The sequence below is a fragment of the Cajanus cajan genome, chromosome 7 (genome assembly GCF_000230855.2).
Source record: "Cajanus cajan strain Asha chromosome 7, NIPB_CcT2T_4, whole genome shotgun sequence".
In the NCBI taxonomy this organism is placed as follows: domain Eukaryota; kingdom Viridiplantae; phylum Streptophyta; class Magnoliopsida; order Fabales; family Fabaceae; genus Cajanus; species Cajanus cajan.
In genome coordinates, this window is record NC_138523.1 from 4,032,265 (window position 1) to 4,093,212 (window position 60,948).

The 60,948-nt window shown below is 28.7% G+C and overlaps 4 protein-coding genes across 4 annotated transcripts; 1 reads left to right on the top strand and 3 right to left on the bottom strand.

Annotated features, from left to right (window-relative positions):
- Window positions 1–6,493: 6,493 nt before the first annotated feature.
- LOC109812361 (F-box/kelch-repeat protein At3g23880) lies at window positions 6,494–8,031 on the bottom strand. The gene has a single exon (XM_020376310.3). It carries the CDS (start codon window positions 7,753–7,755, stop codon window positions 6,607–6,609), a length of 1,149 nt encoding a protein of 382 aa, XP_020231899.1. The 5' UTR covers window positions 7,756–8,031; the 3' UTR covers window positions 6,494–6,606.
- Window positions 8,032–15,934: 7,903 nt separating this feature from the next.
- On the top strand, window positions 15,935–25,470 carry LOC145949714 (uncharacterized). The gene is made up of 3 exons (XM_083060524.1): window positions 15,935–16,299; window positions 18,165–18,212; window positions 24,875–25,470. Exons 1-3 carry the CDS (start codon window positions 16,112–16,114, stop codon window positions 24,975–24,977), a joined length of 339 nt encoding a protein of 112 aa, XP_082916650.1. The 5' UTR covers window positions 15,935–16,111; the 3' UTR covers window positions 24,978–25,470.
- Window positions 25,471–32,837: 7,367 nt separating this feature from the next.
- Window positions 32,838–33,479, bottom strand: LOC145949626 (uncharacterized). The gene has a single exon (XM_083060189.1). The coding sequence runs from the start codon at window positions 33,477–33,479 to the stop codon at window positions 32,838–32,840; it is 642 nt and encodes a 213-aa protein (XP_082916315.1).
- A 17,970-nt stretch (window positions 33,480–51,449) lies between these two features.
- LOC109805305 (expansin-B15) lies at window positions 51,450–54,433 on the bottom strand. The gene is made up of 4 exons (XM_020367339.2): window positions 54,159–54,433; window positions 53,921–54,033; window positions 52,659–52,843; window positions 51,450–51,861 (listed from the first exon to the last, which is right to left on the bottom strand). Exons 1-4 carry the CDS (start codon window positions 54,358–54,360, stop codon window positions 51,534–51,536), a joined length of 828 nt encoding a protein of 275 aa, XP_020222928.1. The 5' UTR covers window positions 54,361–54,433; the 3' UTR covers window positions 51,450–51,533.
- Between the last annotated feature and the right edge of the window lie 6,515 nt (window positions 54,434–60,948).

Below are 60,948 nucleotides of genomic sequence, written 5' to 3' on the forward strand. Positions count from 1 at the left end.
GCAGATAAAATTATTCAATTGTAAAAATATTTTACATATATTTAAGGTTAAATACATAATTTTAGTCTTTTGAACTGTTTTTTAATATGATTATATTAAAGTTGATGCATTATCTATTTGAAAATGCATTTAATTTTTTTTTACTAATTATAAATACTTATCTAATAAATATTTGAAACGCGTGTAATCAAAAGTTAGCGGCAATATCATATGATTATTTTCTATTAATATATTCAATGGAACCATAAACATAAAAATGATAATAAAAAAAAAGTTAGTGAGAATTATCTAATATATTTGACTATAACTATTTATTATACTTTAGCAAATATATAGCATAATTATTAAAATTTATGTATTTACTTAAAAAAAATGATGGTAATGATGCAGAAAAGAAACATTAATAGTGAGATTGCATATCACTCCAGCTATAGTATTTGCATATTCCCGATTAGAGTTTATCATGTTATATAAAGACAACATGTTTTTCTTGCTTTTAATTTATTTTTAATATTCAATTTTAATTTTAATTATGTTTTTATTGGGTGACGTCTTTTATTATTGGAATCCCCCTCATTAGGCATGTTTTATGATTCTTTACTTGTTTCTATCAAACTTGATCTTGATCTTCAACATGCCTCACCAAGTCATAGAATAATTAATTAAAAAAAAATTGTAGCCCCTTTAATAGGGTTCTGTTCCGTCCTTGCATGTAATGGGAAAAAAATAAGGAACTTGGTGAAAACAAAAATAAAATAGAATTTATGGTATGAGAACAAAAACAAAATGAAAACAAAAATATTGAAAATAGAAAACTAATATGACAACTAAAAAATGCTACTTTTCTAGAATGGAAAATGAATGAAAAATGCGGAAAATATGATTATATTAAAGTTGATTCATTATCTATTGAAAATAGATTTTTTTTTTTTCAAATTATAAACAGTTAACTCTAATAAATAATTCTTTACCAAAGAGAAAAACTCTAATTAATAAATATTTGAAACGTATATAATCAAAAGTTAAGTTAGTGACAATAACATATGATTATTTTCAATCAATATATATAATGGTACTATAAATATAAAATAATAAAAAGTTACTAAGAATATTCATAATGAAATTTCTTATTGTATTTATAATATTATTTTCGTGGAAAGAATATGATTGTTTATGTAAAAAGAAAAGTTAGTGAGAATTATCTTTCCAATTATAATACTGACGAATCCAAAAAATTTTAAGTAGTGAAAGTAATACTTATTTATATATTTATTAAAATATTTAAAATTATACATATAACTTTTAAAAGTATAAATATGTATTATAATTATTTTTATAAATTTTTATATCTACAATTATAATTAAGGATAAAAATAAATTAGGTTAGACTAAGTTATATTATAATTTAATAGATTTGAACCTAGTTTTCTTTAAAATTACATGTCTTAAATATGATTTATTTATTTGTCATAGACATTTTTTAAATGTTTGGTTAGAACTACAATCTTAAAGATCTATTTTATAATAATTTAACACTAATAAAATCATAAAATAAATATGTTAAATTTTATAAAAACAAGTTTAATTTATTTATGATATAAACATGTTTTTAATAATTTATATAAATTTTTAAATGATAATTTATTTTAAAATATATTTTATAATAAAAATTTAAAATAGAACATAAATCTTCTAATATTTCTTATTTTGATTTCTTTTTATCAACAATACAATCTTACAATCTTTACTATTTTGATTTTTTTAATCAACGTATACAATATAAATAGAAAGCACAAAAGAAAAAATGCATGCTGCAAATTTTATTTTATCAAAAAAATTAATTATTTTAATATATTACATAATATGAGAATATATTAATTAAACTTAAAAAAAACTAATCATTATTAAGGAGTATTTTTTTTATCACATATAAGACTTAATCTCCTTAAAAAATTTGAAAAATATCAAAAAAAAAATGAACACATCCTCTAAATTTATATTTTATATATATTATAATTTATATATATATATATATATATATTAATAAAATATAACTTTTACTTTTTAAAATATATTATTTTTTAGATAAAAAAAATATATGTATAAAATGGTAGTGGGGCAAGTGCCCCCACTTAGTTCAATGCAGATCTGTCCCTGATTTATAATGTTCGCATATTTACAATTAGATTTTATAATGTTAAATACAACAATTTTTTTTATAAGCAAAAAAGACAACAATTTTTTCTTGCTTTTAATTTAATTTTAAATTATTTAATTTTGATTTTAATTATGTTGTATTGGCTGACGTCTTTTATTATTGTGCAATCCTCCCTCTTTAGGCATGTTTATGTTTTTTTACTTGTTTCTATCAAATTTGAACCCGATCTTCAACATGTTACATGTCCTTCAGGTAATAGAATAATATTTATTTAAACTTATTAATTAAAAAAAATCAGCCCTTTAAATAGGGTTCTGGATCCGTCCTTGCATTTAGATGAATAAATAAATAAAGAACTTAATGAAGAAAAAAAATAGAATTTATTGTATGAGCATAGAAAAAAAGAAAAAAAAATTGAAAATAGAAAACTAATATGACAACAACAAAAATGCCACCTTTTTAAAGTGGAAAATGAATGAAAAATGGGCAAAATATGAATATATTAAAGTTGATTCATTATCTATTTGAAAATGGATTTAATATCTTTTTTAAGTAATTATAAACACTTATCTCTAATAAATATTTCAAACGTATATAATCAAAAGTTAAGTTAGTAACAATAATGTATTATTTTCTATCAATATATTTAATGGAACCATAAATATAAAATAATAAAAAGTGAGTGAGAATTATCTAATATATTTGACCATAAATATTTATTATACTTTCACCTTCACGAATATATAGCATAATTATTCAAATTTATGTATTTAATTAACAAAATGATGGTATAATGAAGAAAAAAAAAACATTAATAGTGAGATCGTGTATAGCTCCATTTGTAGTATTCGCATATTCACGATTAGAGTTTATAATGTTAAAGACTGCATATTTTTCTTGCTTTTAATTTGTTTTTAATTATTAAATTTTAGTTTTAATTATGTTATATTGGCTGATGTCTTTTATTATTGCAATCCTCATCATCAGGCATGTTTATGTTTCTTTACTTGTTTCTATCAAATTTGAACCCGATCTTAACATGCCCTCCAAGTCATAGAATAATATTTATTTAAACTTATTAGTTAAAAAAAATACAGGCCCCTTTAATAGGGTTCAAGATCTGTCCTTGCATGTAAGTGAAAAAATAAATAAATAAAAAACTTCGTGAAAACAAAAAATAATTGAATTTATGATATGAGAAAAAAATGAACAAAAATATTGAAAATAGAAAACTTATATGACAACTTAAAATTCTACCTTTCTAGAGTGAAAAATGAATGAAAAGTGGGAAGTTATATCTCAATTTGAGTAGTGAAGTAGTGATGACATATTACACCCCAAGAATCCTATTACAAGTGTAATATGGAGGAGAATGCAAAAGGAATGAAAGAAAAGTAAAAGGCTTAAGCTTCTTTTAAATTTTAGATTAATTCTTTTGTCCATTTTTTCTTTGTGAATATTTTTCATCGTAATTATTTATTTATTTTTGACCTTGTATTTTTTTTATAGATAATTAGTATACAAAACTATTTTTTTGTAATTTTTATTTTTGGGGTTTAAATAGAATTTTAAGAAAATGTAACTAGAAAATGAGATATGTGCTTATTAAGCTTGAATAACCCAATAGAACTAATTGGGCATGTAGTCCACTTCACTTGGATGTCCACTTAGTGGACAATAAGTTCTCTTGGTCATTTAAATACCAGCAAGTACAAGTGTTATACTTAGTCACACTTTTGACACATTGTCATGTGATAATCCCCCTTTGGCATTACAGATCTAGGATGTTGGCTTGAATTACACTTTTTACACCTTATCATATGACAAGCTTCAGATCTATTAAAGTGACAACTTTACGAGAAAAATTTAAATTTAAATTTGTAACTAGAGTTAATAATTTGAGTACAAGTTAATCTAACCTAGATCACATGTAACTTTAATTAGCTTAATTTGCACCATAAACTATCAAACACTATATATAGCCTCCTACATGTACCTTCACATTACTTTTGAGTATTAAATGGAATTGAGTTCAAATTTCTCTCTTAAAAGCTCTTAATTCTCTCTTAGAAGAATTTACTCCTTATAAACTTAATTTTATCAAGGAATTCTTCCTTGTAAGAAGTTCTTCACTTCTTACTTATCTCCACCTTGAAGTAACGCACCTTCACCTTCTTCCTTCCACTTTGTGAGTTTGATTTGAAGCTTGGAGTTATATGGATGAAGATCAAAGTATATCAATGGAGCTAGTTAAGGGAAAACACCAAACCTCTCCTCCACTAGCTTCATTATGACACGATCCCTAAGCCTCATAGATTATTGATTTTATTTTGCAAGATGCATGTTTGTATGATCTAAGATTGACTTGTTATCTTGTCTTTGTAATTTTGTGAATTGTGATGAATGGTTCAAATTACTTTATGTATTGAGGGTTAGGGCTATAAGTATGAATTTGGGGGTTTTGTGAAATTGGTTAAAATTGAGTGAATTGGTGCTATATACTTAGTCTGTGTATGTTTATAAAAAAATTTTACCATATGATTTGAGAAAAGGAAACATTTTGATGAGTGTGGATGGGTTTGGGAGAAGGGTATAATTTAGAAAGACAAGACCGACCAAATTAGAGCAACTAAAGTTTTAACAGTGAGATGCTAAATTGGAAAGATTCAACATCTATGCAGCTGATATGCATATTGCCAAAGTTTTACAAAATAATTCCTATCAAATATTTTATTAAAAAGAATAATAAGACTCTATTATGACTTATGAGTATAAGAATTCATAAAGTGAGATTGGGGGCATCAACCAAGATCAGCAAAAACTGCAGCATAGTAAAACTAAAACAAAAACACTATGGAAAAAAATACATCATGCTCAAAGATGCAGCCGTATCCCTTTATAAATGAAAGGAAATTAAATAGTTTCAACTCAGATACCATTACTACAAGCTTCTAATGCAAGAGCTGTGTTATTAATTAAAAATGAGATTATATAGTTATATTATACCATTATGAGGTAAAAAAAATATAAAACACTCATCCAATTCTAATTTATTCCAGAATCAGTGTGGAATTGCTTGCACATGTGCAATCGAAATATTATATTTAAGTTCCACTAGAACTAAAACCTAAAAAAATATCCTTTTTTTATGGCAATGTATATTTTTAACTTCCAAAGAACAAGTCAATGTTGGTTGCTTGTCCTCTATTATCTATCAGCTTATACAAAATATTGCTTGCAATTCATAGGAGTTTGTTGTCACTGGGACATCAACAGATTCAGATTTGCACAAAGGTAATAGTGGAGAAAATGACAGTCAACAGCTATCCCAGTAACTGACATTGACCAATTGAGTTTAACCTAAGTTATCTAAACAATTACTCAGGTTTATTTCTGCATCTATTTTAAGACATCTCATCGTTTAGGACCAAATCTCTATTTTAGTATTATCATAAAAAGCTACAATAAAGATAAATGAAAAGTTTCATTAATCCACGCATTGCAGTCCAACCATGGACCATTATTTAACTCAATCATTTTCAATTGAGTATTTGACAATAAAACATGAATTTTTCTACATTACAAATTTGAGTAACTCAACTAGATATTGATCCATCAAGCTGAGTAGCTTGCAAGCTTAAAGTTAGTTCGTGAGTTGAGCATGAGCTAAGCAAATGAACTTTATATCTTAAAACCCTGAGCTTAAGCTAGATCTAGAACCACTTTTAGCCTTAACGGCTACTATATGACAAACGAACCCAAAGAGAGACGAGATAAGAGAAAAAAAAAATCATACTAGCATAGAATACTAACAGTTCTTTATAAGCAAGATTGTGTGCGCAACTGCAGTTATAATCCTAGATCCAGATGATATTTCAAGATGTACACCTAGATTACTTGCTAAAATGTTGCGAAACACATAACTGTTATGTAGTAATTTGTTAATAACTATGAGTAAAGCTGAGATAACAGATTTAAAATTTGAAAAACAAAAAAAAACACTGTTAGATTGGGGAGTAATATTGTAGCAGAAGTTACTTTCCTAATAAAAAAGTATAAAATTAATAAAACAATTCAATAAGCTTACATATTGGAATGGTACAAAGAGGAATGGAGCTAATCTACACATCTCACTATGTCTTGCCTAATGCCATTCGTTTTTCTTTTTGCCAACATAATATTTTCCGTGAGAGAAAGTAAGGATTTGTCAAGGGGTGTGTGTGAATAAGGTATCAACCAAGAAAAAAAAATGGAGCCAAAACCAAAGCAGACACACATTTAGCAATAGCCAATAGCCAACAGAATCATCCAACAAAGCAATCAAACCAACCAACGAACCACCAAAACTTTTCATGATTTCTGTCCTATATATCCATACATCAAAAAACAAGGTTCAGAAACCACTTACATAGTTTAACACAAATCCATCTACACAAACACAGGATAACTTAATTTCGACACGGCAAAACCAAGCTTTGAACATAATCATAAGAGAAAAAGTAAAATTTATCATCATTGAAAAGTTCATGACGATCAATTCTATCATCTCTCTTATTGTACCGAATAAACTCCGCACTGTCGTAGTTTGCCAGCAACATGAGATCATCATCCTCAGACACACACAGAATCACTGGAAGAGTTGGAAAGGCATGGATAAAGCCATGAATATGAAGGTTCTCGTAGCTTATATTCAACAAATGGGTCCATGATTTCTCAACTCCAAACTCCCTCATTAGCCAAACAACAAAACGCTTCCCATGATGATGGGAGAGACACAAGCAACCCTTCAAAACCTCAAGCACAGGCACATCAGGAGGAACTTCCAAAAGCCCATCAGGCATGGACAAATAACTGTATCTCACATTCTTCAGATCATACGAAAAGATTACTAACTCGTCCACACTAACAGTTTCCCATCGATAACCAGAACACAATTCAGGTAGTGCTAACCAATTCACAGTGCCACTCACAGCAGCCCCATGTAGACTGAGAGTGGGAAAAGAAGGACAAGTTAACATTTTTCTCCAACAAGTCTCACCCAAGCAAAGAACGCTCACATCCATTTTGTGTGATTTATTATCCAAAAGCACTACTTGGTAAGTATCACTCCAATCATTGTAGCCAAACCCAAACATGAATAAATAAGGGTAATTGTAATCACTAGAACGAAGTCTTATGCGTGGGGAATCTTCGGACATGACCCTTGTGGCGGGGTTCCAGAATCGGACCCAGTATTCTTCAATTTCGTCCCCACGGTAAGAATCTTGTAAGCAAACTAACCCATTGCAGACACCCAAGACAGTGTAATCGTGGTTGAATCGGTGGCAAGCATCGATTGTGGATGATGGGTTATCGAGAAAACCGTGTATGGAGCATGGTGAGGCACAGTACCTGCTTTCATCGTTCTCGTAGTCTCGGAATGTTAATAGGGTGTCGGTGTTTTTTGAAGATCTTTGAAGATGCAGTTTGATGAATGTAGGATCGAAGACGAGGGAGTTCCATGACTTTGACACGCACCTTAATCGCATGAGATCCTTCACCGGAATCCATGATAGAATTTCCACGAAGAGTTCGTCAAGGAGAATCGAAGAAGACATTTCCCTTGATTCAGAGGAAGGAAAAGTGGGATTTGAGATGGAAAAGAAAGAATCGCTTAAAAATTAAAACAACTACATATTAAATCGCATCATAAATTACAATTCAATTATAGTAATATTTTAAGTTTTATAAGGGTAAAAACTAAAAAGTTTCATCATACAGAGAGAATTATTTTAAGAAAAAATTAGTATTAAACTTTTTTTTACAGGAAATTCAATATTGCACTGCAAGTGTGAAATAATGAACCATAAAAGTATGATTTTTTTATTATCATGATATTAGTAAAAATATTATACTATTATTTGCCCCATATATATATATTATTAAACTCAAGATTAGAATTCAGAACATTGAGGTTAAAAATTTAATTGCATTACCTGTTAAATCAATGAATGTTAGTAAAAATATAATTAAATGTGATTTTATCTCTAAGTTTTTTTATAAATTTTATTTAATCTTTTACAAAACTTTGACCAACTTTAACTTGTAACGTTTTCTTCAATTAACATTTTTTTTTGGACAGTCAGCTATTATTGTTGAGTGGAGATACATGTCATTTTTATTGTAATGAAATGATATTATTACCGGATGAAAAGAATTATATTGTGTTATTTTTAAAAATTAAAAGATTAAATTCAACCTTTTTATAATATAGGGATCAAAAGAAATCAATTAAATAAAATAAGAGATGAAAAAGTAATTTAACTTTATTTTCTACATCTTACTGTTTTTTTCTTTCAAAATTTCAAATCACTTCCACACTAGTAAATTTGTAGCACCTTTGAGTTGCTAAAATAATCTCAGAACAACATTTTACCAAGTAGTTGTTATGTGAAACTGTTAATTCAACTAGGAAGTCACAAAGCTATTGGAATTGTCACATCATTGCTTGACAACAATTCTTTTATAAAATAAAAAACAATGACAAATAATAATTGATAGATTAAAATCAGTTAATAAATCATTAAAAAATTAAAAATGAATTTCATGAAAAGGTTAGTTCCTATCAAAACAATTGTTTATAGACTAAAAGTGAATTTCATAAAAAAAAATTAACAAATAAAAACATAATTTTAAAAAAATACACATAATTATTATATTTATCAAACTAATTGATAATATGATAATTAATGTAACTACTAACATAATTATCACAATATTTAATATTTAAGATTTAAGGTCTAAGATCATCACAAGATAAAAAATATTATTGAAGAAAATGGTTAAAAACTAAGATACGTCAAAACTTTGTTTATGTACTAAAAGCAAAATTCATAAAAAGTTTTTGGAAATAAAACTATTTAATTGATAAAAATTTTAAAACAGTTGAAAAAAGAAAATCTTTAAAAAGTTTTTAGATTATTATTATTATTATTATTATTATTATTATTATTATTATTATTAGTGGAGTTGAGCTCTATATTTTATTCCAAATTTTTAAAATAAGAAAATCTAGGTTAAATATTTGAATAAATAAAAATCTTTAAAAACCAAGAAAAAAAAGTCTGCACAAAAGAAACTTATTGCTTCAAGAACTTCATTCACCTAAATATCAAAGTGAAGAGATGAAATCATCCTTTTTTATTATTATGTTATTGCTATGTAAAAAATAAATAAAAAGAAGAAGAAGAAGCTACATATCAATTCAATGTGCAGTGACAAAAACATTATTCAAACGTATTTTATGTTTCCATTGATTTTTTTTTTTTTGAAAAGGGAGTAGAAATAATAAAGGAGTAAATAAATAAAATGAATGATTATTAAGAAATAATAAAAAGGTAAATAAATAGAATGAATGGTGTTAAAAAATCAAAGAGGAGCTGAGAGCAATGATAAGGGGTGTGAGAGGAAGGGCAAGCATAGGCTTACCTTAATTCTCCAGGTGTTAGGAATACAAATGGAAGTCATACAACTCTATCAAGATCTGCATCTGAACCCAATATTTACAATCTCTCTGCCTCACATATTCAATCATCCAACCAGATTGTACCTCCTGATGGGGTTATCCACTACCAACATTCACTGCCACCTTCGCCGACCCATCCTCCTGGTTTTTCATCCCCAGATTTCAAACCCCATTCTCCGTTTGGTGAAGGTGTTTCTAGGATAGGGGGCCAAATTTCAAAAACGTTTGATGTTTCTCAAACCAAAAATGATGTTGATGAATTCTGGGTAGGACTGGAAAGCGAAAATGATCAAGAAGATTCATCATTCTGGGTGCATAACCAAAGGGGATGGAACAATAAAAACAAAGCAAAAAAATAAGAAACAGAAGAGTAAAAGACTCACAACCAAAAAAAGGAAAAAGGTAGTGATTAAAAAGGCAAAACCTGATAGTAAGGTGACATACCCATCCCCTTCTTTTTGTCATATTTGTGATAAGGTAGTATGTAACTGCAATAACCAATCTGATAGGAATCAAAGTATAGAAAATAAGGCTAGAGACTTATGGGAAATAGGTAAACAGATTGGGGTAACACATAAAGGTAATGAAAATGGGATAGTGAATAGAATGGTTGAGATGGAATGGAGGGACCAAAAGGAAGTAATGAACAAGAATAAGAAAGGGGCAAATTCAATTCTTAAATGAAAATCCTTTCATATAATATTAGAGGTCTTGGGGGAAGATCCAAAAAGTCAGCCATTAGATCCCTCATTAAATGTGAGAATTTAGACTATTTGCATACAAGAAACAAAAATTGAGTTAGTAACAAGTGAGTGTTGTAGTGGATTTTGGGAAGAAGAAGAAATAGAGTTCTGCTTCCTCCTTTCACAGGGGAGATCAGGGGGAATATTAAGCTGTTGGAAAAAACAAGTATTCTCAATGATTACTTCATTCTCTGGTGATGGGTTCTTGGGGGTTGTAGGAGAATGGGGATATGATAAAATCCCCTGTTTCATAGTAAATATATACTCACCATGTGATCTTAGAGGGAAGAAAAACCTGTGGGAAGAAATTCAGAAAATAAAAATCAGTTATGGGAGTGGGAGATGGTGTATATGTGGAGACTTTAATACTGTTAGGCTAAAGTCAGAAAGGAAAGGTGTACATACCCGTAGGAAGGAGAAGGAGATGCTCTACTATAATCAATTCATAGAAGATGTTGAATTGATTGACCTCCCCCTAGGAGGAGGCAAATACACCTGGTTTAGACCAAACGGAATAACAACCAGTAGAATTGATAGATTCCTAGTATCTCATGAGTGGCTCACCCAATGGCCTCATTGCTCGCAAAAAGCCCTTCAAAGGGATGTGTCAGATCATCGACCAATTCTACTAAAGGATATCAGGCTGGATTGGGGACCTAAACCCTTTAGGAGCCTTAATTGTTGGTTTGATGACCCCTCATTCTTAGGTTTTGTTGAGCAAAAATGGAAAGGATTCTTAGTAACTGGTTGAGGGCATTCATACTTAAAGAAAAGCTTAAACACTTGAAAAAAAGCATCAAGGAATGGAACAAACAAGCATTTGGAAACATACACACACAGATTGAGGAAGTAAAAAGAAATATCAATAGCCTAGACTCAACAGTGGAAACCCGCAACTTAAATGAAAGGGAAGTTTCAGCCAGGAGAAATCTCAATGTAAAACTCTGGGATTTGTTAAACAAAAATGAGTTCCTTTTACTACAAAAGTCAAGGTTGAAGTGGGCGAGAGAAGGGGATTCCAATTCTAGCTTCTTTCATATGTGTGTCAACAAAAGACGGAAAATGAATGAAATTATAGGATTAGATGTGAATGGAAAATGGTGTGAGGATCCACAATTGTTGAAAACAGTGGCAAAGGATTTCTTTGAGAGTAAGTTTCAAGAAACAATTACAGATAGACCAGTACTTGATGGAATTCAATTTCAATAATTGAATACACACCAATGCAGGTCTTTGACAAGGCCTTTTAGTGTCGAGGAGATAAGGGAAGCAGTGTGGAGCTGTGAGAGTAATAAAAGTCCAGGACCTAATGGGTTCAATATGCTGTTCATCAAAAAATGTTGGGACATTCTGAAAAATGATATCTACAAAGCAGTGCAGGATTTTCAAGAGCATGGAAAATTACCTAGGGATACAAATTCCTCATTCTTGGTGCTAATTCAAAAAAATAGTAGTCCACATGATCTAGATGATTTTAGACCGATATCTTTAATAGGAAGCTTGTATAAAATTATTACAAAATTGTTGGCTGGAAGAATTAAACAAGTCATAAGTGACATCATACCAGAATATCAATCTGCTTTTGTAGGAGGTAGAAACATGTTAGATGGAGTGGTAATAGCCAATGAAATTGTAGATTTAGCAAAAAATAAACATAAAAAATGTATGATCTTTAAAATAGACTTTGAAAAAGCTTATGATTCAGTGTGTTGGTCTTTCTTAGATTACATGATGAGTCGTATGGGATTTTGCTCCAAATGGAGATCATGGATTAGGGGATGCCTAGTGTCTTCCTCAATTTCCATCCTTCTAAACGGAAGCCCAACTGAAGAGTTCAAAATGTCTAAGGGTTTAAGGTAGGGTGACCCCCTAGCACCTTTTCTATTCCTAATAGCGGCAGAAGGTTTAGGTGGATTAATGAGGGAAGCCGCCAGGGGTAGATTGTTTGAGGGATTCTCTATAGGGCAGATGGACCTTAATATTACCCACCTCCAGTTTGTAGACGATACCCTACTCATAGGAAAACCTTTGTGGGAGAATGTTAGATCCATTAAGGCTATACTTAGGTGCTTCGAGCTAGTGTCAGGACTTAAAGTGAACTTCTCAAAAAGTAAGTTCATAGGCTTACATGTCGAGGAACAAAATTTGGAGAGAATGGCTATGTTTTTAAATTGTTCCATTACTTCTATTCCATTTGTGTACTTGGGGATACCAATTGGGGCCCAATATAAATCTCTTTCTCTTTGGAATCCCATCAAAGACAGGATGAAGTCAAAGTTATCGTCTTGGAAAAGGAGACATCACTCTTTTGGTGGAAGACTCATTCTACTAAAATCGGTATTATCTTCTCTTCCCCTCTTTTATCTTTCCTTCTTTAAAATTTCCAAAGCTGTTTCTCTGTCTATAACCAAAATTCAAAGTGCCTTTCTTTGGGGTGGAGGGATGGAACAAAGAAAAATCCATTGGGTGAGATGGTCTACTATGTGTAAGCCAAAAGAGAGTGGAGGATTAGGAGTGAGAGACTTGGAAATTTTTAACATTTCTCTTCTTGGTAAATGGAAATGGAGAATGATTAATGAACCTAATGCTTTATGGGTCAAAGTCCTTGAAGCAAGATATGGGGAGGTGAGTTTGGTGAGTGACACAATTGTGAGAGGGGGTTCGAGCTGGTGGAACAACATCATAAAAGCAAGCAAATCGGGTAAAAGAGAAAAGAGAGAATGGTTTCAGGAAGGTATTAGGAGAATAATAGGTGACGGAAAGGAAACTTATTTTTGGAAACAACCATGGTGTGAGAGGACTGCTTTAAAAGATACATACCAAAGATTGTTCTCAGTTTCAGAACAAAAAAATGAGTTGATAGCTGATATGGGAAATTGGGTGGGTGGGTACTGGACCTGGAACTTTAGGTGGAGAAGGAATCTATTTGAGTGGGAAGAAGACTCTTTGCGAATCATGTTGTCCTCCATCAATAACATTATTATGCAGCAGCAACAACAAGATAAATGGAGATGGATTCTACACCCTTCAAGCAGCTACACAGTGAGTTCAACTTACCTTCACCTCTCTCAAGAGGGGCAGGCCGAAGAGGCAACATTCTTTAGGACCTTCTGGACATCTTTAGCTCCACTAAAAACATCATGCTTGGGCTGGGGAATCTTAAATAATGGGATTGCAACAAAAACTAATTTGGAAAAAAGAGGCATCATTCATTTAGACCAACAAAAGAGGTGCGTTCTTTGCAACAAGCAAACAGAATCTACTAATCATTTGTTTTTTACATGTAGCGCCTCCTATCTACTTTGGCAGATTTGTTACAATTGGTTTGGGATACAAACAGTACTCCCAGAACAAGGCAAACAACACTTTACCAATCATATAGGGCTTTGGAATAAGAAAAAAAACAAAGAAAATATGGAATACGATCTGGTTCATCATGATTTGGAATATCTGGAAGTGGAGAAACGACTGGATTTTCAACAATAAAAAGGAAGATATAAATGACATTTTGGAGATGGTGCAAATTAGAGTCTGGCACTGCCTCAAAGCAAAATGTAAAGGATTCACTTTCTCTATTCACGATTGGTGTTCAAACCCTCTTCCATGTTTTGATTCTCTTAAAGACTGTTAATTGAATTGAGCACTAATTTGTATTACGACTAAGGCACTTTAATTTTGTTAATGTAGACGGTTCTCTCTGATTATAACTATTGAGGTATAAGCTAAGTAATCCATAGTAGGTTATTATTTAGGCTTGCTTTGTGACTTTTTACATATGTAATTGAGTACCTCTGGTGCTTCCATATTATATATAATACTTATTGCTTGGCTGATCAAAAAAAAAAATTAATAATTAAGAAGAATTATGATTGTTGGTTAGCTACGTGTGTCTTTTATGAGGCTGGATGAAGCGTTAAACAAGGTAAACCAATTTTATCAGAGACAAGAGAGTGAATTTATTGAGGACAAAACCTACGTGGAACATTGGTGACTCATCACATATTTCAAAATGTAACAATTATATCTTAGAAGAAATAATATTTTTGTATATTATTTCCTTACATCATTTTAAATTACAAAATATATGAAAAGAAGACATTTTAATATTGTTTAACATTTGTAATTGTTTGCCTTTTCTATTTATAGGATTTTAACAATAAATTTTGCTTAAAAAATTGAAACCTTTTATTTAATTCTAAGTCAGCTATTAGCGTTATCAGCAAACATTACTCATTTATATGGAAATTATTTTAAATGGTAAATTAAACATAGCCTAATAAATTACATGTGGTTCAAATATTATATCTAGAACTATATACTTGTTTTTAAATCGATAATTTTTTTAGAAAAATTAGACAGTTATCTAAAACCTCTATGTTTATTTCAATATTTATTAATTCTTTCATATATAATTTTTAAAAATTATAAAATCACATAATTTCAACTTAAATTTGATAACTTGATTTTTTGTCACTGATTTAATCATAACTTGAGTTCTAAATCTCTTTTTTCATAAGATTCTGATGATATTTGAAAACTAACATTTAGTGCTACAATTTTCATAAAAATCACAATAAAAGTCAATACACGAACTTAAATGCAAACCTGTGCATAAATTCAGCATGAATGTGCTTACTTAAACACTAACATGCTTCACAATAAGCATCGATCGTGCTATCAAAACAGAATTTTGAAACTATTTAAAACTCTATCTGAAGCATGAGTTTGACTTCTAAACTCTTTATCCTTGTACCAATTCACAATTAAAACCTAAATTTATACAATTAAATCACCAATTACATACTTTTTCATACAAATATTAATTATTACTTACTAAAAAAGACACTAGTAGATTCACAGTTATAGTCATTCTTGTGTCAAAGTCATGTTTTAATTTTTTTTTATACCAAAAACAATTCTATTCGAATTAGATAAGACATCAGTAAAATTATCTATGCGAGTGTATAACATTATGAAGCTCATCCATTTATTACCTAGACATGTTGTCCAATCATTCTGTTTATGATGATCGAAAAGAAAATGCTTATGACCGACCTTAAATAACAAAATTTTGAAAAGTGTGTCACCTACACTGGCAGGTTGAAAATCATAACATCTACCCCTGAAATATATCCAGCAAGGCATTCAAAATATATATATTCAAAGTTAATTAGTTTGTTATACAAATTCGAAAATTCAAAGTGAAATAATCAGTTTGATATACAAATTTGAAGATTCAAGCGTCAAATAACCGCAATATTATTTATTAAATTGACTTAAAAAAATATTTAAATTAATCAAATTAATACTGTTTAAAGATGTACTTTTTTCTGGAACGGTTTAAAGAAAATACTCTATAAACTAAATAAAAAAATCAACAATTTGAAATTCAGTTATTCGTATCTCATCTTAAGGTGGATTTGAAAATTTAAATTATTTCTTAAGATTAAAAAAAAAAAAAAGTGCTCTACTCCTGTATATATATATATATAGAAACAAGGAAAACTTTGGAAGTGAGTGAAGCAAAAGGAAAAGCCCTTGACATTAGTGTTGAGAAGGGTTTCAAGTTTCGTTGCAACAGTCAAAGAAAGAAAGAAAAGAAGAAGGATGGATGAATCATTTAGGGGAGAGATTGAGTGAGGAAAATGGAGTTGGAGACTGGACAAGAACTTGGAGCAAGCCCTAGCAATCATACTGGAGAATGAGATGCGGTCGGTAAAATCGCATCTTATATACCCGACAAGTCACCCATGGAGATTATTGAACACTACCAAACATTGCTTCATTCATGATGTCGCCTTAATCGAGTCGGGTCAGGTCGAGTTACTAAACTACCCGGATAATTCCGTTCCGAGAAGTAAAGGGACGCCATGGACTGAAGAAGAAGAACACAGGTGCTCTATATCTTTTCTCAGTTTATTATTTCTTGACGTAAAACTTCTTCTAATTATTCTTTAAATTTCAAGATTTCAAGATGTCTTTAGAAGTACAATATGTCTTTAGAAGACAATGAACTTATCAACCAAATGTAACTATGAAGCATCATTATCGGGTTCATATTTTCTTGGTTGTAATTGATTCTCAGTTTTAAGAATTAAATTCAAGGTTTAATGAGAAAATTGTGAAGCTTCTAACTTTAATTAAGTACATCTTTAGACCTTTGCAACAATTGTAACATTCAAAATTTTTTAAAATTATTAATTTTTTTTAATAATTAAATATGTTTTATATATAATTACATTAAAGGAATTTTAAAAAATTATGAATGCTTTTATCAATTAAAAGAAAGGTTTGTGAAATTATTTGTTATATTAATTATTAGAGATATAAATATATAATTTTTATTTTAATATATTTTAATTTTATATTATGGTTTTGATTATTTTAGAGGTTTTATATACAAGAATGTTTTTAAATAAGGAAAATAAATATTTTAAAATTATTTTATTTGAAGAGATATTATCTTATATCTTTATGTATAACTGTTTTAAATAATTAATTGGATTATTTTATAAATATGAGAGTTATTGATAAAGAAAATATTTTTGTCTTATTATCATAGATAATTATTTGAAATTCAAGAGAAGAGTAAATACATGTGGTTTAGGGTTAGTATTTTTATATAAATACATTAATAAGGTTAGGGTTTGCTTATAAAATACTTGTAACACACGCATCTTGGGATCTGAAGAAGGTGAATTGAAGGCAACAGAAGAGACCTCAGAGCATCACAATGAATATCTACATAATGAGATATTTAAATTTTTGAAAATAGTTTTTCTCACCTCTACATTTTATGCAACTTTTAACTTAAAACATGTATTACAATACTTACAACATACAACTTACTTCATACAACTTCAAACAACAAGCTACTTCCAAATTTAATCAACTTCAATCATCATCACATGTCATCATATACCAACATATTATAAATTAGGTTCAATTATCATCAACCCACATAAAAAAATGTAAATGAATAAATAGCTTATAAGTCTCTAAAATCACCCAACCAAATTAACTTGAAACACTCTCTAGGTGAATCTGTCCTAATTTCATCTAATTAAGGAAATTTGGGACAATTGTTTCACCTTTTAGGTGAATTAGTCCAAATTTCACTTGGTCAAGAAAATTTGACCCACCCAAATTTGTTTGAAAATAGCCTTTTGCCACAATTTCACCTGGCTATATGAAATTTGGCCGAGCGAAATTGTGTTGACCCTACATCCAACTTCACCATTTATGAACCTGTTATCTTATCAATTCATCTACAAGTTCAAAAATTGAAATCCAAACCATGGAAATACTTCTAAACAACTTATATAACACAAATCCAACATTAGATTCAACATGAAACATAAATACAACAAGAGATCATCAATTTTTAGTTTTAGTTCATCAACCTTAAAACCACACTAGTAGAAAATAAGCATAAAACGTCACCCCTTTTATGTCGGAAATACGAAAATCTGACGTAAAAAAAAACGCGGTGACATTTTTATAATTTTTGCGAATTTTTTTACGTCGCACCTGGTAGGGTCTGACGTAAAAAGTCCAATCTACGTCGGAGGTATGTTTGTCCGACATAGATTTGACATTTTACGTCGGACCCTACCAGGTCCGACGTAAAAAAGACGCAAATTTGAATAAGAGAGCGCGAGGCACACCGCGCGCATTCACTTTTCATCACTTTTCGTTTTTTTCTCTGTAAATCCTCTCCCTCTCCTTTGTTACTGAATCATTTTTTTGTTTTTTGCAGAGGGATGAACTCTTTGTTACTCATTTGCACATTGTTGTTGCTCCTCAGGTATGAAACAAGGTTTCATTAGCACTTTTCTACTTAGCATTGCTACTCTGGCTATCTGTTTTATTCGATTTTTTGGTTGTTCTATTTGTATAGGTAGTGGGCATTTTTTTTTATTGTTCTGCAAGCAGAACGGCCCGTTCTGCAAGCAAAACAGCCCGTTCTGCAAGCAGAACGGCCCGTTCTCCAAGCAGAACGGGCCGTTCTCCAAGCAGAACTTGCATTCTTATTTTTTTTTACTACTTTTTTACGTCGGATTTCGTAATGTCCGACGTAAATTTACGTCGGGTTTGCAGGTCCGACGTAAAATTTACGTCTCCCACTTCTACGTCGGTACGTTTTCTGACGTAAAAAGCCTAAAATATCCGACGTAGTACACCTCTTTTGTACTAGTGCCAACTTCACCATCTTCAACACCTACCTCAAAAATAACAAATTAAGCCATTGATGGGCAAATCAACAACAAATGCAACAACTTTATAGAATCAAACAATAAGCTATTCTTACCTCAATTGTTTCACAAAGCAAAAATAATAAGAGAAATTGGAGAAGATCATTAAACCTCTCATCATAGCTCCTAAGCTTGAATCTCCAACTCAACTACTCATATTTCTACGTTAAGGAAGATTCTAAGCACTCTAGATGAAGTCAGAAGAAGAAATGACCATCCTTGGCTCGAGAGGTTATCTCTCTAAAACTTCTCTCTATAATTAATTAAGAAATGAACTTATAAAGTTCAAGTTCTTTGAAAACTTTATATAACTTCTTCAAAATTTGGTCAACTCTGTCCTTAAGTTAAAACAACTTCATTTTCAAGGATTCATTAACCTTCAATCTAACGTAGTAAGTTATTTCAGAAGGTCCAAAAGCCCAATATGGGTGATTTAGTAGCCCAAACCGGGTCGTTCTCAAACTGGAACAGGTTGTTCCAAACTACTAAATTGACCTATAAAATGTAGTTGAGAACGGGGAGTTCCAAATCCTAAAACGGGTCGTTCTGGATGGAGAACGGGCCACTCTGGATGGAGGACTGACCGTTCTAGATGAATCCCAGAACAGGCCGTTCTGGTTTCAGAACGGGCCGTTCTGCATGTGATTTTTGCACATGACGAGGGGGTGCAGAACGGGCCGTTTTGGATTTGAAACGGGCCGTTCTAGCCACTCCTGAACTTCTATAAATAGGGATTGTGGGCAATTGAGGAGAATGAGAGGTTTTAGAGAGAATTTCTAGAGAGAAGGACTCTGGTCTGTGGGCTCCTTTCTCTCTCTAATTTCTCTGTATGATTCTTCTTCTCCTCTTGACCACTAATGTCTTCTGTCTTCTCTTGAATTTCAGACTAGAAATCTTATTTTTGGAGGATTGAAGTTCAAGAGTCAAGCTTGGAGGATATTTCTTCTTCTTCTTCTTCTTCTTCTTCTTCTTCTTCTTCTTCTTCTTCTCAGATTCTTGGCTTTTTAGAGCCAATCTTTAAGTAAGGGAAGCTAGATTGTATGTTGTTTGGTTATATGTGAGTTTAGGAACTCATATGGAGTAAGAATGTTGAGAATCATTGATTGATTTGAGAACTTTCTCATTTTTTGGGGTTTTGGGAAAAATGGGATTTTTGATGATTTTGATGTGTTGAATCTGAGTTCCTTTTTGAACTGTATGAAGCTTATATGTTGTGTAATTGATGGAATTAAGTTGTTCACATGTTGTTAAAATTATTAAAGTTGTATAGTGATATAGTTGAATAGAAAGTTTTCAAGCTGGTATATAAGTTGCCTATTGTTGTATTGTTGTAAGTTGTCTATTGTTGTAAGAGGTCTATTGTTGTAAGAGGTCTATTGTTGTATTGTTGTAAAGTTGTTTATTACCGTAAAGTTGTAAAGCTTCCTATTGTTGTAAAGTTGTTACAATGCCTATAGTTGTAAAGTTGTAAAGTTGTTTATTGTCGTAAAGTTGTAAAGCTGCCTATTGCTGTAAAGTTGTTATGATGCCTATAGTTGTAAAGTTGTAAAGTTGCCTATTGTTATAAAGTTGAAAAGTTGGGGACATATGGTGAAGATATATGTCCTATGTTGAGATACACAGTACTAAGGAGATAAGTTGAAAGTTGTTTTAAAGTTGAATCCCTTAGTACTGTGTGGGCGACATGAAAGTAGTTGATCCATGTCATGGTTGAATGACCAATTTGAGTAAGGTATCTAGTTAGAGATGTAGTCTTTGACTAGGTACTGGAAGGTGCGTGGTACTTGGAGGACAGTGGGTGAGCTAACTCCATATGTGGATTGGTAATGCTAGCCAAAGCTGTGGTAGGCTCATATCCAAACCCTTCTGTCCTGACAGCAGTACTGGACCTCCGAGTCTAAGTGGCACACCTGAGCAATCATCTATAGTTGTCTATACCTGGTTCTCTTCGGAGTTCCTAACGATGTCTTATACCTGACCTAATTGAGATAGGTCAAACGCTAGATTCGGTAGGGTTTATGCCACCTAGACTATTCAACCTCAGTTGTTGGAGATCTCCTAATTGTATATGCGTGACGACGCATTAAATATTAAGTTGTATATTATTGTTGTTATTGTATTAAAGTTGCTTCTAAGTTGTATGAATGAGTTGGGTTTTTATGTTAAACTGTATGGTCGTTTGTGATGATGATTGAATGAATGAGTAGTATAGTATTTTCCCTATACTAGTATGGCTGTTTATTGAACTCTAGCTTACCCTTCTGTTTCCATGTGGATGGACTGTTATGATCATACTGTGTATGGGAGCAGATCAGGGCTAGGTTGGAGCTGTTGGTTGAGTCCATTGCTAGAAGTGGAATTTTTTTGGTTCTTAGTGTCAGAGTTACCACCTTTGGTAACAGTTTTGTGCTTGACCGACGCTAGGAGATAGTAGTTTTGGATAACTATATAAATATCTAATATTTAAAAACTTAATCATTCTTATATATTTTCCATGTTTTTTGTATTTGAGTTATCCAATTTTATTATTTATCTTAGTTCATTGTTTTTAGTGCGATTCCACTAAGTGTAGGAACCATAGCGGATCGTTACATTCAAAGTTCTAAAATAACAACTACAACATAACATCATAAAACAAATATATATATATATATATATATATATATATATATATATATATATATATATATATATATATATATATATATATATATATATATATATATATATATATATATATGATAAGGCATTAAAGTATACAATGTTACAATTGTCATGACGATTATGATAGAAACAACTATGATAATGGCAATATGTGATAATGTTATTTATTTTAATCTAATGGTTATTATCAATAATTCTCGTTTCTTATATTAAGAAGTTTCTTATTTGATACATCTCATATATGTGTTTGTGTATGTTTGAATGTATGTATACGTGTGTGTTTTGAAATGATATAAATCTTCTTTATTAATTTTTTTGGTAAAATAATATATTTAGAAGAAAACTTTCATATAAAAGAATTTTTAATTATTTTCTCACATGGTAAAATAATTTTTTTTAATATTGTATCTTTAAATTAGAAAATTAAAATTTTATTATTTTATATTATAATAATAATAATAATAATTTTATTCTTAATTGTATTAAAATAGTTCGTCATGTCCCGTACGTATATATGTTGATTCACCAAAAATTAGTGGAGATGCAAGGACGGAGCCAAGGGGGGACCTACGGGTGCCACGGCCCCCCCAACAAATTTTAATTTTTTTTTATATACATATATATTACTATATGGCACCCCCTATTTTTAATATAAACTCATATGTATAATTAAATGAATAACCCAAATTTATTTTTTTATTCAACTTTTGGACTTCTGGTACGGCCTGCTATGTGGTATCACTTTGGAATTTTTTTTTTTTTTAAAAAAATGTAGCGCCTCATTTGATCATTCCAATTCTCGGCCCCCCCAGTATTGAAATCCTGGCTCCGTCCCCGTGGAGATGGAAATTTCAATTTGCAAACTTGCCAAGCTGACTCCACTTAATTTGTCAGGTGAAATAGTAGCGCAAAGCAAATTAGTCCACTAATCTATTTAATTTTTAAATATTATTTTTAATTAATTTATTTTATAACTTATAGTATTTCTTCTAATATAATATTCATGAAATAATTATGATAATTGATTTGTACTTTTATTATATTATAATATTTTGACTTTATTTATGATTGATTTAAAAAATGTTATAGATTATAATTTTATAATTTTAAAATAGTTATTTTTTCTAAATAATGACATAAGAAAATTTTCTTTTCAACTAAGCATAATAGATTATTAATATATTTTAAATTATTTTTCTAAATTTGTTAATTTAAATTAATATTAAAATAAAATTTTAAATTTATTTATTTATTTTCACTAATCAATGACCCATATGATCCTGAATTCGACTAGAATTTTCAAATTTCAACCTACAATCACTTGGGTTTTTTTTTAAACTGCCAAATAAAATTATATTATGGCACTATAGGGGTGCCATAATCCCATATTTACAAGGTATTGGTTAGAGGTAATTTAGATTAACTATCCAAATTACCTACTAACCAGACAAAATCTTACTATCCCACGTAAAAGTAATTTGACCCAACATGGCAAAGCAAAACAATGAATCCCAAATCCGCCCTTAAGATAAGAGTAATTGACATTCACTCTCATTTGTTTTCCATTGATCAGTTAATGCTCCTGTATAGAACCCTTTTTTCCACTCAACTACTCAAATTATTATTACCTCTTGTGTCGTCCCTGATGTTCCCTTGTAAGTCTCCCATCATTATCCTTCATCTTCTATAATGCATACCCTTGGTACTGACTCCCACTGCACATAGTTGAATGGAAAATCTTCATCCATTTTCAACCATGACCAAGTTGTAAATCTAATTTTCTGCTCCAATTGTTGTATATCAATTCCCTACAATCACTTGGTGGACCAACCCGTTTTATCCAATTTTTGACTAGCCAATAAACTGTCTTTTTCCACCTTATTCAGATATTGAGTTCTTCCTTATAAATTTTACTTCTCCTTATTCCTAACTCACTCACCCTTCTTTCCTTCCTTTAATGCATTCATTAAATTAAATGTTTCCTTGTTTTCTCCCTCAGGAACTAATCTTGGAAATCCTATCATGCGATTCATGTTCATTTCTAAATGGTGATCCTTCCTCGTCTTCAATCCCACATTCATCAAACTGCATCTTCAGAAGTTCACAAAAACCTTGGCATCTTTCTAAATTTCAAAGACCATGACAATGAAAGTAACTATTATGCGCTCAGTCCCATACATGAGTTACTCGAGAAGCGATCTTTCACTATCGAGGCTTGTAACCCATTCGAGAAGAATCGCTGACTCTTAACCCTTAGGTGTTTGCAATGGCTTAGTTTTCTTGCAAAAGATGACACTATAGAATACTGCTTCAGTTTTCTGAACCCAGCCAGAAGGCTCATGTCCCAAGACTTGCCACATGTTTGTCCCTGTTGCAATGATTACAATCACCCTTATTTATTTAGGTGTAGGTTTGGGTTTGGGTACGATGATAGGAACGACACTTTCCAAGTGCTTTATGATATTAGGTCAAAGAAAATTGAATTGAGTATGCAGTGTTCATTGCATGGGCGACTCTAGTTGGAGAATGGTTTTAACTTGTCATGTCGTTGATTTTCACGTTGACACTAGATGGAGTGTTTGCGAGTTGCACTATTAGCATCGTAGTATTTTTTTAACTTATAATATTAGTTTACTATTAGTTTTTTATTTGAATTATGTTAGTGTGTATATGATAGATGCATAAATGGTGACTTGATGTGTGTTGATATTGAACTTAAAGACTTATCCGCGATATACACGCAAGATTCTAAGATACAATAGGGCCATCTTAAGTATGTTGAAAAAAATTAATTTAGTATAGAACCCAGAATAAAAAAGATAGAGAATTAAAGTATTTTTGAACATGTAAAATAGTGAGAAAGAGACCTTTATTTATAGAGTTATGAAGCTTATGTGAAACTCTTAACACTACTACAAAATCACTGTTCTACATCGCCATATTTACATCGGTTCTGGTAGAACCGATGTAAATTATAAACGCGGTAGCAAACTTGTAAATAAATCAAAAATATAAACATATCTACATCGGTTTTTCTTAGGACCGATGTAGAAATAAAACCCTAATATCCTGCGGATACGCTAGGTTAAAGCGTACTCGGGGCAAGGCCTCTTCGCTCTCTTCCTCCTTCGTCTTCGCCGTCGCCACGTCCCGCGTTCAAGTGCTCTCCACCGCGCTTGATAGTCCTTCCTAAGGAGAGAAAAAGAGAGAAAGGGTGGAAGCGAAGAATGAAAATCTGGTTCTCTCAGACACCAACGACAACAGCTACATTCTGACTTCGTGCTACTCTACAATCGCCGCTGCGAGAGTTGCTTCCACGACGTCATTTTCCGCTTCACCACACTTGCATGAATGGGAAACTGCGAAACCAGAGAGGAATCTGCCAGAGTTTCCAACACTTAAGGTTCAGATCTAGGGCTCTCAATTCCACTATTATTAAATTAACCGATTATCTAACCGCATTCCGCTAAATCCAATTTACCTGAGTTAGTTTGCTCACTCACTCACTCACTCGCATTGTTTGTTTTTGTTTTGTTTTTGTTTGGTTCAGTTCAGCAGCTTCACCATGCGACGTCGTTGGGCGTGAGTGTGAGGAGCCAGAACGCCGACAGCGAGAAGAGGCAGGGTCACGGTCACAGGCACAATCTGAGTGAGTGCGCTTCGGATCTGAGCGAGTCCGCTTCGGATCTGAGCGAGTCGTGTTCGACGCTTCTGGATGTTGCTGATTATTGTATTCAGGAACTTTTAGATTTAGATAAATTGTTCTTTTCTCTTTTTGACTTGTCAAATTTTAAATTCCTCTTAATGACCTTAATTTCATTTATCTGGCGAATGTGTTATGGGTGATTAAGTGTTTAGAATGAGTAATAGACTTTATTGGTTACGCATAGGAGCACTTCTTTTAATGAATTTCAAAGTTTTCCAGATTCATGTTGAACTCTGAGTGATGCAGTTAATAAAATTTCTGTTTCATTCATGTCTAATTGTGTATGAATTTTGTGGATTGATTTAACATGTGTCTCTAAAAATTAACCATATCCACAATTCTGGTTGTTAATTGCCAAGAGACCCAAGACATTGTTGAACTCTCCTTAGTGAAGTCTAGCATTTTATAGTAGCACTATTAGAAATGTATGCCATTGTCAATACCCAGAACCGATGTAAAATATGGTATATTTTACATCGGTTTTGAAAACCGATGTAAAATGTCTGGCACTTTTTACATCGCTTGAATCTACATCGTTTTCAAAACCGATGTAAAATGCCTAAAACAACCGATGTAAAATGTGCTTTTTGTAGTAGTGTAAACAATCCAAAATTAAGGGAAGAATTCGACTAAGCTTATTCCAATATGATCGTTAGAGAATAAAATATTTGATCCATATAAGGTTTGATAGAATTTTGAAGATCGGGTCAACTTTTAAAATGAAACATTAAAACACTCATATTCCGGATAAGGTTTGCCTCATTTAATTAAAATAATTTAAGATAATAAAAAAATAAAATATTACATTACAATAGACTCATGAGGCTCATTCTCATGCGTAGATTCCAACACCCATTGCTTTCCTTTTTGAAAGTGTAAGGAACCCTTTGATATAGAAAGGCTTAAGTCTTATAAGGACCAAGCAATATGAGATTTCTTTTGAAATAGACACACATATGTCACACACATATGCAACAATCCCCTACATATTTCAAAAGAATAAAAATATTTTATTTTATTTCACAATAAGAATAAAAAAAGGATTAAGAAAGAAGAAACTCAAATCTCATATTGATTGCAATGCGTCGGACTTGATATAGCAAGCTATATGAACCAAACCTAAATTAATAATACTTAACATACAATGAGTAGAAAGCTACATGAACCAAAAACACTTAATGTATATTAGCAATTTTATCAATCACATTACACCCCTACAATTCTTGTCATTATCATTGTTTTGCACTACTAGGCCATGCGCCTATCCAGTGTTCATGAGTACTCTAGAGATCTCGCCAAGATTTCATACAAGCAGCCCCATTTGAGACTCATATAGGTGATTTCATCAAGTGTATGTCACAAATCATACACCACTCATAAGGGATATGAAAATCATTAGAAGTTATAATGTGTCAAGCTTTCTCATCATCAAGCTTAACAATAAAACTTATCCTCTTATTAATGCAACTCTAGCACTTTCTCACATCATCGAAAGGACAAAGATTTAAAAATCAATTTTAGTGCTAGCAGAACTAACAAGTGACATGTTCTTACTCATATTAACCTCATTCATTGGATCTCCAATCACAAAGGTTGGATTACTATAACTTGTTTGTTTTCAATTGTCTTCGGTCCCATTCCTCTCGAAATTTCATAAATTGTAGGGATTTTGTCAAAGGATCTGCTAAGTTTCCTTTTGACCTCACATAACTAATGGAAATCACTTCATCCTTCAACAACTACTTTACCATATTATGTCTCAATTGTATATATTTATTTTTCCCATTGTAAGATTTATTCTTAGCTATGGCTATTTTGATTGGCTGATACAATGTATTGATGCTTATAGGGTAGGTTTCATTCCTTCCTAGAGGAATGTTTATCAAGAAATTTCTCAACAACTTAACCTTGGTACCAGTCATCTCCAAAGCTACAAACTTTGACTCTATAATTGATCTAACAATAATAGAATTTCCTAACTAATCACCATGCAATTGCACCACCACCAAGTGTAAACACATAGCCACTAGTGGATTTTGTCTCATCTAAATTAGAGATCCAATTAGCATCACTATACCCTTCTAGTACAGCAGGAAATCCACTATACTTAATACTATAATCTATGGTACCTCTCGAGCATATCATGAGTATTACAAGTGCTTTCAATGGTCTTGATTGGGACTATGGGTATATCTACTAAGTCTACCTACTACATATGCAATATCAAGTCTGGAAAAACCCATCAAATGTTGTCAACTCCCTATAATTTGGGCATATTGAGATTGAGCAAGAGAATCTCCTTTGTTGTTTTTCTAGTTGAGAGTTAATGTCATAAAGGGTAGTCACAAACTTATAGTAAAATGTCCTTGGGATAGTAAAATGTTATCTCCCTTCCTTACAACTTTAACTGTCAAGATTACACTTGCCTCACCCATGTCTTTCATATCAAACTTAGATGCAAGAAAAATATTTTGTTTTGAATAATGTATCATCACAAGTACCAAAAATAAGCATGTCATCCACATATGATAACACAATCATCATTCACATACTTGGTGTACACACATCTATCAACACTACTAGAAGTAAACCCGTCACTAAGTAAAACTTGATCAAATTTTTCATGTCATTGTTTTGGTGCTTGTTTTAAACCATTTATGGATTTTAAGAGTTTGTGCACTTAATTCTTTTCACCAAGAACCACACACCATTTAGGTTGAGTCATATAAATTTCCTCCTTTAGTTCACCGTTCAAGAAAGTAGCTTTTACATCCATTTGATGTATCACAAGTCTATGGATAGATGCTAAGACTATTAACACTTGAATAAGGAAATCTCTTAGCTACTAATATAGCCTTATATTTCTCTATAGACCCATCAAGATTGTACTTTGTTTTAAAGATCCACTTATAGCCCATTAGTTTTGCTCCTTTAGGTAAGTCTACTAAAGTTTATATATTATTTCCTTAAATGAAATCAATTTGAATCCTAATAGCTTCTTCCCAAAATTTTGCAAATGAAGAACTAATAGCTTCTAAGAAACTTATAGGATCATCCTTAACTAGATAGGTAAAAAAATCATTCCCAAAAGATTTTTTTCCCTTGTCTTTTACTTCTCAAGTCTTCAAACATAGATGCATTAGAGGTTTCTAAAGGGGAAGGTTAAGTAGAACTAGTACTAGACCTCAAAGGAAAGTTTTCCTTAAAAAATGCAACATTCTTAGTTTCTACTATTGTATTACAATCAATCATACTACTTTTAAGGACAAGAAACCTATAGGCAACACTATGTTCAACATAACCAATAAACATACAATCAGAAGTCTTATGCCCTATTTTCCTTTTCTTAGGATCAGGTAACATAACTTTAGTTAGGCACCCACACACTCTCAAATATTTTAGGTTAGGTTGATATACTTTCCATAACTCGTAAGGTGTTTTACCAGTCCTTTTATGGGGTATCCTGTTTTGCAAAAAACATGTAGTTACTTTTCTCGCCAAAGATTATCAAGAGCATAAGAATTAAACAACAAGGCATTCATCATTTGTTTAAGGGTTCTATTTTTCCTCTTGGTTATTCCATTGGGTTTAGGTGAATAAGGTAGGGTTACCTATGAATTATACCTTCTTTTTTACAATAGTCATTAAACAAAGTGTATTCACCACTCCTATCAGATAAAATCCTTTTATTCAACTAATTTTCAAATTCCACTATATAAGATAAAAACATGTCATACGTTTAATCAAGTAAACTTTTGTATATCTAGAAAAATCGTCAATAAAAGTTACAAAATAGTTCTTACCACCTCTAAACATGGTTTGTTTTTAAATCAACAAGATCAAAATGAATTAAACTATGTGGTTTAGATTCATGAAACACAGAATGACATGTTCTCTTAATAAGCTTTGATTCAACATATATTTCACATTTACCAACTTGTTTATTATGCATGTTAATCTTACCTAGTCGTTTCAATTTTAAAACATACATGGAATTTACATGTCCTAATCTAGCATGTTGCATATCATAAGAATCAATCATATAAGTAGAAGAAGATGCAGTTTCGCTAATTATTTCAAATACATTCAGTACAAAGATTCCTTGATCACAATAACCCTTACCCATATATAAAACCATTATTCTTATTCATAACAATTTTGTCAGATTCAAATGATCCATAATCCCCACTTTTCCTAACAATGCTATAGAAACCAAGTTGACTCTGATGGAAGGAACATGCAACACATCATTTAAAGCCAGTGTTTTACCAAATGTGAGCTTTAGAAGAACTTTACCCTTTCCTAGAAGGCAAAAACATTTATGCTTGCACATATGTGGCAAGTGGCCCTAGAGTCTACCACCCATTTTCTCACCTTGGCCACAATATTTGCTTGAGAAATGATTGTAACAATAACATTGTCCCTTTTAGCCAAGTTAACCTTAGCTATAGGAGGGTTGTCATTTCTAGATGCTCAAAATTGGAACTTAGGTGCATCATACCCTGGCTTTCCACGGGCAAAGAAATTATCCTTCTTCTTAAAGGCATGGTTAGTAGCACGAAGGTAAGAGTTGTTACAATTGTACTTGTTTTTCTTTTGATCATACCTTTTTTTAATTGGATTGCTTATGCACTTGCACCACGTTCGCAATTGCTACCAATGTTTTCGCATTTGTCATAACACGCTCTTGTTGTTTGCATCCTCTATTATGATGTGAGTGATCAAATCCATGAGTGAAATTTGGTTATGCCTATGCTTCAACTGTTGTTTGTAGTTAGTCGAATTTTCTAGTAATTTTTCAATGAGCAGCTCTGAAACAAACTCATCATGGAGAAAAAGATTTTTTGATTTGAGGTCCTCAAGTAGTTTGTGGTATTCATTTATTTGTACATTAATGTCCTTTACTTCAATTATTTCCCAATGGTAGTAGTTACCAATGATGAAGCATTGTCTAACAATGTACTTAGCAATGTACTTTATTATCATAGAGTCTCATTGTATGAGCAATAAACATCAAAGAAACCGTTAGATAAAGTACTAAGAATAGTATGACGGCAAGCCTTCTAGGCTTGAGCAATCATTTGATTTAGACACTGAGGCAGAAGAGGTAGTAGATTTTGGCTTTGGAACAGTAAAAGCATAAGTGACTACATGCATGTCCAGTATGGAAAGGATGGGCTTTTACAATCGACAAAAATTTTGACCAACAAAAACTTTAACTTTGGAGACATTTGGCAAAGTTTTTGCATAGGTGATGGTCATCATGGGTAAAGGGACAACAGTAGTGGTTGTGGCAGAGGTGTGGCATATTAGAAGCATAAGCCATGATAAGTCCTTAAGATTGTTGGTATGTATATGGCAAACACATAGATGAGTAACCTGAACTATTGAATAAACACATTAGATAAATTCTTCCTGAGGTGTGTGATGACACTAACCTTAAGGACTTATCCGTAGTATATGCCCAACACCACTTACTTGTGTGCACTACAATGGATTCAAGAGGTTCATCCTTGTGTGCACAAGCCCAACACCTTTTACTTGTATATTTCGAGTGTAAGAAACACTTTGATATATAAAAAGTTAAGTCTTACAAGGATCAAGTAATGTGAGACTTCTTTTGAAATAGACATATATGTCACACACATATGCAACAAATTATTTATATAATTACAATAAATTTTTTTTCTTCAAATAACTATGTTTTCAAAAGTTAACATTTTAATTAAAATAAAAATATCAAATTATTTTAATTTTATATATTTCAACTAAATGTATAAATAAGATATCTCTTTTGGTGTCCACTATTTTAAAAGACAATTATACTCTTGTGTTGTATTTTATTTTTTCTTACTAATTTATATTTTAGAATAAAATAGGAAATATATATATATATATATATATATATATATATATATATATATATATATAATATAATTGTCATCATTAAAAATAATAACTGTCCATTTTTTGTGAAAAACACTAATTCACTTTGTGTCTTTATTTATTTTTAAGAAAATAATTTTAGAAAAATAATAAAATTTAAAATAAATAACCATATAAATTAGTAAGTGGGTATTTTTTTTATTAAGGAGAGTGAATAGTTCTAAAAAAGTGTTTTATTTAGGGTAAAGTATTTGATTAAAAATGGAAACCAGAAAAGGTAGTAACTCAATTGTATCTTTTATAATATGTATGTATAGAAAGATGTATCTATATTAATATATGAAGGGATATCTTTTAATAACCAATTTAGTCTCCATATTTGATAGACCATTATATCTTTTTATTGTTAAATTAAAAAAAAATAAGTATTTTTATCAAACTAATATTTAAACTCAAAACCTTGATTGAGGCTCAAGGACAAATAACAATATCAGTTGAACCAACATATTTTTATTAATTAATCTCATTTATTATTTTAATTATAATAGAGATACAAGGTATTTTGACTCCACTAATAAATAATAAAGAGTGTACTTTAAAAGATAAATTACACTCAAAATTATTTATTAAAAAATCAACAATTGATAATCATCATAAAATCAAATGCATATAATAAAATATAAAAATTAATCATATATAATATTCATTGTTGATTTTTTAATAATATTTATTATTTTACTTTATCCTCTAAATAAAACATCTTTATTTTAGAAGATTTAAATATAAATTATATTATATTATTTTAGATTACTCATATTATCATCTTTAATCGAATCTCTATATGTATTTTATATAAATAAAAAATAATTTTTTGATTAAAATAATTTGTCTATTCATATTATTATCCTAAATTTAATATTTATTCTTCTTATTTATAAATATTTTTTTACATATTTATTTTTCTCACTTGTGTGTATATGTACGTACTTCTATTTAAATAACTCACCTGTATTTCTTTTGCACAAACTCGTATATCATATTAATATATTTCAATGATATGAAATTAAATCCTTATCATCTTTATTATCCCAATATTGGGTACTAAAATACTAACTTAACTCTTATATATTAAACGCGAACGACTATTTTGTATAAAATTAATTTTAAGAACTATTCTTTAAAAAATATATTTTTAGAAGTAAAAAATAATTTAAGCCTACTACTTTAGAACCCATGGTAGTCTCTCAGTATGCATGTTATCCAATGATATAAAAATTTAAGCCTACTACTTTTTTTTCTAAAACCAAGAAAGTGCGCCTCCAACGAACCCTTAACTAGTCACTCCAACGAATACAAGAAAATCAATAATTATATATAAAATATAAAAATCAAGAAAATATAAAATGTTATTTATAATTATAATACTTTCTTTATCAAATAATAAGTTTCACATTAAATAATAAGTCTAAAATAAATGTTATATTAATTTTTTAATATAATATTAATTACTTTTTATATTTATATTCCTAATAATATTATATAGAAAATAAACTTTATGTTGTCTTATTTCTAACAAAGAAGATTAAACATTAAGTTAATTTTTTAAAATTACATATATGTGTTAGTTTTTCTTAGGCTGTCTAGAATAATCTAAGTCTACTCTTATTATAGGATGAGGGATTAATAGTTTTTATACAATAATGATAATAAATTTAAAATTTAAAATATTAAGCAAAATACTTAAATTTTATATCATTAGTCAATTTTAATGAATTAAGTAAAGTTATTTAATGAGTGATATGCTCCTTAATCAAAGATCAAAATTTGATTATTGAATTGAGGATAAAATAAAGATAAAAAATAACATTAATTTATTTCTATAAGAGTTGACCAAGTATATCTCATTACTAAAAACAAAACTCTATTGAGTTACAATAGCAAGAGAGTTAGACACAGCAGTGGATGTGCATGCAAAACGGCAAATAGGACATGTGCCATTATACACAAACCATTCTAAAATACAATGATAGTGACAAACGTGGCAACAAGGCAACCTTGCTGCATCATCACCAGAGTTCAATTCTTTCAAGCATATGACACAATTCTCCTTTTTATCATCTTTAACCTTCAATCTTTCAAGTGAAGTTGAGCCCGCAGGTAGAGAATATTTACCACCCTCAGAAGCCATTTGTTGTACCAACCGCCACGATGGAACCTCTTTGAGACATAAGTATGGAACATTCACTATGTTATAGCAACAACGAGCCTTGAACACCATAATAAATATGCAAAAACGTAAGTGAACCTGGTGATGCTGTAGTACCCATTCACGTAACATTTGAAACAGGTTTGGGATCATGTCACATTCATAATCATTGAGAAAAGTTTGAGGCACACCAAGATCCGGAAGAAAAATGTTTAACCATTTACGACTTGGATGAGCCAAAAGGTCACCATGATTTGGTATTGCTAACATCATGGAGTGAACACTTACCTTTTTACGCGGCTGTGAAGTCCCTACAACTATAATCACAGAGATAAATTTATCACCTTGCACTTCCATTGATAGAAGCTTCTTTTGTGCTCGTGTGTTTGCACAAAGAAAATATGAACAAAGAGGGTCTTGAAATTGAAGGGATTGTAATATTGTATTGATGATTGGCTGCAAAAATTGTAAAGTTCCTATGTATTTATAATGTTCGGGTGATAAATATTCATGAAATTTTAGTTGATATTTTAAATTTGATTAAAAAAATTTATCTTGTTTGATATGTTAGAGATTTTTTTTAAAAAAATTTCCTGATAACCCTAATTCTATTGAAATTATGATAATCTTAATTGATATTTATTTAAAATATTTTTTTTTCACATTTTGATACACTATCAGTTAGGAGGTAAAGTAAATATTTATCAACTGTTTAATTATTCAATACTCATGATTAGTTCAAATTAAAAAAATTTAAATTTTGATAATAAATCTTATCAAAATACTTGCTACAATCTTTTCCAGTCTTTTTTCATTATAACTAACACAAATATATATATATATATATATATATATATATATATATATATATATATATATTGTGCTCCCATATATTTTTTTAAAAATAAATAAATTATAAAAATAATTGATATTAAATATGTAAGAGTGGTTAAAATTTAAAAACTGTGAATGATTTTGATTAATTATTTAAAAGATGTTAGAAGTTTAAAAAATAAATTTATGAAAAAGTAAAGAGAAAAAAACTATATATATATATAAGTATATTTACAAATTCATAAATATGTTCAAATGATAGATGTCATAAATTTGTTTGTCAAGTTTTGTCCAAACATTGCAGCACTTTGGCTCAAATTTCTTGTCAAGATCAATCAAGGGATTAATAAGATGTATAAGCCATTTTTAAAAAGCAAAGATATTTTGACTTGCATACAAAATGATCCATATTATCTAACTAATGTATGCTTTCCAGATGGTTCCTTCATGAGTCAATTATACAAAGTGTGACACCCTCTACCCCAACATTAATACACAAAATACTATCTTATTGTATTTGAGTAAATAAAATCTTTCATAATTTGGTACCATCTTTCATGTATAAAACAATTGTCTCAAATCTCATAAGGTAGAAGATTCACATTCGTAACTCATCAATCATAAAAAGTCAAATATAAGTATTAAACTCAAGAAATCATATAAAGGAGACTATATATTAATTCCAGTAAAGGTGGCAGTGCCTCCTAGTTAGGAATTAATATATCACTTTCAAATCATGTAATAAAATAGTATGACAAATATGTACATTTTGGTCTTTTCTCAAGAACGTTCAAAATTACAAAGGAAGAGAAAATTAAAGCTTTTAAAATAATAACATCCAAAATAAGCCTAGCTATGCCCGATGTCACATCCTATCAGAGCATGCCCAACTGAAGCCTTAAGCCTCATTACCAACATCCTCATGATGCTGATCACCTGCAACATAATTTAAACATATACAAAAACAACAAGGGAGTGAGAAACATCTCACTCAGTTTCAGATGCAGAAATAACTGCTAGATAGCACACACACACACACAACATATATAAGTCACATGTAAACAATACACATAAATAGTCAATATCACATATATACTCATTTATCATGCTTATGATGTCATGGACTCGACTCATAAATGTATGCATGTGGTGTCATACGGAAGATTCACAATTCATCGTTGGTGACCCTAAGGTACACCTTGTTAGCATGTTACATCGTGGGTGACCCTAAGGTACACCTTGTTAGTCGTGGGTGACCATAAGGTACACCTTATTAGCATGTTACATCATGGGTGACCATAAGGTACACCTTGTTAGTCGTGGGTATGCGGCCTCAGCGGCACACCTGGAGTAATATATGCATATGATGCATGTCATACATTTATAATCTCATTGATTCAACATTTAACTTATTACATAATTTCATTTAGTACATCATGTCATTATTTGTCATAGTCTCATAATCATAGTTTGTCTCAATAGTTCATTCTTAGGTCTCATGTCATTTGTCCATATTTCACAAGGTCATGTCATAAATACTCCTCATAAGGTCCGCACAAGAATTCACAGAGATCCAGAGAACATTCTTGTTCATATTAAAACTCATTTATTATTAACATTAATTTCATATTCATTTATTACTTTTCAACAAAGAACAAAGTAGAGTAAATAGAAAATCAAACAGAACAACGACACCTTCAACAAAGAGCAAAGTAGAGTAAATAGAAAATCAAACAGAATAACGGCACCTTCAACAAAGAACAAAAGTAAAGTAAATAGAAAATCAGACAGAACAATAGCAAGGGATTGGGGGCTAATCCGACAAACAAACTATCCAACAATTCTCCCCACACCCCTGAGCGAGGTTTCTCACTCCCCCCTTACCTGGATAAGCAGGAGTTGAAACTTGAGCAAGGCTTCCTCATCTGGATTCCCTCTTTTTCTTTCCCTCTCTCTCTCTTTCTTTCTTTCTTTCTTTCTCTCTCTCTCTCTCTCTCTCTCTCTCTCTCTCTCTCTTCTCTTTCTCTCTCTAGGATTTCACTTTCTTACTCTGTATAAAATTTTCACCCCCCTGCCCCTATTTATAGGCAATCTGACGCACCCGGAACGGTCCATACTGATTTCGGAACGGCCCGTTCCGGATCCTTCAAACATGGGCAAATTTTTCAGTTGGAACGACCCGTTCCAAAATCAGAACGGCCCGTTCCCAAAAAGCAGAACGGCTCGTTCTGAAACCAGAACGGCCCGTTCTCAATCTCACCAGAACGGCCCGTTCTCCCTCCGAAACGGCCCATTCTCCATACCAGAACGGCCCGTTCCAAGGCCGTTCTGCAACAACAAAAACAACACATTTTTAATGCTTGGAACGGCCCATTCCATTTTTGGAACAGCTTGTTCCAAGTTACCAAATTACCCCTATAACTTTAATAAATTTACGAAAATACCTTTAATAATATAATAATAATAATAAAATAATAAAATAAAAGTTGGGTGTTACACAAAGTATCCCACATTTTCATAGAGGATTTACACCGTGACACTCTAAAAAATTCATCATGTGATAATGTTCTTAATTCAAAAATCATATTGTGCTTGTTTCTTCTCATCATTAATACACTCACTTCAATATTTTTCTACATTCTAACCTTTTTCCTCACTTATAGGTATATATATTGTCCATTTTCAATAGTATTTCAAATGGCTATATCAATTGTTTCAATGAAAATTTTCATTCTTATTTTTCAATACATATAATTTTCACCATTGAAAATAAGAGGTCTATACATTGAAACTCCTTCATCGTAAGATAAATTGTTTCCAACCATTTTTACAAAATATTAATTAACTTTTAAGGACCAACTCTAGTTACCAATTATTAAAAAAGATGATTAATCTAAGAGGCGGGTGAATTGGATTTTCAAATGAAATTTGTTAGGATAAAAACCTTTCTAAGTATATCCAATTAAACCAATTGATCTAAACTAAAATGGAATGATTTAGTTGAAAACTTATTAATGCATGTCTGAATTAAACTACCCTACATGGTATTTCCTCCATTATTTGTTTCAATATGGTACCCATTTAAACCAATATCCTTGAATCTTAATAAATTTTTATAAAACTTAGAAGAATATAATGCATTTTAATATGCAACTTTGTTTGTTCCTCCCAATAACAATATATTAGCCTTTCCAGAGCCTTCGATTAAATTTTGTAGTATCATATAACATTAAATTTTCAAATTATTTAATATTAGAAGAAAAAAATTAATACATTGTTACATTCACTTTGGGGAATGAAACATTGCTAGTTGAATTGGTCTCATGCATAAAAAAAAGTCTCAATATTTTGTTTAGTCTTCAAGAAATGATAAACCAACTTAGAATATTTCTTAACCTTTTTTTTTAATATTGCTACTTCAAGAGCAAAATAGATGTATTAAAAATATTGTATATTTTTTAACATATTTTTCAAATTGAGAAATTATTGTAAAAGTAACATTTTTCTTTACGTATCTTCAAACACCAATTTAATCTCAAAATCTATAATGATTTTTATACTACGATGTGTATAATCTAAAAATAATTGTTTCATACAAAAAAAATCATTTAGAAGACATGTTTTGATAACTTCATAATTTTTAGGAAATGAATGATACAATAAAAATAAAAACATTAAAATTAATTACTAGTGTACTGGCCAGCCGAGTTGCCGACTTGTCCCTCACCAATTTGCTGACTCGGTCAAAGGTTTACCAACCTAACCAAGCAGTAAGCTCATTATTGCCGAGCTCCTCAGCCCGACCATGAAACATGGACATCGGAACATCACATCGGCCCAAAGAGGCCACGTCATCAAACAAATAAAAATACAATCTTGTCACCGCGCTGCCCACGCATTATGGGAATGAGGTGACGGTTATGAACATGGCGTCATGACAAATAGGCGTATGCGAAAAGTCACGACCCCTTGTCAAGCTCGGTCTTAACTCCTCGACCTACGGTCTTCAGAGCTCGGAGGGCTAGTGTACTATCCATACCGCTATGCCGAGCTTGAGCTCGGCATCACAGCGCGGAGTGACCTCGGACACGCGCTAGGCGACATCGGCTCGCTATCCAATTAGGTCATAAACTGATCTCGGGCCCAAGGCCCAACAAAACCCTAATACACACAAAGGTACGTGCATTACTTATACGAGACTCATACACCCACAAACACTAACTTTAGCATCGGAATCTCTTTTGCAGGTACCACCCCCATCTTGGAGCATCAAGTGTACCAGTGAAGGAGGCTCACCAATCTTACTCGGAGGATCATCTCTACAGCAGATTTCCGGTAAGAACAACTAACAATCATGCAACATAATGATATATTCTTTTGAAAAAAAAATCATCACTTTAGTATTTACGTCTTTCTTTTATTTCAAAAATAAAGTTAATTTTAGAAAATGAATAATTTGGTATATAAACTCATAATAAAACAAATTAACATATAAAAAAAGTGAATCTTTCTCACTATAATGATTATAATAAAATAATCTAAAATATTATTTAATAAAAATATATTTATATCATTGTTTAACTGACTTTAAGAAAAATAAATAGTGCTATAAATTAGGAGAATTATTCTCCCTATAAATATTGAATCATAAAAATTAAGAAAATAAATTATGGTATTGTCATTAAATTCTATTATTCATGTACAAATCATAATCAAATTATAATTAGATGATTATGAGTGATATGGTTAAACATATAAGAACACATATAAGAAAACACATAACACTAATTCTATTAATAGGATTTAAAATCAAAACCTTTAAGGTTTAATAGCACAACATGGAGGTTTAATCACATAGCATGTCAATTATTTTAATCAATTCAATTAGAAACAATATCAAATTAAAAATTATGTGGAATCATAACCCTTCAAGAAATCATACAAAAACTTAAAAAGGTTTAAGAATAGTTTCACTATCCATAATTCTTATAATTATCTCAAATATCATTTAACATGATTTTCACAAAATTATTTCATTTCTGGTGGTGTTCTTATTTATATTCAATGATTGAGCATAATATTTGTACCATATATATTTACTACTTTATTTATCCTTTTCTTTTTCACTTTTCAAACAATTTTTTTTTCTCACTTATAGTAAAAATTATTTTTTTCACTTTTTGGAAAACAATTTCCACTTTGGGTGTGAATTAATTTACTTTTCACTTTTTTGTATGTTTTCTCACTTTTAATGATAAAATTATTCTATCATTTTCATTTTTATGCCATTTTTCCACTTTTAGTAAGGAAATATATTATTCAAAAATTTCTATTTGACAATAACTTTTAGACCACTACAAAAATATTCTTATAATTTATTTTTTTAATTTTGTTTTAAAAATTATTTGTATTTAAATAAATTATACAATTATATAAATAATACAAATATTTTATCAAATACATAATATGAAGAATATGATTAAAGATAAAATAATATAAATAATAGCTGAATATATATAATAGCTGAATATATATATATATATATATATATATATATATATATATATATATATATATTTCTGTCTTCAGGTTACTTTGATTCATAATAATATAAATAAAATAAATATTTGATAAACAAAGCTAACCTTGAAATAGTTATCTTATAGATGGCAACACCAATAAAAAAGAGAACAAACAAGATAATATAAGATGAAACAAAGAATCTTGACTAATCTTTTATAAATAGATATAGCAGTTGAACAATTACGTAAAAAAGAAATAATATATAACAAAAATATAAATAGTAATAATATATATTAGATATATGAACATCCACTAATTAAACCTTGTCACTAATTATTATTTATGATAATAATTTTTAGGGAACTTAATTCAGCTTTAAATTTCTTTTACTTCCATCAATAAAATAAGTATTGAAAAACAATTAATTAAATAATAAAATAATAATAGTTAAGGATATTATAGAAAATAAACATTTAATATTATGTTGATATTATAAAAAAAAAGTTAAAACAAATAAAATCTATCAAAACGTAAAATAAAATGACGTGGAGGTAATGCATTTAATGTACTCTACGATGTATTTAATTTTCAAAATCAATGCATTGTCACAAAAAAATTTCCATGCATCTCGGAAATAAATGCATTAAATCTGCTCCCAAAATTAATTTCACTAAATGCATTAAATACGTTTCAAAAAATAAGTTTCTATATAGTACCTTGTTCCTCTGTTATAATCTTTAATGTTATTTTACACAAATTATAAAATATAATAATTTTTTTTATTTTTTATAGAATAAATTTAATATTTTTATTATAATTTTTTTCACTTCTACTTCATAATAAATTTGTCATATATATAAATAAATTAAAAGTTAGATAAAATATAATGTATATTATAATTGATAACATGATAAATAATATGATCTTGAAATTTAAAAATGTCATGTAAATAAGACACAAAATTTTACTCCCTTTGCATCAAAATTCTTTATGTTTAAGGTTTTTGCATACCCTTAAAGAATATTCTCTCTGTCGTATAATGATTGTAATTTAAAATTTCTATATATAAATTAAAAATAATAATAAATATATTACTTTTCTACAATTTTACTAGAATAACTTCATCTCCTAATAAAGACATTTATTTCTAATAGTAGCCATTGAATAATTAAGAAAGGATAAATTATAAAAAAGAAAATTAATATTACAAGAAGAGCTAGAACATCTAAAATTACAATTAATTTCGGACAAAAGGAGTATTTAGTACTAGTATATTAAATCTAAAATATTTTAATCGAATGTATTAGAATTTATAAAATAAGAATAATTATGATTATGAAATATAAATATTAATTTTTAAATAAATATATATATAAATAATAATTAAAACTATTGAAATGTGAAAAGGATAAAATAAAATTAGGAAAAAAAAATTTAAAATATAAAAAATTATGGTTCAGAAAAAGTATTAAAAACTGACAAATAAAAAGATGTGGATAGAACACATTTAATTCTTGAAATTAATGCATTCATGCAATTCATTTCATTAAATACATTCTAAAATTTAATCTTCATAATGCTAAAAATTTGATGAACCCTTATTAGCTCGACCGGGAAGGCGGCGATAAAGACAACATCAACATTAGGTGATTAAAGAAAATAAAATTAAAGTATGTATAAATATAAATTTAAATATATTTTTAAGAGTTTTTTACTAAAAAAAATACTATTTATTTTTAGTAAAAAAATTTAAAATATTTTAAAATTTATATTCAAACAATTTTTTCCTATACCATAAGTTTTTTATGTTTAAAGTTTTTACATCTTTTTTACAACATTTATATTATATGTCCAGTATAAAAAAAATTATATATCTTTATAAAAAAAACACAATTATAGAGTTGAAATAATAATTATTTAATAAGAATATATGTCAAATAAATAATAAATATTACTTAGAATATGTAAAAAGAATTAAAACAAAAGAAAAAAATATTAAAAGAATTATGAACTGGAAGGAGTATAAATAAGTCAGAGTACAAAGAGTAGAAGTAAAGCGCAAGTTCGTTGCAAGGAATAGGTGAGAGAGGTTATAAATAAATACAAGTCCAAAAATTCAATCATTATATTCGGACAATAATAACATTCTAATTCAAGCCGAAAATACCGCATTTAAGTATTAAAATTTCGATAAACAAAACATGTTACTTTTTTTATCGACAAAACTTTTTTTTAAGAATAATCGATAAGATTTTGATACATTACGATAATCGTTTCTTCTTTGATTAAAAATTATACTTGTATTGTGTTAATAATATGCATTTATATTTAATAAAATATTTAGTTACAGATATTATTGAGATAAAATTTTAATTTTAATAAAAAAATAATATCAACAATACTTGTAAAATATTATATCTAAATCTTTTTATTTAATTTATACCTATAATAAGCGTCATTCTGAATATACTGATTAAGAAAAAAGTTACACTAACAAATAGATGAAAAAGTGTATGAAATTTAGGATTTATAATAAATTTTAATATAATTAATTGATTATTTTTTTATCATCGAATTTATAATGATGATAACAAAATTCAAATCTAAAAATTTGTGTATACTATCTCAACTCTTTAAGTCAATTCTAATGCTTCACAATTAACTGATTTCTTAATGTGTGAAATCAATTTTTTTTTCTTTTTGCTTATACAAGAAATGGGAGGAAGTATGTTGTTATTCTTTTGGATGAAAAGAGAAAATGATACAACACAATAACAATCTAAAAAAGATCATTAATTGTACAAAGAGAAAAATAATTTATATTATATGAAAAAGTTAAATCATAACACATATTTTATTTATGACTTTCTGGGGAGGGAGGTTACCATGGTATCAGTACTGAAAAGTTAGAAAGTTAGAAATTTAGAAATTAATTAATTGAATTGAAAAATAAAATTAGTTAGATCAACTAGTTGATTAATATAAAATAATATGTATTTAATAATGAGATCAAAAAATGTTGTGTAGAGAAATGATTTCTAAACTAAAAAGAATAAAAAAAATCAAGTAAATTAATGAGAATTAAAAAAAAGAATTTTTTTTTTAGAACTTATAAGTTATAGCACTACAACAAAATTTGTTATTAATGATAATTATTTATTGGCAATAATTTAATTGCTGCCATATATAAAAATATTAATGGCTAATATATAATAGCCACTAAAAATGTATTTATATTACACTAAATTTTACTATTAACGACAATTATTTATTAGAAAAAATTTAAGTCCCACATCGATTAGAGATAAGATAACTAAACAGTATATATGTGAGTAATAACTATCACCTTACAGGTTCATTTTATAGGGTTGACTCCTAATTTACTATTTTAAATTGGTATCAAATCACTCATTGTTACCAAGTTCAATAGTGTTATAAAACAATTAGAGAGAGCAACTTTCACCTTATAAATCTCACATCTCTTAAGAGACAAAACAATTAAAAAAAAATTAAAAAATATATAAATAAAAGACAACTCTCTCATCTTACAAATCCCACATCGAGTAGAGATAAAAAAGTATATTGTAATATCGTAATGTTTTTAGATAACAATATTCTCAACATTATTATTAAGTGTATTGAAATTTTTAGTTATAATAATATATATATATATATATATATATGTCGATATATATATATATAAAAGAGAATAAGTATAATATTTTCACTATATATATATATATATAATTTTATTATAACATTTTTAGTGAAATAAAATTATAAAATATTTATTCCTAATTATATAATTATTAGGATTTAATTAATAAAATAGAATCACCTAATATTTATAATTTTATTATTATTTTAAATCAAATTCTTGAATTTTAGTTAGTATAATTAAAATAAAATAAAAATAATACTAGTGATTTATTTTATAAAATCTTATGTTCAGTAAACTAAATATATATATATATATGTATATATATATATATATGTATATATATATATGTATATATATATATGTATATATATATATATGTATATATATATGTATATATATATATATATGTGTATGTATATATATATATATTATAAATATTACCTATTATAAATTTGCATGATGTTATAGACATATAAAATAAAATGGTTTAGTGGTTTAACTAGTTCTTTTTAAGAACTACATGTAGATAAGGAAATTACGGGGGTAAATATTTCCCCGTACAATAGTAGATAAGGAAATTACGCACTCACTTACGTAATTGAAATACAAACCACTCCTATAAATAGCGAACCTCAACGGAAATTGGAAAAAAACATTGTAACATTGTAACAGCGGTGAGAAAAGAGAGAAAGAAGAGAAAAGAGAAAGAGAGCGAAGTAAGAAAATTTCTTTTACTCAACTACTTCTTGATAAGTCTACATTCCAAGGTAAGGGGGAGGAGAACTTTATCTCTTTAAAATTTTATTTACTACTATGTTTATTTATTTATGTTATTTTCCATGTATATCTAGTGAGGTGTCCCTAACCTCATTTATTTGCTTAACTTATGATTATTTTTATCCATATTAATTATTAAGGTGTTCATATTTTATGTTGTTTAATTATTTTATAATGATTGTCATTTTTATTTATATCAGTACGTGGTATTCTTAATATATTCTTTCTACGTAAATATATTTATTGTAAATATATTTATAATCAACTATGATATAGTTGTGATATCTTGGACTCGTTTTGTTATTTCTTCACGTATTTGTGAAGATAAATATTGTTCTATGGCCATAGAAGATAAAATTTAAATTATTTGTAGCTGGAGGTTTGACCTTGGGGATTTAAATGAGTAAGAAATGAAGGTGAAATATCCTATTGGTTAAGGTGAAATATCCTTTTATTGGTTAATATTATGATAATTTTCATTTATCTTGACTAGTCACTACAAGTATAATTCAAATTTTAATGTTAATCATCATTAATATATTTTTAGTATTAATTATTGCTATGCATGTTATGTGATTATAAGTATTTATTTGAAAACTGATCTCTCCTTATGTTTCTTGTGTAATATAATCATAAAAATAATTAAATAAATAGAGATGGATGTTCCAGCGATCCCAGCTCCTTTTCCTTCAGTAATTTCTGCAATATTTTCTGGGACTACGTGGAGTGTTGATGCGGTAGCAAACGCAGTCACATTTAATGGAGTAGCAGTGTCGAGTTTTACCTTCTCTCCAAACGAAGAAGTCCCTACCGTGATCGACGGCCCCATAATAGTCACTACAAGAAAAATGTAAATTTCCGACGGAAAATTTCCGACGGATATGGATCTGTCGGAAATTTCCGACGGATTTATATTTCCGTTGGAAATTTCTGACAGAATTTTCTGTCGGAAATTTTCCGTCGGAAATTTCCGACAGAAATATAAATCCGTCGAAAATTTCCGATAGAAATTTTCCGACGGACAATTTCGTCGGAAATTTCCGACGGAAAAATAAATCCGTCGGAAATTTCTGCCGGAAAATTTCCGACGGAATTATTCCGTCGAAAATTTCCGACAGAATTTTCTGTCGGAAATTTCCGACGGAATTTTCCGTCGGAAATCTTATTTTTAATTTATTTTTAATTTCTTATTTTTAATTTATTATTTTTAATTTCTTATATATATTTGTAGTATTAAAAATTTTATATATCTTTTAAAGGTATAAATATATATTATAATTATTTATTACAAGTTTTTTATATCTACGATTAGTATTAAAGATGAAAATAAATTAGGTTATACTATATTTTATTATAATTTACTTGGTTTGAACTTAACTTTCTTTAAAAATATATATTTTAAGTGTGACTTATTTATCTATCATAGATAATTTTTAAATATTTGGGTACAACTACAATTATATAGACTTTTATTTTATAATAATTTAACACTATTAAAAATATAAAAATCTATATGTTAAATTTATAAAAATAAAGTTTAATTTATTTATGATATAAATCTGTTTTTAATATCTAATATATATTTTTAGATGATAATTTATTTTAAAATATATCTTATAATAACAATTCTAAATAGAATATAAATCTTATGATTTTTCTTATTTTGATTTTTTTAATCAATGTATACAATTTTACAATTTTGATTTTTTCAATCAACGTATACAATAAATAAAAAACACAAAAGAAAAACATGCATGCTACAAATTTTATTTTATCAAAAAATTATTTGTTTTAATATATTACATTATATATGTGAATATTAAGACATATATATATACATATATATATTATAATTAAACTTTTTTTAAAAATTAATTCATTATTAAGAAAATTTTTTTATCACATGAGAATTAATTTCCTTCAAAAATTTGACAGATATCAAATAAATAAACATTTTTTCTGAATCTATATATTTATTTTATTAGAATATAATTTTTATTTTTTAAAATATATTATTTTTTTAGATAAAAAATTATGTATATGTCAAATAGTAGTGAGGGCAAGTGCCTCACTATTCCAAACGTGCAGCTGTCGCTGTATATATATATGTATGTGTATATATATATATATATATATATATATATATATATATAATATAAGGGGTTATAATTATATCAGTGTAACTTTTACTAAGTATTATGCCGCTCTATAACTTTATATTAAATGTGAATTTTGTAAATCCAACCGTTAAATTGAAAGTTCATATCACTTTATACGTGTATATCAAGTTTTGTTAAAATTGAACAACAACTGGAAGATAATCCAAGTGTTCATATTTTAGTGTATTTTGAAATGAATATATTACATCAATTTTGTTTTATAAAAATGAAGTATCAAATCATCTTGGATTAATATAAAGTTTTGTATATATAATCTATAAGAGATATGAACTTTCAATCTAACAGTTGGATTTACCAAATTCACATTTAATATAAAGTTATTGAGCGGTGTAATACATTGTAAAAGTCGCATTTAATATATATATATATATATATATATATATATATATATATATATATATATATGAGGGGGGTTATAATTACAATGGTATAAATTTTACTAAGTGTTACACCGCTCAATAACTTTACATTAAATGTGAATTTTGTAAATTCAACCGTTAAATTGAAAATATTTTACTCTTAAATCATATATATATATAGACACACACACACACACACACACACACACACACACATATATATATATATATATATATATATATATATGTATACATGAGGGGAGCTATAATTACAATGGTATTAATTTTACTAAGTGTTACACCGCTCAATAACTTTATATTAAATGTGAATTTTGTAAATTTAACCGTTCAATTGAAAATCTTTTACTCTTAAATCATATATACAAAATGTTATATTAATCGAAGATGATTTTTTATAAAATAAAATTAAATCTGTCGAAAAATTTATATTTTTGATGAGAAAATTTTTGTAAGAAAAGTTATATTATTGATAGAATATTTCAGACAAATTTATATTTGTCGAAAATGTAAGAACTGGTTTTAAATTTGATATGAAAATATTATGATATAATTAGATAAGATTTTAAGTTAGTATTTTATTAATGGTTGATAATTAAAAAATAAAACATGGATAAATACATTATTTGAATTTTATATGTTTGATTTAAGATAACTTACAAAATAACTCTTGGTAAAGTTATTCCGCTCAATAACTCATGGTGTGTTGAATTTCATCGATCCAATTAATTGTTAAATTAAAAGTTATTAAATTTTACTAATAATTAATATAAAAAATTAATTAGTTTTGGAATAAATTATTTGCTAATTAACAATATAATTGAAATATTAATTATTTTAAATTATTTAACTAAAATCTTATTGACAATTTACTATATGATCTTAATATTTTTGTATAACTAATATCTGGTTTTAAATTTGATATGAAAATATTATATATAATTAGATAAGATTTTAAGTTAGTAATTTATTAATAGTTGATAATTAGAAAAAAAAATAAGGATAAATACATTTTTTTAATTTTATATGTTTGATTTAAGGTAAATAAATATATTAAATTAATTAATAATTTATTTAAAATATTAAAATTTAATTTATAAGTATGTAATAAATAAATATTTATAATTTTATAAATTATATTATCATTATAAATTATAAAATTAAATAATTTAAATTATAATTTTAAATAAAAGTAAGTAGATGTTAATTATAAAAGTAAGTACATATAAATAAAGAATAATTAAATATATTATTATTATTATTATTATTATTCGTAATATAAAATTATTATATATTATTATTATAGTACAAATATGAGATTGTATATTTGAGGATGACTTAAATGAATTAATTTGTACAAGTTATACTGACAACATACATAGACATTTCGGTAGCTTACTCATCAGAACTTCACAGTTAAGCGTGCTTGACCTGGAGTAGTACTGGGATGGGTGACCTTCTGGGAAGTCTCCCAGAAATTGCACAAGTAAGAATAAAACACGCTAAACAGTGAAATATTGTGAAATAGAACCCTTGAGAAGCCAAATATGAGAGTTGTTACATTAATAAATTTATTAAAATTAAAAAAAAATTATAATTTCCGACGGATTTTACCGTCAGAAAATTTGACAGCAATTTCCGACGGATTTTTCTGTCAGAAATTTTGACAGCAATTTCTGACGGATTTTTCCGTCGGAAATTTTGACAGCAATTTCCGACGGAATTTTCTGTCGGAAAATTCTGTCGGAAAAATTATTTTCGACGGGTTTTTTTTTCCGACGCCACTTTTTCCGACGGATTGAAATCCGTCGGAAATCCGTCGGAAAAAGCAAAATCCGTCGGAAATTTATCTATTTCCGTCGAAAATTTCCGTCGAAAATCAGCATTTTTCTTGTAGTGAGTCACTTTCTTTTTACCGCCCGCTAACCATGTGAACCCAATTGTAAACTTGTTTCAACCACCCATGTAAATATTATATTAGAAATAGAAAAAGAAACTATATTATGTAAATAGGCACGTATTGTAAATATTTCCAAAAATATGTAATATATATGTAAAAGTAAGCAACTACGCACGTAGTGGTAAATATTTATGGTACGATATGATATATAAATGTGTTTTCTAGCTAGAAATATTATTTATATATATATATATACGTATATTATCGAGATACGACTAAACGTTACATATATAAGTTATGAATTTAGAAAATGAAATTATAGGAATAAATTATTTAAAGTAAAAGAGACAATTGAAAAAAATAACTTTTAATAGCCTTTAAAATGGCTACTAGAATTGCCACAAAAAAAATAAGTTTTTTTCAATAATTTTGTAGATCTTTACCGGCATTTTATATAAATGCCGCTAATAGTATTAGCGACACTGGATACACCAGCCATTATTTAAATGCTGGTAAAAAAATAATGGTCATTTATATAGCCACTAAATAATAAATTAATTGCCACAAAAAAATAATTTTGGTGTAGTGTAGGGTCTAGTTATTTGAATAAATTTTTTCATAAATACTTTTAGAAGGAAAAATAGGAAAAAAAATTAATATAAACTTCTCTATAAACTTAAACTAGTTAATACATATGTTAAAAATAAAATTTTAAAAAAGATAATAAGAGAAAGTTTCTACCATGACTAATTCCCATCAAAGATTATAAATGTATATAATAAATAAATAAATAAATAAAATATTCCCCAACTAATATAGTTTATTCCATATATTAACACTTAATTTTTTTTTGTTTTAAAATTAATCCCCTACATATTGTGAGACTTTTATATGATACTTATTGTTACTTATAACGTAGGGGATATTTAGGGGGTGTATTGGATTAGGATTTTAAAAGACTTTTTTAGTTAAAAAAAATCCAGCGGATTTTAAAAGACTTTGCAGGATTTTCATGACTTTTAAGATTTTGCAGGATTCTACAAAACTTAAAATCAGGATTTTAATGGATTTTACAAGACTTTTAAATCAGGATTTTAATGAATTTTGTGGAATTTTGTGGAATTTTGACATTTGATAAGATTTAAAAAAAAATCATACATTCAAATTTAAAAAGAGTCAAAGATAAAAATAATAAAAAAAACAATAATGTCTAGATAAATAATAATAATAATTCTCCATAATATCCTATCTTCTTTTTATAGCATCCACTATCAATTGTAACAATTCATTGGAATCCTCCTTGGTTCAAGTTTCATAGTTTTCTTTCTTTTTTCTTTTTTCTTTATTATTTCCTTGCGAATCTCCAATTTGAATTACTAAAACAATATATGTTGAAAACTAGTTATATAAATAATAATCAGTATATTCGATACTGAGAAAATATTTAGATATATGATTTTTTTTATATAAACGGAATTATTTAGATATAGAGAATATATATATATATATATATATATATATATATATTATTTTAGTTATATATTATATGATAATTTTTAACGATATTTATAAATGTAAATTATTCTAACAAATATTTTAACAATATTTTCTTTTTTAAAAAATAAGCTAATGAAAGCATAAATCTTAAACCCTAAAAAATTAGATACTGCAATGTCTTATGTTAATTTTTTTTAAATATAAAAAAATCTTAATTTTATAATATAAAAATAAAAAGAAAAATTCATAGTAAAAAAAATAAAATAATTGTTAAGTCATAAAAGGAGGAGGGATAAGAGTAACAAATTCAAGGGAATGAGAGAGTTCGCAGTTTTTATGCTGAGAGAGTTCTTCCCCCCAACTAAGATCCATTTTCATCTCATTCTACTCACAGAAGCCCTAACAAATTCATCTTATATATATATATATATATATATATATATATATATATATATATATATATATATATATATATATATATATATATATATATATATATATTGTAGAGATTATGATATCAATTTTATCTTTCACCTTTTTCTTTTCTTGACGTGTGTTATAAAAAAAATTACCACTTAAAAGTTGAAATTTCAAGCATTTTTTTGTGTTATATAAAGGAACAAATTCAACTACATAGAATAAAATAAAGCAAGTCAATTAAAAAGAACGAACATAAAAGTAGAGCAAGTCAATGACACTATTATTTACATATATATTAGAGTTTCACAAAATAAGGGAATGAGATAAGAACAGTACTACAATATTATATATGAGCAATGAATAATAGTGTAGTATTATTAGTAGCGAAAAAATGGAGAAGACAGGAGAATTGAAAAAAAAAGATGAAAAACTCACTTGAAAATTCTTGAAACACTTGAAAAATCACTTCAAACAATCCTTCAAAATCCGATGGGTTTGGATGGGATTATTTTATGAATCTGGTATTTATAGATAACACTAAAAAGTCCTTCAAAATCCCTCTCACACAACAATCCTTTAAAATCCTTATATTTTTGAATACCAATGGATTGTTTTTAAGTTGTAAAAAATCTCAAATGAATACTAGTGGATTTTAATGGACTCTTTAAAAAATCTTGAAAATCCAGATTCAATACCACTGGATTGTTTTTAAGTGACATAAAATCCTGATTGAATACAATGGACTTTTTTACTCAAAAAAAATCTTTTAAAATCCTACGAAATCCTAAACCAATATACCCTCCTTAATTTCAATTCTTCGACATAATGAGTTGAACTGATGATTAAATACTCTATTTATATATTATAAAAATATTTTATTTAACAGATAATCTTGTATTAAATTTTTATTGTGTGTAAAAATCTTTTAAGTCAACATCAGTCAAATTATTGTAAGTAAGATCAGTCTTTAATTCAATACCTCTAATATCGCCTCAAGTAAAAAAAATAAAAAATCATTCATTCATATATGATTACATATTTCTTGGGGTATAAGATTCCTTCCCCCACCTTGGATAGAAAAAGCACGAGTCGAACCATAATAATTAAAACAAAATAATATTATTTAACTTGTAAATGAATAGAGAAGACAAATAGAAAAACTAAGGTTATATTATTGATATAATAAGATCGTTACAAGGTGATGATACAAAGAAAGGGACAACATATATATAGATTTATAAGTTATTTAAAATTCACAACTGATCTATAAGTCTGACCAGGGGTCCACCCCACAGGGATGACATTGTTTGCCACAACACTTTGGCCAGATGAAAAAGTGGTTAACCTAATGGAAAATGGTGCTTTAAGTGGTGAACCATTGTTGAGTTTCCAAACAGCACCCCATGATCTTTGCATGGAGTACCATGAAGCTGAAGATGCTTCACTCAGTTCAACTTTGTCAATCTCACCATCCCCATCCTCGTATTCAACCACCATTGCAAAATATTGTTGGTTGGATCCAGGGTCCACTCGAAAAGCTATTTTCACACCGGGAAAGTTGCATTCAACTCTGCAAAAATTAAATAATTAAACCCATCTCCCATTGTTTATTATTGTTAATAAAATGATTAAATGAATGTCAAAATCAAATAGATTAATAACGGAAAGTCAAGAAGAAATATATAATAAATTTAATTTACTTGAGCACGTACAAGAGGATTAATTAACTAGGAGCTAAACAACACCGACACAACGCAAGAATGGAATGATAAAATATACACATCATATAAAGATACATATTTTTTTGTGTTTGAAAGTATCATATTTTTGTTTTACTATATGTAAACATTTTATTTATTTGAAGTTTTTAACAATTACATATTTTAGTAACTCCTCTAACTTAAGAGAAAAAATTAACAGTTAATATTATAATTAATTTTAAATTTTATTATGTAAGAATTTAAGTTGATTTTGTAATTAATAATTGCAAGTGCACATTATTCTCTAAAATAATACACTCCCCACTTAAGAATAGTCAAAAAAAAAATTAGTCTTTTATGACATCAATTTTGTAAATGCAAGGATTGAAAATATTTTTTTTTATATAAAAATATAAAATTCGTGATATTTTTGGGAATTAAAACCGCATTTAAAGTTTTAAACTATTTTAAATACATGAGACAAAAGCATGACGGTAGCAATAAATGAAAACAAATAAAAATAAAATATAAAATTTAAATTATAAGAATAATAATATGAACCATTGTAAGATGTAAAATGCTACAATTTACTTGTCAATTATAATTGTGATATTTTCGGTTAAAGAAGCATTGTTAGTGCTTAGTTGAGTAAAATTTTAGAATTCACCTTCTGAATTGAATGGTTATTTTCCCAGCCCCACGTAGCTTCTCTGCTTGGCCTGAAACTGCCATGGCACCAAAAGCAGTGCCACTCAAATCAAAATGATATTGACCATCACATCCAGGACACTCATCAGTTATCACTACACTTACAGGGTTGCCTGAGCATCCATAATTCCCTGTGCACTTCACCTGAAATTGTTACAAATTGGAAATTAATTAATATATCTTCATTTTCTTTTTTCACTTGAATGCATGCAGTATATACCTAGACATAAGAGGAGTACTGCCCCCAAACATTTTAGAATATTTCTTCTAACATATTATTTGTTAAAAGTTACAAGTGACACTTGTTAAATAAGAAACGGAATTTAAAAGATGTGTGATTTTTAATCAATTTTAATCAATAAAAAAGATTATATTTAAATAATGTGTTAATTACATTATGAAAATAATATATTGCCCCAGAAGTTGTCTACATGACACATATAATTGAGTTTTATTAGTTTTTGTAAATTAAATTTTTTTATTTTAATATGACCATAAAACATGGTAATCATAAATCATGTAGCAATTCTTGTTCGAGAGTACTCTTAAATTGTGGGTTAAAAAATTAGTTCAATTACAAAATAATTTATAAGATAAGGATTGATTCTAACTTGTATATTTTTTAATTGTCTTATTTTTAATAAATATAAAATTTGAATTTTTCTTAATATATATACTTCCTCACATCTAATATTACTATTAAATTTAATACGTAAATAAATGATAATAACTTTTTTTTAATGATTTAAGATAGATAAAATTTTAATTTTTTTTCAATATATCTACTCATGGCTAATATTATTAAGCTTGATCCGTGTATCAATGGTGAGTGACTCTCTTAAAGTGGATGTAAATAATTATTATATCATGTTAGAATGTAAGTTATTAATCTAACTCAACCCTACAAAAGTGTCTTATAAGTACATTATTGTAACATTTTTATCAATATATAATTAGAAATCATAAACATATATATTTGAGACAAAACTTAGATAGAGTTCCTCAAATGTAATTGGTGTTCTTTAATCATAATTGGAATTTTACCTCAACAGTATACATAAATGTATACTAATGAAATTTGCATTAAATGCACTTATATAATTCTGATATAAAACTCCAACAATAAATGAAAAATAATATCAATTAAACCTAAATAATTAATTGTAACTAAATTTTGTCCAAATATTTAGTTACATATGTTGATGGTCAATTAATTAGCACCTCATAACAAGAACCACAGCCTTTGCCTGATTCATACAAAAGAGAGCCTCCCGCAGATATCAATGATGAGAATGGAGGTACCCCAACAACACTGCCATAACCACAAGCACCACCTACAATATAATTAATTAACAAACATAAAATTACTGAAATTTTAATTTTCAAGCATAATTCGTGATTTATTTTCTTAGTTTGTGCGAAGAATAAAATTTCATGTGACTAAATTTTTCTGATATACCTTCACTTCCATCACCATTGGGGGCTCCATACCAAGTGGCCACAGCAGGTGACCAATTTGTTCCAACTGAGGAATATGAATCAAATGAAGCATTAACGATCTTTTTGGTCTTGAAACAAGAGGAAGGGACCACGAGGAGTATTGAAAGTGTTGCTACAAGAGTGAGTAAATGAGAGAATACACGTTGAAGTGTAGGAGCCATATTATCACAGAACCACTGAGATGTTATATTAGTTCCCTAGGTAGTAGATATGTGATATATGTGTGAGAAATATGCCATGGAAAATATGGTATTTATAGAGGAGCATACGAGGTAAGTCAACGCCAAACAAGTGGAAATATTAGCATGATAATTTAGAAGATTATGTTATATATTCTTAATTCATGAGAGAGAATGTTGTCTCACTTTTTTTCAAGAACAAGACAAATGCGATGTTTGAATTTGAGATATGAGATGAGATGTACATTTTCCTCACGTATTCATCATCTCATAAAGATACGCTCCCTAGCTAATAGCTTAATTGTCGTGTATTGCTTTTATATATAACGTACAAAAATATGTGTCTCCGTGAATTGGTTTTATAAATAATGTATACAGAAGATACTTTTTTTATAATCAATTTTGGTTTTTACTTTCAATTGGATCCTTATATCCTTTAATTTCCGAGGAAAAATAAGAAAATCAAAAGTTTTTTTTTCTCACAGACTAAATTTTCTCACACTCTTTCAAAAAAATATCTACTTTCCCATAATCTATCAATAACTACCCACTTCATTATTTATTTTTTATTTTAATTTTTAAAAAAAATTAAGAAGCATCAAGTGTTGTTTCCCTACTAATAAATAATAATAAAAAATATATGTATATATATATGATAATTGATGATTATTAAAAATATAGGGATAATTACTTATGAAGTGAGAGAAGTTTAAAAAATGGAATTTATGAATAGGTTATAAGTGATTATAGAAAAAAAAATGATCAAAAAATGTATACACAGAAAAGGTCTATCACTTTTATGATTTTTAATATATATATATATATATATATATATATATATATATATATATATATATATATATATTGATTAGGAAAAAGACTTGCCTCCGTACACGTCAACGAAGATTATGATTAGATTATATGTTACCTATTAACTGGTAATTAGCCTAAAATCTGGCCGGGACAATAACCTTTCCTTGTTTATGATGGATATATAATATAAGAAGAAATGATATTATGGAAGAGTTATTTATATTTGTAACACCCGGAATTTCTATTATAGCAATATTAATTATTGTCTATTTTTATATATTTATGAAGATTATTTTTATAAGTTATTTTGGTTAATTAAAAGGGATTTTTATAAAATATTTGTAAAGGTTTTTGATAATTTAAAATTATTTGTGAAAGTTTTATAAAATTCTATTTTTTTTACGCCGGAACGGGCTGCTCCAAATGTGGAACGGGCCGTTCCAAACAATGGAAATAAACTGTTTTTGAGGAAGCAGAACGGGTCGTTCCAAATGTGCAAAATGGCCTATTTGGGTTTTTCCAGAACGGGCCGTTCCTAAAGTAAAACGGGCCGTTCCAGAGTAATAAAAATGCCTAAAAATTTAAGTTGGAAACGGGTCGTTCTCATTATGGTCAATATGTGTAAAAATGAACTCCAGAACAGGTCGTTCTGTTTTTTGAAAACGGGTCGTTCCAATTTTGGAACGGGCCGTTCCATTTGAAAAATTTGCATATATTCGAAGGATCCAGAACGGGCCGTTCCGAAATCAATATAGGCCGTTCCGGGTGCGCCAGGATGCCTATAAATAGGGGCAAGGGGGGTGAAAACTTTATACTGAGTGAGAAGGTGAAATCTTAGAGAGAGAAAGAGGAGAGAGAGAGAGAGAGAAAGAAAGAAAGAAAGAAAGAAAGAAAGAAAGAGAGGGAAGGAAAGAGGGAATCCAGAGGAGGAGGCCCTGCCCAAGTTTCAACTCCGCTTGTCCAGGTAAGGGGGGAGTGAGAAACCTCGCTCGGGGGTGTGGGGATAATTGTTGGATAGTTTGTTTGTCAGATTGGCCCCCAATCCCTTGCCGTTGTTCTGTCTTATTTTCTGTTTGCTCTACTTTATTTCTTGTTGGAAATAATAAATGATTATGTAATCTCAATCCCTTGCCGTTGTTCTGTCTGATTTTATATTTGCTCTACTTTATTTCTTGTTGGAAATAATAAATGATTATGTCATTAACGTTAAAAATGAATAAGTTTTAATATGAATAAGAATGCCCTTTTTGAATTCCTATGCGAACCGTATGAGGAGTATTTATGACATGATCATGGACAAATGACATGAGACCTAAGAATGGACTATTGAGACAAGTTATGATTGTGAGAACATGAAAAATGATGACATGATATACTTAATGAAATTCTGTAATAAGTTAAATGTTGAGTTAATGAATATAATGAATGTGTGACATGCATCATATGCATATGTTACTCCAGGTGTGCCGTTGAGGCCGCATACCAGTGATGCTAACAAGGTGTACCTTAGGGTCACCGACAGTTGTGATATGCTAACAAGGTGTACCTTAGGGTCACCGACAGTTGTGATATGCTAACAAGGTGTACCTTAGGGTCACCAACAGTTGTGATATGCTAATAAGGTGTACCTTAGGGTCACCGACAGTTGTGATATGCTAACCAGGTGTACCTTAGGGTCACCGACAGTTGTAACATGCTAACAAGGTGTACCTTAGGGTCACCGACAGTTGTAACCAGGTGTGTCTTAGGGTCACCAGTGATGAATTGTGAAACTTCCTTATGGCGCCACATGCATGCATTTATGAGTCGAGTCCATGACATCATAGCATGATAAATGAATATATATGTGATATTGATTATTTATGTGTATTTTTTACATGTGACTTATATATGTTGTGTGTGTGTGTGTGTGTTATCTAACCTTTATTTCTTCACCTAAAACTGAGTGAGAAGTTTCTCACTCCCTTGTTGTTTTTTTGTATATGTTTAAATTATGTTGCAGGTGAACAACATCATGAAGATGTTGGTGATGAGGCTTAAGGCTTCAGTGGGACATGCTTTGATAGGATGTGACATCGGGCATAACTAGGCTTATTTTTGGGATGTTATTGTTTTAAAAGCTTTAATTTTCTCTTCTTTTGTAATTTTGAACGTTCTTGAGAAAAGACCAAAATGTACATCTTTGTCATATTATTTTATTACATTATTTGAAAGTTATAAATTAATTCCTAACTAGGAGGCACTGCCACCTTTACTGGAATTTGTAACGCCTAATAGTATTAATATTAACATCAATAATATATATATATATATATATATATATATATATATATAAAAGAATACATGTATGATAATACTATACATTATATCATATCATAAGTACTTATCATTACAATATTTTACAAAAACACGCGTAGTTGCGTTTTTTTTTTTCCTATATATGTAGTACAGATTATTGTAAGCCTATTTACACATCATATTTTTATTTTTCTACTTCTATACTAACTACATGGGTGGCTGGAACAAATTTACGATCGGGTTCACGTGATTAGCTAGAGGTAAGTAAAAAGTCACAACGATGGATCCATCTATCACCGTGGGAACTTCCTGGTATAGAGAAAAAGTGAACGACGACACTGCTACCCCGTTGAAAGTTACAGAGTTAGCGAGAGCATCGACGCTCCAGGTGGTTCCAGAGAAAACAGCAGATATGACTACAGGGAAAGGGGCAGGTATCGCTGGCACATCCATCTATATTTATTTAATTTTTACATTTTCAAAAAACAATAAACATAAGGAGTAAGAACATTTTTCAAAGAAATATTTATAATCATAAAGCATGCGTAACAATAGTTAATATTAAACAATATATGTAAAATTTGAATTACAATTGTAGAGACTAGTCAGGATAAATGAGCATTATAATATCAATCAGCGCAAGAATTTTTAATCATGATTTCTTACTCATTTAAATCCCCAAGGTCAAACCTCCAGCTACAAATAATTCAAACTTTATCTTCTATGGCCATAGAGCAATATTTATTTTTTTAAAACGAGTCAAATATATTTTAACAACATTATATTATAATCAATTTAAAAATAATAACGCTAAATAAATTTGAGAATTTATCATTATTTAATCTTTAATTAAATAACATATACGTAATTAAAATATATTAAGAGCACCAATTAATTAAATAATAATGATAATTATTACAGAATAAATAAAAAATATAAAATATGGACATATTAATAATTATTATGAATAACAATAAGCATAGAATAAACAAATAAATGAGGTTAGGGGCACCTCACTAGATAAAAATAACATAAATAAATAAATATAGGAGTATATATAAAAAAATTAAAGAGATAAAGTTCTCCTCCCCTACTTCTCTGTTCTCTTTCTTTCTCCTTATTTTTTTCTCTCTTTTCTTACGTTTCTCTCTTGCTCTGTATTACCATAAGTTTTGATATCTCCAATTTTTACCAAGTGAACCTATTTATAGCATTCCCGGTAATGATTACTCTCTTGCTCTGTATTACCATAAGTTTTGATATCTCCAATTTTTACCAAGTGAACCTATTTATAGCATTCCCGGTAATGATTACTTTCATATATACATAAATCTATTGCCACGTTCCTTTTCTTTTCCTTTTAATTATATGTATAAAAAAATATATGACCATGTAGGATTTGAACCCAGTACCATACACTTGAAGTCCCTAAGCACAAGGAGTGAAACCACTAAACCATTTTATTTTATATTTCTATAACATCATGTAAATTCATAATAAGTTATTTCTCATGAACAATATTTATAATGTAATTAGTTAGTATATATATATATATATATATATATATATATATATATATATGTATATATATATATATTTATTAATTTTAATAAACATCAAATAAAACATTATTTATTTATACTAATTAATTTAATTATTTATTTAATATATATGTAATTATATTAAATAGTTTGTTATAATATTATAAATATCTATAATATCATTGAATATATATATATTTATATATATTTAATAATTAAAATATTATTCTAAAAATATGAATTATAACTAATTTTAAAAATAATAATACAACCATCTTATTTATTTTAAATAAGGTAATTGAAATTTAAAAGAAGTATTATTTTAAGAATATATATATATATATATATATATATATAATATTAATAATTTTGTATCACAAATTTAGAATATTACAGAATTAATATATATTTTTCTTTATATAATTTCTTGAATTTTGATACTTACATGTTGGTTTTTTTTTTAAATGATTTATGAGTTACGAATGTGAATCTTCTACCTTATGATATTTGAGACAATTGTTTTATACTTGAAAGATGGTACCAAACTATGAAAGGTTTTATTTACTCAAAAGGAAAAAGAAACAATATTTTGTTTACATTTATTGTGTATTAATGTTGGGGTAGAGGGTGTCACATTTAGTGGTATCAGAGCAGGTCGATCTAATCGACCGTGAGTTATGTACTTATCTTGATTCTGTTGTGTACTCTGATAGTGTTTTGTTTGTTGTATACTTTGATGATGCTTTGCTATGATAATGATGATGATGATGTTCTCCTTGTGCTGATATTGTAGAGTTGGATATTGTTAAGTTATTTTGTAATTAAAGGAATAATAATCATGATAGTGTTAGCTAATACCATTATGACCGCTCTTCTTCATTCTTATATATTGCTTATTTATTTGATACTTCTTGCTTATGTAAGAAGTAGTGGCTGAGTGGTATCGCTTGTGTTGCAAGCATATGTGCGAGTAGCAGACGAGATATTGTGCCAATATTGTAGAGGCTATTGAGGCCTTAGATTTGGGTAAGACATTGATTTTTTTTTCTAGTGTATTAAGAGTTTACGATTGGTGAAATTTTTGAAAGCTATAGTTGTAGCGATTGAATTCAAGGATGATGTATGTTGAGAATTGGAGTTTTGGTATTCTTAAGGAGAGATTGAAGTGTTGATGATTTCTGGAGTTTGATGGTTGCATGTGAATTTTATTTTCTAAAGTCTTTTGTATTAAAGATGTGAGTTGTTTTGATTTGGGATTGTAGTAAAAAGCTTTGATATGAATTTGAGCTGGAAAGGAGTAAGTTTGTAAGGATTAAGATATTTTGTGGCCTAGATGTTGATGCGTTAGTGTGTAGGGGATGTTTGCACTCCCGTTATAACTACTTTGGTGATCAAAGGTCTAGTTGTAAGCATTGAATATATTTGTGGTGATTTTTGAATTTTTAGCTAAGAAGATGATCCTTTTGAAATCTCATGTCTCCCTAAGAGTTGTAGCTTATTCACTTAGTTTTCTTTGGTGATAGGTTGAGATCACGTGGATGAGTAGAACTCTCTATGTGTTGTTTTCTTTGATAGTTGTTGAAAGGAGAAGTTAGGTTGTATAATAATGTTTTTGGGTTAGTAGGCAATGCAAGGATAAGAATTGACTTTGTTAAGATGTTTCGGGGTGTTTTCATGTGGATTGAGAGGTTGTTTAAGTTTGTATGATGCTATGTGGTAAAGGTTGTTCATGTACATGCTTATGGATGGTATATATGAAGGTTTATAGTAGGCATTCTAATATGACTTGATATGCATGTATGTTGATATGTGGATAGATGACTTTAGAGATCAATTAATAAAGGTTGTGTGTTTAATGAGATTGACCTTAGGATGTGATATCATCATATTAGAGTTAAGGGTGAGGATATATTCAAGA

What these genes read in the sequence shown, in the direction of transcription:
- LOC109812361 (XM_020376310.3), bottom strand. Translation starts at nt 7,755, where the DNA reads ATGTCTTCTTCGATTCTCCTTGACGAACTCTTCGTGGAAATTCTATCA.
- LOC145949714 (XM_083060524.1), top strand. Translation starts at nt 16,112, where the DNA reads ATGCGGTCGGTAAAATCGCATCTTATATACCCGACAAGTCACCCATGG. An exon ending in ACTGAAGAAGAAGAACACAG is followed by an intron (nt 16,300 to 18,164) that starts GTGCTCTATATC and finishes TGTTTTTTGCAG; the next exon opens with AGGGATGAACTCTTTGTTAC. An exon ending in ACATTGTTGTTGCTCCTCAG is followed by an intron (nt 18,213 to 24,874) that starts GTATGAAACAAG and finishes TGTTTGGTTCAG; the next exon opens with TTCAGCAGCTTCACCATGCG.
- LOC145949626 (XM_083060189.1), bottom strand. Translation starts at nt 33,479, where the DNA reads ATGGAAGTGCAAGGTGATAAATTTATCTCTGTGATTATAGTTGTAGGG.
- LOC109805305 (XM_020367339.2), bottom strand. Translation starts at nt 54,360, where the DNA reads ATGGCTCCTACACTTCAACGTGTATTCTCTCATTTACTCACTCTTGTA. An exon ending in CAATGGTGATGGAAGTGAAG is followed by an intron (nt 54,034 to 54,158) that starts GTATATCAGAAA and finishes ATTATATTGTAG; the next exon opens with GTGGTGCTTGTGGTTATGGC. An exon ending in GCTGTGGTTCTTGTTATGAG is followed by an intron (nt 52,844 to 53,920) that starts GTGCTAATTAAT and finishes TAACAATTTCAG; the next exon opens with GTGAAGTGCACAGGGAATTA.